The sequence below is a fragment of the Humulus lupulus genome, chromosome 5 (assembly GCF_963169125.1).
Source record: "Humulus lupulus chromosome 5, drHumLupu1.1, whole genome shotgun sequence".
In the NCBI taxonomy this organism is placed as follows: domain Eukaryota; kingdom Viridiplantae; phylum Streptophyta; class Magnoliopsida; order Rosales; family Cannabaceae; genus Humulus; species Humulus lupulus.
The window spans coordinates 22,010,291-22,082,379 of NC_084797.1; the positions used below are offsets into that span (position 1 = coordinate 22,010,291).

The following is a 72,089-nucleotide window of genomic DNA, read 5'->3' on the forward strand; positions in this document are numbered from 1 at the left end:
AAGCTTAAGAACTCAAAAACTTATAAACTTAAAGCTTAAATTACCTCTGGTTAAGTTGTTTTCTAGCTAAATCCCCAGGCTATCAAGCTTCTAATCTTCCCTAGAATCGTTAAAAAAATAGTGAGTTAAGTTAAAAGCAACACCAAATTTTATAAAGAAAAAATTGCAAATGGTTGACAAATTAAAACTTGAAGAAAAAAGGTGTATCCTGGGAGGTAGCGATGACCCTTCCTGTCCTCGTTCTGGGCAGTCTTCTTTATGCGTGAACAAAGACCAATCACACTATCATGGAGGAATTTCACAACAAAAGAGGCCCAGTTGAGCTTCTTTATCTTGGAGCACATTTAAGTACTCCTTCCGAACAAATGTTCTAGAAGTGGGTACTAAAAATGTGCCCATCACGATGAGCATAAATCGTGGGAAAAAATATATGTCGGCAACATCTGATTCCATGACTTTGACCATCAAATCACTACATTTGGCATGTTGTTCAGTGAGTATTTCCCCATGGATGTTGTGCTCATCATCACTGATTGGGTCAAAGTATATATCCTCCCCCCCCCCCCCCAAATCTTTGATTCCCATGATGCCTTCAAAAGCCTCCACCATTATAGGGTAGCTGACCCCATCAAACTTTAGCTTAAAATTTTCTATATCCATATTGTTGTAGAGGTACCATATCAGCCCGCCCCTAACACTAGGGACATATGTATAAAAAAGGGAGCCAAATCCTATCTCCCTAATGACTTCCTTCTGATCAGGAGTCATACTATTGACGAGCTTCACCAGTTTATCCACTTGACAACGACATCCAACTGTGTCGTACATCTTCTCCTCGTCTTGGATTGTGGGGTCAGCCACCGGTTCACTTTTGCTGGGTTGACTACTTTCCTTTTCCATTGAATGCTTTATAAGCAGTCTAATAAGTGCCTCCACAGACATCGACTCATCTACTTGTTCCTTCCATTTCAAAAACATGAGTTAGTTCAGTGTATGCATATATTCTTGTGATACAGCAAGCTAAAGAACATATATCTATATATTAAAAAATAAAGAAGTGTGTACTTTTGATTATGTGGCCAAATTAATATCAAAAGTTTATGCCTATATAATATAATATATAGACTTTATATATTAATGTACAGACAATATATGTTGGATTAAAGATGATACATAATATATAATCCAATATATAACACGGTTATTATCAAACTACATTTAGTTATTTACTAATCTCTAATACATATTCTAATTATATATTACATGTCCAATATTATTAGCATTATATTTGCTAAAGAAGTTACATTAATAATTGACTTTGGTCAGTTTAGTGTAGAATGAAACCCCTAACAAGCATGATATTTATAAAAAACTATTATATTTTAGTTAATCACTAACCTCATCTTCAGATGGCATTTTTCCTTTATCCTTCCCACTTGACATTTTTCGCTTCACTTTGGACTCCATTGGATCTCCAACCTTTCTTTTCCTTGATAACATCTAATTGGATTCAAAATAAAATCGAAACAGTGTTACAATAAGGGAAATTTACTATGTTTTTAAGTAATGCAAGCTCAACCAAAGATTAATTTAACTTAATTAAGCAATATACTCTGACCATAAGTAATCATTCATATACAGAAATGCACAGAAGCCATATATATACTATACATCACTTTATTTTCTCATGCTACACTTTATTTATAGTTTTCAAGGATAGGTTATAGTCGGTGATATGATATGGTATAGTTGGTTTATCAAATGAAGTGCTATTATTTAAAACACAATTTAATAAACAAATTATTTTTAAACTCTTCAATCATGCTCAATACATTATTATTTATATAAACAAATATATCTATTCAAAAAATATTGCTTGTACTAACTTCTAATTATTATTTTAGAATAAAACTTAGATATCCAGAGGAGCTTTTCAAGTATAACTTCACAAGTTTTAAGATGTAAAGAAGGAAGCTCATTGCATCTCCAATTCTTATGTCATACATCACCTTTTAAAGATATTAATGTCGATGATAATGTCAAACAAATCCATGGTCGCTCTCACTTAAACCATTTTAAGTGAGCAACTTGCCCTGTGAATGTCAAGGCTGCAAAGTCCTCTGTTTCAACAAAATATATATTTCTTTTCAGCCTCTCAAAATTGACTTCTATTTGCTTTTTTGGCCTAAAAATTTCTATCACATATCAGTTGTGTTATAATTTATGCAGCAGAAGGTTATAAGCAATGTACTCTCAATCAAAGAAAAATTAAACATTATCAGGCAGTACAAAAGCCAAGTCAAAAAATTTTAATAGCTTACTAAATTTTGTTCCAACATTACTATACTATTCAATTTATATATGAGACAGTCCAATCAATTTATCAAACACATGCAATGCATTTTGTTTTCAAACTCAAGAAAGGATAAAATCAAGACACACCGATCACACATAACATATACATGAAATACCTAAATGAAATCACTTAACAAAGACAAAATTAAGCAACTAAAGTCTCACCTTAACAGATTTTTACTCGACCTGGATTTTTGAGTGACCCCCTTTCGGAATAACCGTGAAACTTGAACTCCAAATGGTGCTTGAGGAACCAAACTCACGAAAAATGATTGTTAATCCTATTAACAAACCAACAAACTTAAATAAATCATTTCTTATAATATGATGAACTTAAAAGCCTTGACAATGGCAATAACTCACGAAAACTAACATACTTTACTAATAATGACCAAAGAAATTAAAAATTGATACAAAATAACATGACTTGATGATGATGATGATGATCGAAGAACATAAGTTACTCACCTTTATTATTTTGGTCTGAAGGTGCCCACGCAGTGGCGGAGAAGCGGGGGTTTTTTTTTTTTGCTCTGAAGTGAATTTCTAAAAATAAGAGAGGGAAGAGAGTGAATGAGAAGGAATGAGTGAGAGAAGAGAGTGAATGAGAGAGAAGACACGATAGTTGGCTATGTCAGAAACGTGCAATTTTTTTACACCTTAACCGGTTACTAAACCGGTTCCCCCTAAATACCCTTGTAATTTTCTATTGTTTTAAGTTAAAATATATATTAAATATGTTAAATAATTATTACCCTTCATATGCATTCCTATTACATTTAAATGGCTCAGATTGCTTGCAGGACCGATCAAGCAGCGTGACTGTAATGTCCCAAATTCCCTAATGTGGCTTAGTGCTTGGATTAGGGGGCCAAGAGGGCCCTAACTGATTTAATATGTGATTATGTGATTATATGCAAGATTATGTGAGTTATATTACCATATGATGATAATTGCATGCATGTGGGCCCACTTCTTATAATAAGGGCATTTTCATAATTTTGGCTCGTTCAGAGCATATTTGTATAATTATGTGCATGTATGTGATATATGGGTGAGACCACATTATTATGTGGATATGTTTGAGCTATTCCGCATGAGATGATCCTAGGATGCAAGTTAACGGTTTGGTCATAACGGGATTAATTACCGGGCTCGGGGTGAGCCTAGGGGTAATTTGGTGTTTAGTACATTACCGAGAATGAGCGGATAATGGAATATGATTTAATAACTATTTGAGGATATTGAGAATAATGGGAATTGGAGGACGTTAATTATGATTAACCGGGGTAGGTGGAAATGAAAATTATGCCCTTGGGTGGCTTTGAAGGATTAATATGGCTTGGGGGCATTTCTGTAATTTTGGCAATAAGATAGGCTTAAGTTAAGATGGATGTAGAAGAACTAAGGCAAAAATAGAGTGTTATTCTTCTCTCTCTCACTTGGTTTGAAGTTTTGAAGCAAATTAGTAGATTGAAGCTTAAGGATTTAAGGCTTGAGAGTTTAGGATTGGATTACAACAACTGAAGGTGTTAATTCAAGGATTGAGGTAAGGATTTTCAGTTTAAATCTCTGGTTTTACTCTATTTTAATGTTATTCTTTTAGCTTGATGGTTTGATTTTGGAATTGTGTATTTGGTGATGTTTAAGTGGTATAAAGCTTGGGTTTTGATGTTAGAATGGTGATAATGTTGTATTGATGATTTGTTGTGATATTGGGATTGGTTTGATGAGTTTTGGTTGAGGTTTAGAATGAAGGAAATGCATGGGAGCTGGGTTCGCAGGGTCAACTCACGACCGAGTTCATGCAAGTCGCGACTTGAATGAACCCAAGAGCATCCCCTGGGCTCTGTCTGGCAGGCGCGCCACAACCCTCAGGGTTAAGTCATGGCCCGCCCCTGGCACCCAGACAAGGGGCTCTTTGTCCTGGGGGCGCGCTGGGACCCCTAGGGGGCAGGTCGCGGCCCGCCTGTCTTCTTTGTGCCAGGTTGAGTTTTAACAAGTCACAGGTTTTTGATTCTCAAGGCTCGGGATCAAATCTACTAACCGTTTTAGTAAGATTCGAGGTCCCGGGAGCTGGGTTTTAGTTCATGAACCTTTTATTACTTATTTTATTAATGGGATTTCATATTTGGTTATGATTAGGTGACCGCTAAGAACCTAAGGACATGATCGTTCTCAAGGGTCGTTCTTTATTTATTTTACACTCAAACCTAAGGTTAGAAAATTGCACCCAGTATGTGACATACATGATTATTGATGAGGCATGTTGAATGCTCTATATATGGACATTGGTTGCATTGTGAATGCCTGGCAGGGTTTCTTATTTGTGAATGGCACTAACTTATTAGTCAGAAACGACAATGGTGTTTAGTACTGGTCGGGAAGTTCTGATTTATCAGTCATGATTGACAATAGTACTGAGTGCTGGTCGTATAGAATTGACTTAAGAGTCAAGAGCGGCATTAGCATTCTGACTGCAGGCCAAAATGATTAGATCTAATCAACATGAGCATTAAATGTTTGACTGATTTATTGGTATAAGAAAACTAAGCGCTTGGCTAGTCTATGACTAAGTACTTAGAGCAAGGACCAAAAATGTTTAGGTGACTTGATAGTCACATGGCTAGGGAGCAGGACCCCAAAGAGACTCATTAGTCATCTATTCAGGGCGCAGGGCCCCATAATGATTCGTTATTTATCTATTTAGGGCGCATGACCCAGGATTGACTTACTAGTCATCATCTGATAGGGCTGAAGCCCTAGAATGATTACATGATCATTTATTTACATTGAATACATGTAGTAATAAGTTTTCTTGCTAAGCCTTGGCTCACGGGTGCTATGTGGTGCAGGTAAAGGAATAGAAAAGCTCACCCAGCCTTGAGTAGAGAGCTTAGGTGGAGATGTGTACAAATACGGCCACTTGACCACCACGACCAAGGTGTTTCTCAAGGGAACTAGGGTTTAACCCTATTTTTGCCGCTTAGGTCGGCAGATTGTAACTTTTGAACTGTAATGACCATTTTGGATTGTAAACAACTTTGTAAACACTTTTATGGGATCCCATGTACAGTTTAATGTTTTAAATAAAATATATCATTTCATTTTGACCAAGATTTTCTCCCTGTCCCATTAATAACACTTGAATGCACGTTTATGACCTAATGACTCATTTAGCGAGTTAAGCACTATTTAAAATACACAGTGTGATGGTAATAAAAACTGGTTCACTGTTTTTTTTAAATATATATATATATAATAGAATGAATTATAATTCTATAGTATATATAAATATTTATATCAATAATCCCTACATATATGAGATCTAAACACAACATTGACATAGATATATATTAACGTGGCTACATGACATATATATAAAATACAATAATAATTAAAAAGAAATTAATAATAGAAATAAAATAAGAATATAAAAAATCATAGTGTAAACACTAGTATACATGCATAAACTATTTTTAGTTTCTAATGTATCTCACAATGTCCTTAGGTGAATTTGATGAAGAAGAAAAAAACTTCAATCACTTGATAAAAACACAACTTATCACACAATTTTATAAGATAAAAAAAAAAATATGTATGCCTTTATTATTTTTAAATAAATATGATTTAATTATTTAAATTATTATAAAATATCTTTAAAATACTCTATTTTAATTCATTTATTTATTTATTTTTGTTTAAGTTTATGTTTGTTCTAGTTTTTGAATTTGACAATGACAACAAAATATTATATATTATATGTTTAATATAATATTAAGTTAAATAAATTTTATTTAAGTTGTTAAATATATAGTTTAATCATATTTAAATAATTATTATTGTCAAATATCTCAAAAATATTTTATTTTAATTTATTTAATTAATTATTTCTGTAACTTTTTTTAAGTTTAAATCATATTTATAATCTATCGTTAAATATAAAAATACTATGTTAAATATAAAAATATTATGTTAAAATTAATGAAAAAATAAAAAATGATTAAAACAAAAAAATTATGTTATCTCCCATTCATGCATGCAATCTGTTCATTTTTTTAATATTTTCATCGTCCAAATACTCATTGCTCAAATTTAGCACTTCATGCATGCAATCTGTTCTTTTTTTTTTTTCAAATATAATAATCAATAATAATAAAGTCATATTACTTTTCATTTCTTTTTTGTCAAGTACCACTTTATTTATTAATAATGTAAAGGAAAATGAAAAAAAAAGTTTACAAAAGATGTATCACTTTCCATTTCAAAAAAACTTTATCAAACTTGCTTTTGCTTTTAAAATAAAAAAGGTTTTGTACTGTAAAAAAAATAGTAAGAGAAATTATAAGAAGTTACCCAAAATAAAGGTATTAAGAAGCTGATGTCCTTTTTTTTTTTTTTTTTTTGATCAAAAGGAAAATTTTATTGATCAACAAACAAGATACAACTCACAAAGGCTGGTAAAACCACCTCAAAAGACTAACAAGTTACAAATTATTGACAAATTTTATCATTTGTCTTTCTCTAATAAAACAATGACAACCTATTAAATTCAGCACTCTAGCCTTAACTGAAAATATGATCAAGTGATCAGTCTTATACACAGGCAAACAACTCTTCTCAACCCAACACTGGTTCCTGTTCAGCCAGATGAGGTACACGGTAGCTGCACAAGCTGCATGAGCCACCATCGAGTACCAACCTGTACGAGGCAAAGACAACCATTGGATCCAATTCGTGTACTGAACTGGCCAAGAAGCCCCTCACAGCCACCCTTGGACAGATTGCAAAACTTTCCTGGAGAAAGCACACTCAAAAAAGAGATGAGAATGACTTTCATCTTTTTGATAACAAACCGGGCAACTTAAAGAGTTGAGAGGAACATGACAGTGATGAAGTCAATCCCTTGTGAGAAGTTTCTGGTTCACAGCAAGCCAAAAAATAAATTGGTGCTTAGGAACCGAGAGTCTACACCAAACAACCTTCTCATAATGCACCAAAGTGCCAGGAAACACAGTAGAATAAAGCTTTCCCAGGTGAAGCTTTCCATTCCTAACAGCAGCCTCCAAATCAGCTCTAGACACAACATGACAGAATTTGATGATTTTCCTCCAATACCAGCTGGTATCTTGCTTGAACAGATAATCCCATATTGAAACTCCTTTTAAGTAAACACAATTGACCCATTTAACCCAAAGCATGTCCTGCTTGGAGGAAACAGCCCAGATGAATTTAGCCAACATAATTTTATTCCAAGAAGAACTCTCCCTAAAACCCAAACCACCAAAAAAATTTGGCCTACAGACATGCTCCCAAGAGATAAGATGAAGCTTGCTTCTATTATCCTTCTCACCCCAAAGAAATTTTCTACAAAGACAATCTATAACTCTGATTACTCTCTGAGGTAACAGAAAAATATTCATCCAATATGATCGAATCCCCAATAGAACAGAGTGAACTAATTGGACCCGACCAACATAAGATAAATGGCGACTAGCCCAACCATTCAGCCGAATTCTCATTTTCTCAAGGATAACATCACAGTCACTAGCCCTCCATTTAGTTGGTCTCATCGGGACACCCAAATATTTCAAGGGGAATTGCCCTTCAAGCAAATTAGAACACTGCAGTAGAGTAACTTTATCCCCAGCAGCAAGCCCACCAATAAAAATTCTAGATTTGCTTTGATTAATAGAGAGGCCCGAGGTCTTGGTAAAATCAGTAAACACTTGCTGAATTATCATGACTGATCTCGGGTTGGCTTTGCAAAACAAGAGGAGATCGTCAGCAAAACAAAGACTAACAAGCTTTAAAGACTTACGTAAAGGATGAAATCTGAAATCTTTCTCCATAGAAGCCTTTAACAGCAAACGAGTAAGATAATCCATCACCATAACAAACAATAAAGGCGATATTGGGTCTCCTTGTCTGAGACCTTTTGCTCCTTGAAACTGACCTTGAATGATACCATTCATCATTAAAGAATAGGAAGACCCCCTAAGGCAAACCATGACCCATCTAATAAACCTCATCAGAAAACAAAAAGCATTAAGGAGGTTTTCCAAAAAAAAACCCAGTCAATTGAGTCATACGCCTTGCTAATACCAATCTTCATAAGACACTGAGGGGAAATATTTTTCCTATTGTAACCTTTAAGCAAGTCTTGAAGGATAAGCACATTATGAGCAAGAGAGCGATGCTTGATAAAGGCCCCCTAATTCTGACTAATCAATGAAGGAAGAACAGATTTTAGCCTATTGCACAACATTTTGGATATGCATTTGTATATAGTATTGCAACAAGCAATAGGTCTAAAATCAGTAACATTTATTGGCTGGTCCACTTTCAGGATAAGAGATATGAGAGTACTATTTAAAGACTGAGGAATGCAAGCTGAGTCAAAAAATTCAAGAACAGCAAAAGCAATTTCCTTACCAATATCCTTCCATAATGCTTTGAAAAAACCCGCCCAATACCCATCCGGACCTGGGCTTTTAAGAGAATGGATACTAAACATCGCTGCTTTAACCTCTAGGACAGTGAACGGCTTGATCAAACTCAGTTGGGCTTCACTACTCAAAACTGAACCATATCCTATAGCTTGAACATCAATAATACCTGTAGCTTGGCTAGCTATACCCAGAAAGCTCTTAAAATGTTGTAGAAAGTGACTAGTAACTTTAGAATAATCATCCACAACATGCCCTTCATCTGAAACATAGGATACAATCATATTAGCTAACTTCCTTTTCTTTAAACTAGCATGAAAAAATGAAGAGTTGTCATCCCCAAATCGTAACCAGTCTATTTTACTCTTTTGATAGAGGAAACTAGCATACAATCTCTCTTGCCTCTTAAACTCCAGAAAAGCTTCACGATCCTCATTAGAAAACATGCTATTGGACGGATCAGCAAAGCAATTAGAATGGGCCTGTTGATATAAGCTTTTGCTTCTCTCATAGTTACAAGCTACATCCCCCATTACCTTCCAGTTAAACGCCTTCAAGACATGCTTAAGACAGGTAAGTTTCCAGCTGATTTGCTCTAAACCTCTGCCATTATACAATAATTTTTTCGACCAGTTAGTGTTAAGAAAAATATAAATTGCCTCAATGGAAATGGTAAGAAAATGTTACAACTCTATGCAAAATATTACAATAGACAAGGATTGATTAAATAAAGTGTTACAACTCTATAACTGAAAATACAAATAAATGGAGAAGGAGATGAAGATGATAGAAATAGAAAGTACAACTCTATTACAAAAAGATTTAAGTAAACTAGAAGTGCTTGAACAAAGGAAATAAAAGAATTACAACTCTTAAACAAAAGTACAAGTAAATAGAATAAGAAGAAAAGAAGAAATAGCAATAGAAGAAAATAAGACCAAGAAAATAAGAACAATAGCCAAACAATAAACTCTCACTCACACAACCAAAGTGAAGAGTGTTGGAGATCACCAACTTAAACAAGGTTTGAAACCTTTGTCCAAAAGCTTATTTCCCCCTAAATCAAGCACTAAGGGATCTCTCACAGATTATAGGAAATGCTTTATGGAATTATCAAGCCTCAAGGTGTTTCTAGCCAAGTGCTCTAATGGATACAAATGTTGTATCTTACAAGTGAGCTATAGGCTCCTATTTATAGAGTTTAGAGACACCCTTCGAATTTCAAATTCCAACAACCCCCATGGCTGTTACTAATGTTTAATTGGATTAATATGGAATTAAAATGAGATTTGGGAGTTATTTGGGTTTTTTGAGCCATTCAACAAAGATTGAAAAAACTGAAAATTTGGTCAGTTTTAGCCTGTGGCCGCGGCCAGAGACATTAGTGGCCGCGGCCACTGGTCTCTGACCCACAGGCCGCGGCCACTGACCAATTTCAGCACAAAAAATGTGCTGTTTTTCCAAATGGTTCCAAACCCTCCCAAATGATTTTGTAACTCTCAAAACACATTATTGGGGTTAAAATCATATCTCTAACAGCCATATCACATATGGCTTTATGAAATTCATCTCAATATTGTGTAACAACAATTTTACACAATAAAGGGTAATATTTGGAAGTTACAAATTTGTAACACCAAATATGTTACATTATTTGGATATATCTCATATATCTAAATATTGTAACTCTCTATTATATGTTACAATATGTGACACACTTTGTCATATTTATTTAATCTAAAACATTATATTATAATATAATATAATATTACATTATATTATAAAATAATATAACTGTTAGTTAAAACCGTTTCTCTAAATTGAGGATGAGAAATCCACATGTTATAAAATCGAAATGGCTTCACCCCAACCCTTAGAGCAGGAAGATTTTTTATCAGAATAAGAGAATGATCTGACACAATCTCCCATTGGGAACAAGCAGAGACTAAAGGGTATTCATCCAGCCAAGCTTCATTTACAAACACCCTATCCAACTTGGAAAAAATACGAGTCCCTCCTTCTTGATTATTAGACCAAGTGTAAAATGATCCCATAATCTTCATTTCCTCAACTAAACCAAGATCAAGCCACTGTCTAGCATCCTCCATTTCTTTCACTGTGATAGGTCTGCCTCCCAATCTGTCATTCGGAGCAAAAGCAGCATTAAAATCCCCAAGAATAATCCAAGCTTTAATAGGCCAATGCAAATGGGACAAATCATGCCATAAATTTCTCCTAGTCTCCAAACTGTTAGAACCATAAACAAATGTAAGACAAAAACTAGGTTTATTGTATAATCTCACTTGACAGTGTAAGAATTGGTCACTTTCCTGGATCACATCAATATGCACCAACTTAGCTTTCCAAATCACTAAAATTCTACCCTCCATTGATTCACTACTGTAATACTCCCAACCAAAAAAAGTAGAACTCATAACTTCTATTATTTTCGCTTCCTTGATTTTTGTTTCAAGAAGAGCCCCAATCCCAACTTTATTCAATCTACAAACATCAAGAACCATCTTCTGTTTATTCAGCTTATTCAGCCCTCTAACATTCCAACTCATTATGTTGCTGCAATCCATACTTGTCTAGTGTGGTTGGGAATGTAGATGATGGTTTCTGATGCTCCTGAAGGACACTAAACTGGTTTATGGTCTGCTTAACTAAATTCTGAACTCCCTGCCTCTTGACTCTAGTAGTTTTCGGAGAAATCCAATGAGCCTCTACCGGATTAGTATATGACTGAACAACAGCTAAGTGAGTAGATTTTACCTGATGAATTGAACCAGTAGCAATCGGACTTACAGGTTTCTCAGTCTCAGGATTCTCATCATTCGGGTGTACATGCTTCTTTGCCTTAGTTTGTCCTGCATTCTGACTGCCAGATTTTCCTTCCTTTTGCTTCAAATCTTTCTGCCTCCAAACAGCTTCAGAGACATACTTACATGAAGTTACTGAGTGTCCCAATTTCTTACAATTAGTACACTTTGTTGGCAACCATTCATAGTCTATAAGATGTTCCATAATTTGACCCTTCTCATTGAAATAACTAATGAATTTCAGAAGAGTATCAGCTATCTCCATCTCAACTAAGATACGAGCAAACTTTATCATTGATCAATTCTTGGTTATTTTGTCAATCATTATAGGCTTACCTATTGCAATCCTAGATCAGGTAATCGGATCCACACAGGCACTGATTTAATGGACTTCAATGATTCAATATCAGTAGTCCATGGGCGGAGAACAACTGGTTTCTTATCAAAATGCACCACACCTGACTCCAACACTAGATCCCTCATTGCTTCATCTCAGAATTTCACCATAGTAAACCCAACATTCATTCGGGCAACACTCACAATGCCAAGCTTACCCCAAATTCGTTTGATAAACCCTTCAAAAACTGCCAGAGGTGGATTATCCCCAATCACCACACATATCACAACTGATTTCCAGAATGAAGCTTCCACTTCAATCTCCTCCATATCCAATTTCGCAATTATCTAACCATCCTTCTGAAAAGGTTCCGAGTAATGAAGCTTTGTACAACCATGTGAGGGAAGCGATTCCCAAAATTTTGCCCAGGTTTCCTTGGATGAATCCTGGAAAGATTGCTCCTCGACCTCTGCAGCCCAATTCATTTTACCATGGTCCTTGACGAACTCGCAGTCCTTCTTCGAATCATCGCCCAAATCCCTAGCCTCATGCTCTTGTTCTTCTGTAATCCCCAAGCCTTCAATATCTTCTATCACAGGTCGTTGTTGGTCATTATCTTCTCCATTGGATGAAGGGAGCTCCGATGCAACGACTGGTTTTGCAAGCTTCAGCCCAGTTTTTCGCTTCCTCGCCATGGAAGAGAGAGAACCTGAGTATCACGCTTTAATTATTTTAATTTTTTTCCCTTTTTTTTAAATGGTAAAGAAATGACATTTTTACATTGTTGATTACCTAAATTGCCATTTTTTATAATTTATTTATTTATTTAGGACTGTATGACTTTAATATAGTGGTATATGTATATTAGTTTTGTTTAATTAGTTTTTATTTTAAAGTTATATTGATTTTTTTAAGTTTTTTTATAGATTGTTAGTATATTATTTTCCAATTAGTGTATATGTTTTTTGTGGTATAATATATAATTTTTTTGTGATATTTAGTTTTGTACGCCCTGATATTCAGTCCGGGTCTTTTATGCAGCTCGAGTACAGCTGGCCATCTAAGAATAATACTAAGGGATCCACAAATTGACATCTCCTCGACAGAGGCAGTGTGACCCCCCAGGTAATAACACGAGCTGGGGAATATGAAGCGTTAAAGTACGAGCTGGAGATGGATATAACTTACAGCCTCCTGGACATGGGCTGGCATTACGCTCAGGTCGGAGTCCTCTGATCACCTTCCATGCCCACGAGTTTATTAAGCTGGATACATTATATATAAACGTGCATGGTCAGACATCACATGTCCATTTATCCCTGAATTCTCGAACACGCAATATAAACGTGCGTAATCAGACATCACGTGTCTAATTTCGCCAGGCGGCCCATGATCATTTTTACCTAATGATTAGATCTTACCTTAAGATATATTGTAATATTCACCATTTGTAGATGACAGGTCACAAAAAGGGATGTATATTCACGTGACAACCCCAACACCTATCCTGTGATGGTTCTTCTATATATACCAAGACCTTGGATAGAAAAGGGGTTAGGTTTTCTCTGTGTAATGCAAATATTCTGTCAAAATATAGAGAGACATACAGTAATAATATCGACTCGTGGACTAGGGAGATTTTAACCTCCGAACCATGTAAAAAGGAACGGGTGTTCTTACTATATCATTCTAAGTATCTTTAAGAGTGATTATTCTTGTTACGATTTACCCTTAAGTACTAGTTTATTCCAGCAAATTTTCGTAATACACTATTGGCGAAAAACCATGTCGACAAGTTTCTATTTTATTATATACATAGTGGCAGTATATAATTTTGTATCATGGTACATACATTTTAATGGTAGTATATAGCTTTGTTAGCATAGTATTACATTTTTCAGTAATAATTTTGTAAGTTTTGATGGTATATTATTTTTCAACTCAGTATATATATTTTGTGGTATGGTATATCATTCAACAACTCATATAAAATGAAAAAAAATCAAAATAACTTTAAAATAAAAACTAATTAAACAAAACTAATATACATATACCATAATATTAAAATATTTAGAATAAAATAATAATGTGTTAAAGGACATATTTGGTAATATGTGATATTAAAGAGATGATTAGACTATTTTACTACAAAATTAAAAACATAGATATTTACTTACTTTCACACACCATTAAAGATCATTTTGCACCATGCCCCAAATAGTAATCTGTGTCATTATCTTCGTCATAGCTGTAAGATTTTTTGTGAATTTGTTATTTTCTTCGTTGGTTTTTGTGTAAGTTTGGCATATATTCTTTCTTTGATAAACGACTTGAAAATTTGTTTATGCTCTTTTCTACTATCAAAGAAAAAAAAAAGTAATCCTTAAAATTTATCTTTTGAAAAACATATATTTTTAAAGTATATTCTTTAGAAAAGAAAATTGTAAATAATTTCTAGGAATTGAAGAATCGGGAAATGAATTTTGGGGTTTTCTCATAAATATTTTTTTAGATCTCTCTATTTTTATTAAAAAATATTATCTTAAATTTTTAAAAATACGATTTTTAAAATTTTTTATTTATTACAAAAATACGGTGTAAAAAAATAATTAAAAAATAACAATTTAACAACAATACATCAACTCACTGCATATTAACACATTCAGAAACAATAATTGGACAACAAATAGAAGTCAATCCATTATATACTAACACATTTTAAAAAAAAATCAAAATATATCTGAAACTAACTAAAAATCAATTAAACATCAACACAACAACAGAAAAATTATACATAAACGTAAACAACTAAAAAATAACACATGGAAACAACTATACATAAACCTAAGCAACTAAAAAAACCAACACAAAAAATGAAAAACAGGCAAAACCGTAAAAATATAAAAATTTCCTTAAAATCGTAAAATTAAGAAAAAAAAACTTTACCAATACTTAAAAATATATATTTTACCAAAATTTAATATATTAGGTAGAGTTCCCTTGAATTTTTGTATCCGATCTGATAGAATGCCAAATATATGCATAAATATATATAGATATTCTGAAAGTTATTCTACAAAAGAAAAATTATATAAGGTAAGGTACTGATAAATTATGATCATGTTTTAAGCATGTAAATTAATTTTTATTATAATTTTTTTATGATAGTATTTATTATAGTCATTATATACCTTTTACAAAATTTTGAAAAAATTCAAATAATTTACGTTGTCGAAACATGACTCAAACAATTTGTTTTCTCAAGCATATATAGAAAAAAAAATATGCATGCAATAAATTATTTAATCCCTAATTTTATTACCATAAAATATTTGAATTTTTTTCAAAATTTTACAAGAGATCTAGATCCGACTACAATGAACATTGATATTAAAAAAATAACTAGTGAAATTTGATTTACATGCTAAAACAATAGGGAAATTTGACTTTTTATGCTTAATGGGGTGGTGTAATTCAAAATAATACTAAGCATTTTTATCATTACAAAATAATGCCAAAATTTTAGCTAGTACCAAAATGCCCCTGCCACAATTCCCCCCAATCCATTTTGATTCTCCTTTCTCTCTCTCAAACTCTCTCAGTTCCTTCCCTTCATCTCACCTCGACCGACTAACTAACCAAAACCCAACCCCGTCGTAGCCTCCGTCAAAACCCCGTTGTAGCCCCCGTCGAAATCGCGCTGCTGCCCCCGTCGAAGCCGCACTGCTGCCACCATCGAAGCCCTCTGTCCCTCTCGCCGTCTCACCTCTCGCCTCAAAGATTCTCCCTCTCGCCTCTCGCCGTCCGTCCGTGTCTGTTGTTCCCCCTCACAAGCTCATCCAAAACCCACGACCTCTAGGTTCGAGTTTCTCCATACCCAAAACAAAGGTAAGCTCTTATTTTTTATTACATTGAATTTGTGTTTGTAGTGTTATATTTTAGGATTGTTTGTGTGTTTGTGTTTGGTTTTGGGTTTGAATCTAGTTTGTTTTGGGTATGGATTAGTGTGGGTATGTTGAGAGTGAAGTCTGGGATTTTTGTGGGTCTGGTAAGGTTGCTCGATGGTGGTTCGATGGTGGTTTGATGCATGCTCGATAGGGGTTCGAAAGGTTAAGTCGTTAAGGGTTTCAAGTTTAGGTTCAATGCATGCTCGATTGGGTTCGATAGGTTAGGTCATTTGGGGTTCCAGGTTTATGATTATGTGGGTTTCATGTATGTTCGATGGGGGTTCGATGCATGCTCGATGGGGGTTCGATGCATGCTTGATGGGTTGGATATTTGTTGGGTTTGATGGTGGTCGATGTTGGTTCGATAGGGTAGGCCTTAGGGGTTCGATGGGGTGGCCCATTATGGGTTCCAGGTTTAAACCTAAGAAATTAGATGCATGCTCGATGGGGGTTCGATGCATGCTCGATGGATTGGGTTCTATGTTGGGTTCGATGGTGGTTCAATGCATGCTCGATGGATTGAGTTTTATGTTGGGTTCGATGGTGGTTCGATGCATGCACTAGGGTTGTTCGATGGGTAATCGATAGTGGTTCGATGGTTCATATGTTTATTGATGGGGTTTTCATGCGACTTTGTTTAACTGTATTATTTTTATTTTTTGCAGATGCCGAAGTTTCTTTTTCCCTTGACAGATCACTTTCCTGATCGAGTCTCATATGGGGTAATGGTTACTTTAAAACAATCAAGGACAAGTTTGAGGAGCTCGGGTTGATAGAAAGGGTGAAGGAATCCCCTTTCAAACAATTTTTCATTGCTGAGAAGTTAGACTTCTCTGCATCTCTCATACATCAATTAATGTTGTGCAAGATCCAGTGCATCAAAGAGGATGAGTTGCATTTTCATTTGGGATCTAGACCCTGTAGATTTGGTAGAGGCGAGTTTGCATTGGTTACGGGGTTGAACTTCAGTTCCGGGCCATCTAAGATTGATTTGAAGAAACACTTGATTAGTGATCGCTTAATCAAGGAGTACTTTAATGATGAAGAAACAGTGAAGATAATGCATTTGGATGCTACTTTAAAAAACTGCACTGTAGTTGAAGATGCCTACAAGTTGGGCCTATGTTTCTTTGTTGAGGGGGTTTTACTTGCACGAGAGGGCAAGTTAAATGTTTGATAGATTCACTGAAGATGGTGGAGGACACTGAGTACTTCTTTACTTACCCATTGGGGAAGGTGTCTTTTAACAAGCTTATAGATGCATGTAAAAAAGACATGCATCATCAGAAGAGGAACTATAAGAAGAAGAAAGAAGTTAAGGGGAAACAAAAAGAAGCAAAATACAGTTTGTATGGTTATGTCCCTACATTGCAGTATTGGGCATACGAAGCCATCCAGCAGTTTGCACGTGAGTATGGTATTAACCATGGAAACCAGTTTCCGAGGATGCTCAGTTGGTCGAGCAATAAAGAACGTCCTATTTCAAAGGCCGACCTTGCACCGATGTTCAAGAAGACGAGTGTAAGTTCTGCTATATTATGTCAAAATAAATTATTCTTTGGTGGTTTCAAACTAACTTGATGCTTTGTATTTGATGCAGTTGATTGTGTTGTCCATGTTGAAGCCCCAGCCTTCGGAGATAGATTATTATAGCGCTCTGACTGAGGGTGATGCTCCCTTGTATCCCGGGTTGGGCCAAGAAGAAGAGGTAGAAACTCCCACTGATTTTGAGAAGGTGGCGGAGATAGCTGCTGAGGTTGTGAAGGCAGCCAATATTTTTGTTGATGGCCCTGATGATGAGGATACCCTAGTCCCCATTGGCCCCACACCCTCGACCCTAGCCCCATCGGTACACCCCAGTCTTGATCAACCTAATTTACGGGAAGTGTTGGAGAGGTTGGAGCGAGTCGAGAGTCGTCAGGATACCATCCTAAAGAACTAGGTGGTCATCATGGATGCTGTCAATAAGATCTTGACATTCGTACAAGATCTTCCAAATGATTCTGATTCCGACTCACTTGACCTCCCAGATGATTTTGTCATTCATGACATAGGCACTCCTCCCCCGATAGTACTCACAGCAAATCCTGAGACCCCAGGTGTTGCTATTATAGAACCTAGGGATGTTGCTGGTGTAGAGTTTGAATTGGCCAAGAGGAAAAGACGCAGACCTAAGAAATTTGAAGACTACACCGACCCAACTAGGAAGAAAGCTCGTCTAGATGCGATTAATGACGTGCCATTAGTCCTCGACCCTTTGAAGAAGCCACTTGCTACATAGTATAGGATGATCGGCAAGTGGTTGCTTGGAGATATTCCGAACAAGACGAAGAGGGATGTCCAAACTAGTGTGTATGGTTCGAGTTGGTTTCTGACGATGAAGACACCACAGTTTTGGATCGATGATGGGGTAAGTAATTTTATTAATATATGTTATATGGTATAAACAGTGGGTTCGATAGGGTTCGATGTGGGTTCGATGGGGTTTCTATGGGTAGAGGCAGATGGTCTGGGTTCTAGTAACTTTAAATGGGGTTCGATGAGGTTCGATAGGGGTTTGATAGGCAGATGGTTTGGTTCATGGGATTCAATAGGGGTTCGATGGTGTTTCGATAGAGGTTCGATAGGCAGATGGTTTGGGTTCTAGTACCTTTAAATGGGGTTCGATGGATAGAGGCAGATGGTTTGGTTGTAGTAGCATTAAATTTGGTTCGATAGGGGTTCGATGGATAGAGGGAGATGGTTTGGTTCTAGTAGCTTTAAATGTGGTTCGATGGGGTTCGATAGGCAGATTGTTTGGGTTCATGGGGTTCGATATGGGTTTGATGGGGTTTCGATAGGGGTTCGATGGATAGAGGCAGATGGTTTGGTTGTAGTAGCATTAAATTTGGTTTGATAGGGGTTCGATGGATAGAGGTTGATTCATTGATTTCCTATTATTTTTGCAGCATATTGATGCGGCCAAGCATATGCTACGTAGGCGTCGACAGTTCTATCCCGGGGTGTATCAGCAAGATGCTGTTGTGATGAATATTATGTTCTCACAAGTGGTACCGGCCCGTTATGATGCATATGAGAATGCCAAGGAAGTGGATAAGAAAAGGTTTTTGTGAGATTCAGATGTGATATCAATGATTACGGGAATTGACAATCAATTTCTGGCATCGTGGAAGAGAGTAGACACTGTGTATTGGTGCCAGAACTACCTTCAAGCGCATTGGTTTGCAGTTGAAGCCTCCATTTCTACTTGGACTCTGAATGTTTATGATTCAGCGTGATCGAGATAAGTGATAAACAACTGCAATCCTTTATGAAGTCATGGTCTACTTTGTTCCCATCGTTGTTATTGCAGTCACAACTTTTCAACGACGACCCTCGGTTGACGATTCCACCTGGAGCTAAAAGATGCAAAGAGTTCAACGTGCACCGCATGCCAGTTGATTCAGTACCCCAAACCAAAGTCAGGTAATCAAAATTCTAGTTTTTATTCAAGTTTTTTAACTTAAATTCTATGTTGATTTTGTTACTAATGCAGTTTATGTTTTGTTCATAGTGGAGATTGTCGTGTGTACGCCATCAAGCACATCGAGCACTTATTAGGTAGGCTACCACTTCACACGATCTGCGATGACAACATGGAGTTTTTCAGAAACAAATGGATAGTTGACTTATGGTATCAGAATGTTAGACATTGAACATTCTCTTCTTGTTATATTTCTTTGCTTAAAATTTAGGTTATTAAGAAAAAAATTTGTATCAAGCATCTTTTTATTAACGACCAAAATTCATTAACGAAAATAAAAAAACAAAACAAAAAATAACCTTCAACTTCAAGTTTAAATAAAATACAACAAAAAATAAACTCAAAGTCGAGCTTTGCATGAGGACTTGTTGTGGCCTCGACCACCACATCTACTGCACTTACTCATTGTAACTGGTTTTTCCCCGCCGGATGGCCAACGATTTGTCCTTGGTCTTCCTAGCTTTGGCTTTTTTGGACGGCCAACTTGTTGTTTCTCTATGGGTACACCAACTACCATATTCTTAATGTCATCTAGAAGTATCCAATCATCCTCGTTCCCAGTTGGGTAAATAGTTTCTTTGTACGAATTCCTCCATGACTCAATGGTGCAAAATGGTGAACACAAAGAGTAAAGGTTCACTCCACGCTCTATAGCTGCTGCAGCTGCATGGGGACAAGGTGTGCCTATGAGCTGGAATACCCCACATGAGCATGATTTCGTCATCAAATTCACCTCAGCATCGCTGTCTGCACCAGTTACATGAAACTCGAATTGACCAAGGGCATAGACATTCATGAACCTTCCTTTGTCAGCATTGTTCGATACACCTGCCTCCATCAGGGTGGATAATTTGGTGGTAGACTTCTCTGTCACACTACGTCGTTCAGAAAACCAAGACTGTACTGTGAACTGAATGAATTCCAAAAAAATTGTAACTGGAAAGGTTCTTGCATCCTTGGTCTTGTTGTTGAAGCTTTCAGCGTAGTTGCTTGCATTATATTGTATCGTTTTCCAGGAAAGAAAGGACGAGACCACTTATCGAAACCAATTCCCTCCAAATAGGCAGCTATGGGAGGATCCATTCGCTCAATATTTTCAAAATGCTTTAGAAATTCGGTCTTCTTCCATGCATAGGCTGCTGCCCACATCTCACCGTGACAGTGATCAGTCTTGAACTTAGCTTTCACATTCATACTAATGTGATGGTAGCATGCGCTGTGGTAGGCATCAGGAAAGACAGCCTCTAGAGCATGAATAATAGTAGCATGCCTATCTGACACGAAAGCCAAGTCATCAACGTCCCCAATGGCTTCCTTCAACTTCGTCATGAAATATTTCTACGAGTTGTGGTTCTCACTATCCACCAACCAGAACGCAATTGGATATAAATGACTATTCGCATCTAAAGCAACGACACATAGCATATGGCCACCGTACTTATTCTTCAAGAACGTGCCATCCACACATATCACAGGACGATAAAATATGAATCCCCTCCTACAAACTCCAAGGGCAAAGAAGCAATATAGGAAACGACCATCTTCAGTGACAAAATCAGTAATTGTACCTGGATTCTTTTGCTGCAACATGTGCAAGTAGGATGACAACTCGCAATACGAATCCTCATATATCCCCCTAACATACGTAAGTGCCTTCTCTCTACATCTCCATGCCTTTTTATAACTTATATCAATACCAAAAATTTTCTTCATATCCTCCTTTATGTTGTTTGCCATGTAACTGGTCCCATCAACTGCGTATTTATTCTTTATGAGGTGTCCAACGACCCACGGTGCAGCTTGACGATGACCTTTTTGTCGCACTTCTAGTGAGCATGTGTGTACGCTCTTGTATACCGTGATCTCAAACATGGGAGACATTGGTAGTTTTTTCCCTCTCAGTCTCCAACAACAGTCAGGATCTTTGCATGTGATATAACGCACGTCAGTACCAGACTTTTTCACCATATACTCAAAGTTATTCTTCATTGCAAATAGAGCAGCTTTGGCTTTTAAATCAATCTTGCCCTCAAAAGTCTTCCCAACATATATTTCTCCCATTGGTGCACCAGATGATGAGGAATGGGTTTTAGCAGATGCCTCAATATCTTCTTTTGTAAACATTGGGGCACTCCATCTGGTTTGATCTTCTCTTGATACAATTGTCTCCCTCTACCCAGTGTTATCTTCTATCCTAGCTGGTTGATTACTGCTTCGAGCAGGTGCTCGGCGTCCTTGAGTTGGGAGGTGTGCCTGTGCAAGAGGCAGTCCTGACTCTTCTTCTACTTGTTGGGCTTGGGAAATGTCTAACTCCTCATTTGAAACATCTGCACTATAATACGAGTCATCCTTGGAACCATCATCATTATCTTCAAAGAAATTACCAACTGGATCATCATTCACATAGGGATCGTACTCATATGCCTCAATCACACCTGTGGGATCTCCTTGTGGTATATCAAGCTGAATAGTAGCCATCGGATCATTAACTGGAACAAAAGTGCCCACCTCGCTAAGATGCTTGTAACTGCTACCTGCAGGAGATGGATCGACACTGGTCGTGTATTTTTTGTTCACACTAGGAGAAGGATCTGATATGACATTCTTCTTAACTGGAGTCACGCATAAGACTGTCCGTTCTTTCAAGCTTATTCCTAAGAATACACGAACTTGACGATCATTCCTCAATTGAACCGGTGCAAATGGTTGGTCGCTGCATACATATGGCACCTCGAGTTTCAATTCATACACCTCTCTATCCACCTGAAATGTCTCGTGCAGAATGTCAAGTAGTTGTAAGTGACATCATTCTCTACTGGTATCACTTCACCTTCAGCATCCTTAAAATACCATTTCCTACTATCTGTTTCCCAAACACCGGTGTAAGAAACAAATACGTAAACAGTAGAACCTGAAATAAAAAAACACATATACAATTAGCTGAAAAATCGATGGTAGGAAATGTTATTTTAACGATGCTGAAAAACATGACCATCGAGCCTGCATCGAGCCTCCATCGAGCATGCACGAAATAGTGAGAATGCATATTACCATCGAGCTTGCATCGAGTAGGTATCGAGTAACCATTGAGCACAACATGCAATGTAAAAAATGATGTATCATCGAGCCTGCATCGAGCATGCTTGAAATAGTGAGAATGCACATTACCATCGAGTACCCATCGAGTAGGTATCGAGTAACCATCGAGCACAACATTTAACCATAAAAATTGATGTTCCATCGAGCATGCATGAAATAGTGATAATGCACATTACCATCGAGCACCCATCGAGTAGGTATCGAGTAACCACCGAGCACAACATGCAACCGTAAAAATTGATGTGCCATCGAGCCTGCATCGAGCAACCATCGAGCACAACCCAAACCCAGAAAATTCCCAGAAAACGCAGATCGACAAAAAACCAGAAAAAACCAAAAAAATATGCAAATATTGCTCAGATCTATTCGAAATGCCCAAAAAGTTTAAAGGAAACATCACTAATCCAAGTATTTAAGAAAAAATTGCTTACCCATAAAATTTTTCTCCAAAATTTCTCAACCCTTACTTTGGTCTTGATCTCTACAAATGGCTTTCGTAGGGTTCCTTTGTAGGGGTTGCTCGACTTCCTTCTACCGTGGTACTCTTAGTGGTGGTGTGAGGTGAGGTGAGTGAAAGAGAGTGAGGAAGAAACAAGAAGAAGGAAGAGAGGAGGGAAAATAGGAGATAGTTGTGATAGGGGTATTTTGGGTATGCTAAAATGAATTGGTATTATTTGTAATGATAAAAATGCCTAGTATTTTTTCGAATTACAACCTCTTATTAAGCATAAAAAGTCAAATTTCTCAAACAATACCGTGTCTTATTATACGGTGTTTTTTTTTTAAATTGCCTTATATATTTTTTTGAAAAAGGACACGTGAAATCAAATAATTAAAAAAAATAGTAGTTTTAATGGTCAATGTTTTGAGTTAATTGATTATTTGTTGGGGGTGAAGTTTAATGTTGAGAAAATGTAGGATGATTAAAGTAAATTAAAACACGTGACATTAACTGAGAAGACGTGAGCCATGAGGACATTGAGCCTATGAACATGACCTCTTTAGCTATTGATCAGATTGTCTTTCTTTTTTCTTTCATCGAAACAGACCTTACGGATATGATTGATTGATTACCATGTACGCTCATTCGTGAGAACTTTAATGTTCATCATATGTATATACATATACACAGTAGTAATATATGTATATATATATATTATACACAGAGAGAGATTCTCTGGTTTGTGCAACCTCCAAATGAACGTGTCTCTTTCGTATATACTATATAATAACAATTTATGCAAGGTGAAGTATCCAACTTTGTTTGGAATTCTTTTCTTTTATTTAATTAATTTATTTATACTCATTGATCCGGATGTACTTTGCTCAGAATTTAATTATTGTCCATGCGAATCTTGATTTATATTATTAAACTACTTTGTTTGTTTTCAATCTTAATACTGTATAATATGTGTATATATAAGTAGGAGAGTTCACTTCACTTTAACTATGGGCATTTAGTGTTCTCAACTCGTAAATAATCTTTTGTGCGATTTTTTTTATGACAGTATATATTGTAGTTGTTTAGAGCATCTGCAAATTTTTAGAAAATTCCAAATAGTTTTGTAACGACCAAAAATCACTAATAAGACTTAAGGGCCTTGATTAGTGTGCTGGGATGTCATAATTGATTTATGTGTGAGTTTATTAACTTAATGCATGATTATATGATAAGCATGCTAGTAAGATTATATGAATATAAATGTGATTATATGATTTAATTGTGAGAACCACATTATTATGTGTTATGTGGGTAAATCTGCAGCAAGCGACTTGAGACGATTCTAGGGAGCTAGTTAGCGGGAAAGTCACAACGGGGCTTAATACTTGACTTTGGGTAAGTCAAGGAGTATTTTAAGTATTGGATTGTTATTTAGGTTGTCGGGTGATGGAAATAACTAATTGGAGATATATTTTAGGTTAGGAAGTCTAGGTGGGAATACTGGGGAATTTTACCATTTTGCCATCGGGGATGTTTCTGGTACCCCGAGCCTCAGGATTAACTTAATTACCTAAGGATAGACTAAATAGAAACTCAGAACTCAGTGGAAACCAAGGAACCGACCTTCCCTCTATCTCCCTTTCTCTCTCTAAGAACACTAGTGGAAACTTGGGAAAAACTCAGCTGGAATTCAGTGGATTGAGCTGGAGTTTTAGAGGATTAAACTAGTGTTCAGCTTAGGAGTTCAATAAGAGTTAAGGTAAGTTATAAGCTTTGTGCATGGCGATTAATTATGTGTTTTTTGGCTGGTTTTTTAGGTGTTTATGGATTTTGATATTGAATGGTTGGATTGAAGCTGAACTTGGGAGTTAGCTCAGAAACCTTTTAGAAAGCTGGTTCATCAAAGAAGGTAAGCTTGAATTTATGGTTTAATGGCTGAACTTTAGTGTTCCATGACTGGTTTTGATGTTTTAAGCTTTTTAAGTTTTAGAGATTGAAGTGAGATTTTGGTGAGTCTCTAGGTTAAGTTTTTGCTGGGTTGTGTTGCTGGAATTGTGTTGGAAGCTTTGTGATAATTGAGTTGTGGAATTGGGATAGTTTTGGATAGGTTTGAGTGAGGTTTGAGAGTAAAAAATGGAGGTTTTTTCTGGGTTCGAAGGGGTCGGGCCGCGACCCTCTGAAGCTGATGGATGCTGGAGATGGAGGGCGGGTCGCGGCATGGTCTGAGTAGGGCCACGGCCCGTGGCTGATTCTGAGCCTAGATGGGCTCTGTTTGGGGGCTATGCCGTGGCATGGGTGGCTTGAGCCACGGCCCTTAAGGGATTTTGGGACTTTAAGCATGAGAATTTTACCTAGGGTGCTCAGGATTGAATCTACTACCGTGTTTGGTGGAATTCAATGTTTCGGAGACTAGAACTTTATCTAGATGCCCTTTTACGATTATTGATGGTATCCCTTATCTTGGTTGTGACTAGGTACTAAGTTAGGGTTCGGGAATTGAATCGTGCTCAAGAGGCATCGCTCATAGTCAGTACACTTGGGAACTAAAAGTAAGAAAACTACACCCGGTTGTGGATTTATAATGGGACTAAGGGTTCCCTATTTTGTATGCTTTGAAAGGATGGTATTATGCCATGTAAACAGTAAACCAACGGCCTAAGAGTGCCGAAGTTTACACTAGCGCACAGGGCGCGACTCGGCCACTGGTAGTTGAGGACAGCTTATTATGCATTGAGCTCGGTTTAAGCGGGCCAGAGTCAGTGGGGTAAACAGAGGGTGCGACCTAAGGCGTCGACCCTGATTATTATGTGATTTGTTTGTTATTATTGATTGGTGGATTGCTATGCTGTATAGCTGAGTGATGATTAGCTGATTCTTTGGTTGAATCTTCATGCTTTGTGATTACTGTGGTATGTTAAGTGAATGAACATGCTTAAAGGGTTAGCCAAATGTTATTATTGCTTGTTATATAATATGATATGTTTTCTTGTTGGGCCTTGGCTCACGAGTGCTTCGTGGTGCACGTAAAGGCAAGGGCAAGCTTGATCAGCCCTGATTCAGAGAGCTCTGAGAGCAGAATGTACATGATCAGCTGCTCGGCCGCCACGATTGAGAGGGAGGAACAGGAGAATCGGAAACGTCTGTTTTGCCCTTAGAGTGGCTAATGATTGTTTAAACTTTGCAAACTGACTTTTGAACACTGTTCCTTTTTGAGATCCCATGTGTAAAAATGTTTAGTTATATGAAATGTACCCTTTTGAGACCAAAACCTTTTAACTCTAGTTCATTAGTGGTTTCTGTATCACGTTTTTCACTAAATGACTTGATTAGCAAGTCCTGCACCTTTATAAGTACACAGTGTAGCGATTTTGGCTATCTAGGGCGTTACAAGTTTATAGTACTGAAAACTAGGTTCAAATATGTTGTTGCACGCGTGACTAATTTTTTTTATGCGCGTGGAAAGTAACAAGTTTGAACCTAGTTTGTAGGATGCTCTAAACAACTACAATATACACGGTCATAAAATAAAATTGTGCCGAAATCTGTTCGCGGGTCGAAAATACTGAAAGTTCACCGATAGGCTTAAAGTAAAACCCTATAACAGAATTGTCCAGTAGAAGTATAAGAGAAAGAGATGGTTTATTTCACTTCACTCTCTCCCATGTCATGAGCAGCGGTTGAGAATTAAAACTTCAGTAATATTAGATTATTGTGCTCAACATAGAATAAGTGTAAGGATATTGAACCATTAATAAGAATATATGTTATGCTATCAAGAGCCAATTGCATTCGATCCACTCATCATCCAAAGACTGAGCCAACCAAAGAGTGAGCCAAATCGCATGAGATCCGCATAGTATAAAAAAGTGCTCTATAAATAAAATAAGTAAGCTAAAATAGAGCTAAAAAGAAGGCTAATGGGGTGATTCAAGATTGTGCAACTCCGTTAATTATCAATAAGCCTCACGGTTCTTCTTAGAACGGCCTGCCTGCTTTGACAGCTGAGTATTCGTCGAACTACACTGTGGCTAAAGGTGATGGAGGAGACCACATGGACTATGTTTTGTGCTGAATCTGATTGCATAGGAGAGTCTTGTGGTTCATCATTCGAGTTTCTAAGTCATCCTTCGTCATGTACCAGCCACGCTTTGATTATCTTCTTCAATGTCGTTCTCTTGTTTATGCTCTTGATCACCATGGTTAAAAAGTCTTCCTCACCAAGAATTGATGGAGTCCCTTCTCGGTTTCAAGCCTTGTCAACTCTGCAGATAGTGTCAGCTGTCGTAAATGGTTGTCTCGGGTTGTCGTTTTTGTTCTTTGGTGTCTGGATATTTGAAGAGAAGCTGAGGCAAACCCATACTGCTCTGCCTTTGAATCTATGGTTTCAGGCAATATTTCAAAGCTTTACTTTGTTGCTTATTGGCATAACAGTAAGTATCAAGGTGAAGCAGCTGCCTAGAACACTAGTTCGACTGTTGACCATTCTTGCAACCTTGTTTGCTGGTTTTGCTTGTGTTCTGTCTTTGTTCGCGGCTGTTTTGAATAGACAAATGACGATTAAGATAGCTTTGGATGTTTTATCTCTACCGGGAGCTGTTCTTTTACTCTTGTGTGCTTATAAGAGCTGTAAATATGAGGAGAGTGATAATGATGTCATCGTTCAAAAAGGTCTTTATAGACATTTAAATGGTGAGGCTAAGGGCAAATATGATGGTGAAGATCATGACTCAGTTACCCCATTTGCCAGAGCAGGATGCTTCAGCAAGTTCTCGTTTTGGTGGCTAAACTCGTTGATGAAGAAGGGTAGGAAGGAAACTCTCAAGGAAGAAGATGTTCCAAAGCTGAGGGAAGCTGATAGAGCAGAAAATTGTTATCTACTGTTCTTGGAGCAATTAGAGAAACAGCAAAGGAAGGATGGTTTTTCTTCTCAACCATCATTATTAAAGATAATCATTTGTTGCCACTGGAGAGAGATTTTGATATCTGGGTTATTTGCCTTACTAAAAATATTGACTCTCTCTGCTGGTCCTTTACTTCTTAATGCATTCATTTTGGTTGCTGAAGGACATGAGAGTTTTAAGCACGAAGGTTATGTGTTGGCCATAACCCTTTTCTTTGCTAAGAATATTGAATCCGTTTCGCAAAGACAATGGTACTTTAGAAGCAGACTTATTGGTTTGAAAGTGAGGTCTTTGCTTACAGCAGCCATTTACAAGAAGCAGCTGCAATTATCTAGCTCTGCTAAGTTGGTTCATTCTGGTGGAGAGATTATGAATTACGTTACTGTTGATGCCTATAGGATTGGAGAATTCCCATTTTGGTTCCATCAGACTTGGACAACTAGTCTCCAACTCTGTCTCGCCTTAGTAATTCTTTTCGGAGCAGTTGGATTGGCCACAATAGCAGCCTTGGTGGCTATCCTTCTGACTGTGGCTTGCAATGCTCCAGTGGCTAAGTTACAACACCAATTTCAGACAAAACTTATGACGGCTCAAGATGAAAGGCTGAAAGTTCTCTCTGAGGCTCTTGTGAACATGAAGGTGTTGAAACTTTATGCTTGGGAAAATCACTTCAAGAATGTTGTTGAAAGTTTGAGAAAGGTGGAGTTGAAATGGCTATCTGCTGTGCAGTTGAGAAGTGCATATAATACATTTCTTTTTTGGTCATCTCCTGTTTTGGTCTCTGCTGCAACATTTGGAGCATGCTATTTTCTCAAAGTTCCCTTGCACGCCAACAATGTGTTCACTTTTGTAGCAACTCTGCGCCTTGTTCAGGACCCCATTAGAGTCATACCTGATGTTATTGATGTGGTGATTCAAGCAAAGGTTGCATTTGCTCGGATTGTAATATTCCTCGAGGCGCCAGAGCTGCAGACTGCGAGAGTCAGGCAAAAGTACAACACAGGCAGTGTGAAAACAGCCATTGTGATTAAATCAGCTGATTTTTCATGGGAAGAGAATTTATCAAAGCCAACTCTGAGAAACATAGATTTAGAGGTTAGTCATGGTGAAAAGGTGGCTATATGTGGAGAGGTTGGGTCTGGGAAATCTACTCTTTTGGCAGCTATTCTTGGTGAAGTTACAAACACTAGAGGCGATGTAAGTTGTATGTCTTCAGCATTGAAACATATGCTTTTCGTTCTGATATATTTATATCCCATCTAGATTAATTACTTTACACTACATCTCACTCATATTATCATCACCACTTTAATTGTTGGATTTACAGATTCAAGTTTATGGGAAGATTGCCTATGTTTCTCAAACAGCATGGATCCAAACAGGCACAATACAAGACAATATTTTATTTGGCTCTCTTATGGACAATCAAGGATACCATGAAACACTTGAGAGATGTTCCCTAATCAAGGACCTGGAATTACTTCCTTATGGTGATCTGACTGAAATCGGGGAGAGGGGAGTAAATCTGAGTGGTGGCCAGAAACAAAGAATCCAACTTGCTCGCGCTCTTTATCAGAATGCTGATATATATCTCTTGGATGATCCATTCAGTGCCGTTGATGCACATACTGCTTCAAGCTTGTTTAATGTAATCATATGTACTTTCCATCAATCGCAGCCTCTTTATTATTTCTTTTTTTATTTTGCTTAAAGGCGAATGAATCTTTCTTTGTTTGCAGGAATATGTCATGGAAGCTCTTTCAGACAAGATAGTCCTTCTTGTGACTCACCAAGTTGATTTCCTTCCTGGATTTGATTCTGTACTGGTTAGTCTAATTCTAGCGCCAATAACATTACTGATAGTCATGTATGTTAGAAATTCATATAACATCACAATAATATATTGCATATAAATTTAGAACACTATGATTAATTGAATGATATAGAATACATACCCGAGTCTTCCTTCCTCCCTAGATCTCTATTTCTGAAGCACATTATCAGATTATACAATTGTGTGATGAGACAATACGTATTTATAGAGTTAAGGAGGGGACCTACCTACAAAATCTTAGTTAGATTGAGCCTCCTCATCAAATGCTTGAGCTAACTAGAAAGCCCACACTTCTGCTTCAACTAGAGGATCTTCTAACATTAACTCTTGCAGTTTTCTAATAAAAATGTCTCTTTTCTTGACTAATTTTCTAACATGAAAAGTTTGGTCTGATTTAGTAATGCTAAAACACTACTTGCAAGCAAAATGATACTCATCCACATAAAGAACAAGAAAAATATAACAACTCCCACTGAACTCCAAACAAACTCACAACTTTATTATACTTCAAAAACCACAGAAATGATACTCATTTGAGACTCTAAATTGACCTTTTCTATTTAAAAAAAAAAATTATCTTTTCTACTTTCCTTGAAAACTTCAACCCAAGTCACATAGACTTACATACTCAATTTCCGTATGGGGTCTCCTAAGATAGGTAATTCAATGACTAGATAACATCATCTCTTGAAAAAAGACAAATGGACAAAAGTTTATTAGATGACTCCACCTTTTTAAGAGATTGTTATAAACTCCTTCAATGACCTCAAATAAAAGATGCAATCGAGGCTTTCTACTAGTCCATAATGCAACAATAAGAGTGTAGGATATAGATTGACTAAGAGCATTGTTGAAGATATAAGAAGAATAAGACCCACTAATATTGGTAGAATAATCTATAACAAGCATTTGCTACAAGTGACAGTCATGTGTCTAGTTTGAGTTAACTTTCCTAGAGAACAATCAATCACAAGTTTCCAAATCAGAAGTGTTAAGAGGAGGAAGAATATCAGCATTTATAAATTTTTCTACTCTTTCTCTCAAGACATGACTTAACAATGTATAGTAATTGACATTAAATTCAGGACATCTGTATTGTTTTTTTTTTCTTTGACAGTTAATGTCTGATGGACAAATTTTACAATCAGCTCCTTACAATGAGTTATTGTCAACAAGCAAGGATTTTCAAGACCTTGTAAATGCACACAAAGAGACTGCTGGTTCTGAAAGGCTGGCACAAGTGACACCTTCTGAGAAGCTTTTAACATCTGTGAAGGAGATAAAAAAAAGATTCACAGAGAAGCAATACAAAACATCTAATGGAGATCAGTTGATTAAGCTTGAAGAAAGAGAAACAGGTGACACAGGATTCAAGCCTTACAAGAAATATCTGAATCAAAACAAAGGATACGTCTATTTCTCCCTCGGCTTTGTTGCGCACCTTGTATTCGTGATTAGTCAGATCTTGCAGAACTCCTGGATGGCTGCTAATGTTGATAATCCAAGAATCAGCACATTGAAGTTAATTGTAGTGTACTTGATCATTGGAATTTCCTCAACAATTGTTTTGCTTTTAAGATCACTTACTATAGTTTTTTTGGGGATTGAGTCATCGAAATCTCTTTTTTCGCAACTGCTAAATTCCCTTTTTCGATCACCAATGTCCTTTTACGACTCCACACCTTTGGGAAGGATACTTAGTCGGGTATGCATCTGAAACAGTAGATAAGTTTGCATATCTAGAACTTTTTTCATGAGACTAATACTTCTATGATCTTTTGCTTCTATATAGGTTTCAGCTGACTTGAGTATAGTCGATTTGGATGTCCCATTTAGCTTACTCTTTGCTGTTGGGACCACCATGATTGCAATTGCTAATGTTGGAGTACTGGCTGTTATCACATGGCAAGTCTTGTTTGTCTTATTACCAACAGTTTATCTGACTTATCGATTACAGGTAATAACCATTTAAACAGTCTTTTTGTCGATAAAAACTCATCTTTCAGATATGAATAATCGCATCTTTTTTTAATCCAACTTCTGAAATAGAGCATTCAACATGTTATGCTGATTTTAACAAGACATTTACTCTTATTGAACAGAGCTATTACTTTTCCACTGCTAAAGAACTAATGCGCATCAACGGTACAACCAAGTCCTTGGTAGCAAACCATATTACTGAGTCTGTGGCAGGAGCCATAACAATTAGAGCCTTTGAAGAGGAAGAACGGTTCTTTTCAAAGAACTTAGAACTCATTGACATAAATGCTAGCCCTTTTTTCCACAGTTTTGCAGCAAATGAATGGTTAATTCAACAGTTGGAAACACTCAGTGCTACAGTTCTTGCTTTTGCAGCATTATGCATGGTCCTTCTTCCCCCTGATACTTTTAGCTCAGGTTAGTAGTACTCATCAACTTTTCTTTTTCCACCCCCTTTTACTATCATTTGGTATTTGAAAAGTTACAAACAAGTGCTCTTGTGTTACTGCAGGGTTTATTGGGATGGCACTCTCTTATGGCCTCTCACTGAACAATTCTCTTGTATTTTCTATTCAAAACCAATGCACTACCGCAAATTACATCATTTCAGTGGAAAGGCTAAACCAGTACATGTACATACCTAGTGAAGCACCTGAAGTGATTGAACAAAATCGGCCCCCAGCCAATTGGCCCCATGTTGGTAAAGTAGAGATACATGATTTGCAGGTAACAAAACATTTCTTTCATTTAATATCAAAAGTGTTCTCTTTCATACCTTGTGGAACTTATATTAGTATGCTGATAATAATAATACTGATGTCAAAAAACAGATCAGATATAGAGCCAACTCCCCACTTGTTCTTCGTGGCATCAGTTGCACATTTGAAGGAGGGCACAAGATTGGTATAGTTGGTAGAACCGGCAGTGGAAAAACCACTTTAATTGGTGCATTATTTCGCCTAGTAGAGCCTACCAGAGGGAATATTATAGTTGATGGTATTGGCATCTCAACAATTGGACTTCATGATTTGAGGTCACGCTTTGGTGTAATACCTCAAGATCCTACTCTATTTAATGGGACTGTCAGATACAATTTGGACCCCTTATCTCAACATTCTGACGGCGAAATATGGGAGGTAATTAAAGTTTGTGGGTTTTGTCTTTAAGAAGTTTTCTTGGCTATATTTTTAGGTGTTAATAATACTATGTTTGTTTTTGAATTTCAAGGTTCTTGGAAAGTGTCAGCTTAGAGAAACTGTTCAAGAGAAAGAAGATGGTTTGGACTCTTTAGGTAATGACAATGTATTCTTAGCAATAAAAGATGATATGTTGTTGCTGTGATTACCAGTAATGAGTGTTGTTGTTGGTATGTTGTTCAGTTATGGATGATGGCTCAAATTGGAGTATGGGACAAAGACAACTGTTCTGTTTGGGGAGAGCATTGCTGAGGAGAAGTAGGGTATTGGTGCTTGATGAAGCAACTGCTTCAATAGACAATGCAACTGATATGATTCTACAGAAAACAATCAGAACTGAGTTTGTAGATTGTACTGTGATCACAGTTGCTCATAGGATACCAACTGTGATGGATTGCACCATGGTTCTTGCCATGAGTGATGGTAACTTTTCATTGCTTTCTTCATTGATATTAAATTAATAAGAAAAGAAAGAGAACCCTTTATCTGATGAAAGTAAATCATTCATTTTCAGGGCAAATAGTGGAGTATGATGAGTCAATGAAGTTGATGAAGAAAGAAGGGTCACTTTTTGGAAAGCTGGTGAAGGAGTATTGGTCCCATATGCAGTCTGCTGAGTCACATTGATAATAACATCAACTTCTTCTGTAGTATGATCTTTATAATGAGACTACACGTCTGAGGCCTTGAAACTGCATGATCTTTTTTGAATGATTGGATGGAAGAGCTTGTGACATGACTAGTGGGACTAGGAGCTTCTTCACAGATCACTAAATCTCTTAATGATATTAGGGTACTGTGGGAAATTAATCCAATTGTTCAGGATATCTCACTTTTGATTACTGGAGTCCTTGGTTGTCATTTTTCTTTTGTGTCCAGAAAGTTTAATTTCCACTCATAATTTAGCAAAATGGGCTCTGGCAGCTCATATTTCAGGGGAAATAGACTGCAGTTCAATCCCTGATTGTTTGAAAATCTACGTAATTTAAGTAATGACAAAGTGGTTTATTTAAGTCATGAATCTACGTAGACTAGTGGGACTGGGGATTCTAGTGGGGAGGAGAATCTTTGGTTGATTGTTTTAAGGAATAAATCCTTTGTATTTTAATGAGAGTTAATTAATGATCCGTAAATAATTTAATATTTAATTATAATTTTTTTGAGAAGGAATTATAATTATTATTTAGTATAAATGAAATTCTACAATCAACTCAATTTTAACAAATTAAGAACACAATCAAATATCACCCACTGGCATGAGGAGAATGTTAAAGAATAAGAATATGATTGTTTGAAAATTATAGAACTCTTATTTTGTTGTGAATGAGAATCTTGAAATAGATTCATTTAAAATACTAAGAGCACTCCGAGTAGATGATTTTCTAATTTATTTAAAATACTTCATCAAAATACTACTTTATCTATTTTACCTCTAGCTTTTACATTACACCATACATTAGTTTCTCTATATCATTTAAATATTTTTTTTATTCATTTAATTTTTTTTCTTTCATTATCAATGGTATCTTTATATTTTTTAATATTTATGATATTTATAGCTATATAATATCAAAATATAATTATACTTTATTTTAGATTATTCCAAAATAAATAAAATACAAATTAATACAAAATTTAAAAATAATTCTCAATATAATAATTATAACAAAATATAAAATAATAATATGTATATAAGTTTTAAAAAAATTACTAAAACCATATAATATTATTCCTAATATCAAACATATATATAGAAAAGTTAGAAAAAAAATAATAAAATATTTATAAAGGAGTGAATAGTTGTTTCTACATATAAATAATGAATAGTGTATTAAGTTAAAAAAAATTAGAGTAGCTCATTTGATGGAGAATCATTTTATCACATTTGAGCTATAATTTTAAAATATAACTATTTTAAAAGAGCCATTGTGAGTGCTCTAAGAACAAAATCACAATATTTGATTGAAAATTGGAATTTTGTTCATTATTGTAACAAATTAATTTATAAATTTAAATAAAAAATAATCCAATAATTATTATTAAAATAGAAAAATTCAAATTACCGCACTTGAAAGGGCTGACCCTGAATCATTTGCGGCCCTAGGGAAAATAAAATCCATGGGTACAATTTTAATAGGTAGATTTTAATGTTTTTGTGTATTATTTAATATTTTATACTATATCCCAACTTAACTTTCATCACAATTTTGGGTACTAGACTTTAGGGGACCCAAGGCACTACCTAGCCTAGTACGCCTTAGGCTAGGGTTAGCCAACCTTGAATGGGCACTAAGAGTTGGTGGATGATGTTCAAGATTTTACTAATTTATTTGAAAATAATTTCTTGTTTCCAAAATTAAAAATAAAATATTTTATATTGACAATGTGTTGAATATTTTTGTATAGCATATACTATTGAAAATTCTTTCACACATATATATTATATATAGGTACAAGTAATGTGCAATTCAAGTTCCTTAGTATTATTTAGAAAATTTATTAATTATTTTTATTATGTTTTTATAATTACCATATAATTTTTTAACAAATAAGTAATATTATATATAAAAGAATGACATAATAGTCATTTATGTGGTTGTGTTGAATACTCTAATAGCCATGCTATTTTTTGGTGTTCTCATGTTCGTAAGATTTGGAGATTGTTGCATTTTGACCTTCTTAAAAATGTGCTATTTGAAGTCCCTTTTCATCATGTACTTCTCAAACCCTCGAGCAGCTCTCACAATATGAGTTTGAGTTATTTATTTTTTCAACCTGGTGTATTTGGGGGGAAATGACTTATGGACAACCTCCTCAAACATTATACTTAGTTGTTTCACGGATCAAGGCATTATTTCATGAGTATTCTCAGGTTTGGTTCTATTTTATTTTTATTATTATTATTTAAGATTGATTATTGTCTTCTGCTTAATCTGTGTTCCATGTATGAGGTATATTAGTCCTCATAGGGTAGTTCTTACATTAGTATTTTCATGTCTTATTTTCTGGTGATAAATATTTAGGCTTGGATTGCAAAAGTTACATCGACTTCATCTCAATGTACTTCCACTAGTAGTTGGGTGTGTCCACCTATGGGCCAACATAAACTAAATGTTGATGCTTCTATTGATGAGGGGTCCAAATCTATTGGGATTGAGACTATTCTTCGAAATGCCTCTTGGAGATATTATTGCTCGTCTATCCAAACTACTAAGGGGTTGTTTGGTATGAGGACTACTGGAAAAGTTGAAGAGGGTAATCTGATAGTCTGGAAACTTGCGTCACTGTGTTTGGTTGTACATTGGAATCTAATCTATGATTCTTGGAATATCAATTTCTGTGTTTGGTTGTGCATAGGAATCTATCAAGTTTTCATATTTTCATAAAATTAATAATATAATTTTAAATTGCAAATGACATTTTAAAACTTTACCAAAATTTCCCTTAGATTATAATTTATAAACTATTTTACTCATGAAATATTTTTTAATAGAATTAAAATATATCGTTATTAAATATTAGAATCTAGTATAATTTTTAAAAATACAAAAATATCCTTATTTTTTTAAATAATATTTCATTTGTTATTTTAAACTAAATTAATGGTATAACAGCTTTACATATCAGTTTATTTAAATAAACAAACATTATTTATCATTTTATAGTTTAATATATGTATATTCGTTTTTATTTTATAAGCTTCAAAAAAAAAAAAAAAAGTAATCAACTAAAAAAATCATTGGCTTAAGATTTCTTTGTCAAAGCGTATTAGCTAATCTATTAGGTTAGTTAGTAAGTGCTACTTAGTTATAACTACTTTGCGTAGTCAGTAGGATTAGTTACAATTATGTTATTTGTCTAGCTTTAACTTTCCTCTTCCTGGGCTCTATATATGCTCTTAGCTTGTTATGAATACTTTGATAATCAATACAGAAGAATCATTTTCTTTACAATTCTTTGCTTTTCAATATATTCATCACATGGTATCTGTAACGACCCAAAATCCCTAATGTGGCTTAGAGTCTGGATTAGGGGGCCAGGAGGGCCATAATTGATTTATCATGCCATTAAATGATTATATGCATGGTTATGTGATTTATATTATTATATGATGATAAATGCATGCATGTGGGTCCACTTTTCATTATAAGGGTATTTTGGTAATTTAGCCCATGGAGGGCATATTTGTATATTTTCATGCATGTTTATGATTTATGGATGAGGCCACATTATTATGTGGATATGTTCGAGCTATTCGGCATGAGACGATATTAGAATGCAAGTTAGCGTTTTGATCATAACAGAGTTATTTACCGGGCTCGGGGTGAGTCTCGGGGTAATTTGATGATTAGTACATTACCGGAAATTAAAGGGTAATGGGGTTTGATTTAATTAACTATTTGAGAATATTGGGAATAATAGGAATTGGAGGACGTTAATTATGATTAACGGGATTAGAGGAGAAATGACACTTTTGTCCTTGGTGGCTGTTAAGGAAATAAGTTAGGCTTGGGGGCATTTTGGTCATTTGAACTTAGGATATATTTGAATTAGGATGGTTGTAGAAGAATTAGACAGCAAAACATAGCCTTCCTTCCTCTCCCACGATCATCTCTCCTTCTCTCTTTTCCTTTGAATTTTTTGAAGCTGAGATTGAGGGTTCAAGCTAGGAGATCAAAGCTTGAGGTTCTAGGCTAGTGTTTAGCCATTGAAGGGGGTTTAATTATGAGTTGAAGGTGAGGTTTCAACCATTATTTTTTGTTTTTTGCTATGTTTTGAGTTATTTTTTGATCTTAAAGTTTTGATTATAGAAGTGGTTATTTGAGGTGGTTTTAAATGATTTAAAGCTTGGGTTTTGTTGGTTGAATGATGGATGAATTGTGGTAATACTTGGGTGTGATTTCTGGGTTGATTGGTGAAGGTTTTTGGCTGGTTTTATTGGAGGAAATGGCAGGGGTGCTGTGTTCGTGGGGTCAAGTCACAACTTGGCCCAGGCAAGTCGCGACTCACTAGGCCAAGTCGCAACCCGCCCCTTCCTTTTGTGCCAGGGAGGAGTTTTCAAGGGGTTAGGCTCAGGGGTTTAATTCCTAAGGCTCGGGATCGAATCTACTAACCGTTTTAGTACAATTCGAGGTCCCGGGAGCGAGGTTTAGACCATGAACCTTTTATGATTTATTTTATTAATGGAATTCCATATTTAGCTATGACTAGGTGACCACTAAGGGATCAAAGGAGTGATCGTTCTCAAAGGTCGTTCTTTTATTATTTCTCCTTCGAACCAAAGGTAAAAAAATTGCACCCAGTATGTGACATGCATGGTTATTGATGAGGCATGTTGAGTGCTCTATATGTGGACATTGATTGCATATTAAATGCTTAGCAGTCTTGCTTATCTGTGAATGGAACTGACTTATTAGTTAGAAATGACAATGGTGTCGGTATTGATTGTGAAGCTGTGACTTATTAGTCAAGTTCGGCAGTAGTACTAAGCACTGGTCGTATGGAATTGACCAATAAGTCAAGAACGGTATTAGCGTGTTTAACGCAAGCCGAAAAGATTAGATCTAATCGACATAAGCATTATCAACATAAGCATGAAATGCTTGACCGACCTTAAGTTCGATGAAAACAAAAGCGCTTATCTAGTCTAAAGGCTAGTTACTTAGAGCCAGAGCCAAAAGGCTCAGGTGACTGTAACGTCACATGGCTTAAGGTGTGGAGCCCAAGTTCGTGACTTATTAGTTACTTATCTGATTCAAGTTTGTGACTTATTAGTTACTTATATGGTTTAAGTTCGTGACTTATTAGTTACTTATCTGATTCAAGTTCGTGACTCTATAGTCACTTATCTGGTTAGGGTGTGGAACCCAAGTGCGTGACTCATTAGTCACTTATCTGATTAGGGTACAAGCCCCAGCATGATTACCAGAATCATTGTTAATGTTCACTTATCTGATCTGCAAGCCCTAGTATGATTATCATAATCATTTATTGATATTGTATACATGCAGTAATAAGTTTTCTTGCTGAGCCTTGGTTCACGGGTGCTATGTGGTGCAGGTAAAGGGAAAGAAAAGCTCACCCAGCCTTGAGTGAAGAGCTTAGGTGGTGATGTGTACATATGCGGCCCCTTGACCACCACAGCCAAGGTGTTTCTTAGAGGAACTAGGGGTTAACCCTATTTTTGCCGCTTAGGTCGGTAGGTTGTAATTTTTACACTGCAATGACCATTTTGGATTGTAAATAACTTGTAAACGTTTTTATGGGCCCATGTACAGTGTTATGTTTTAAATAAAATATATCCATTCCTTTTGAATCTAGATTTTTGACCTTAGCCTATTAAAAATAGTTAGATGCACGTTTATAACAAAATGACTCGGTTAGCAAGTTAAGCATTGTTTAAAGTCCACAAAAATGATCTTGGAGTAACCAGGGCGTTGCAGTATCAAAGTTTCTTGCTCTACAACACTAGTCTTTATTCTACTTCGTTTTTCTCGATTCTCCATGGCAGCTTCAGCTACGACTACTGCTCCTCCCGCCGCTTCAGCTTCCAGCTCCAAGACGGTAATCTCGTTCAAACACGCTCTGTCCATTAAGCTTGAAGATCTCAATTACCTATCTTGGAAACATCAAGTTCTTGCCACAATCAGAGGACATTGTCCCTCAAAGTTTTTCGATCCTGATTCCACTCCTCCAAAATACTTCAACACAACCCAAGATCAAGAACATCGTCAAATTTCGTCCTCCTATGACGATTGGGAAGCCCAAGATCAATTGATTCTATCCTGGCTTCTCTCCCCATGAGTGACCACATTCTGTTTGGAATGGTGGGCAATGATATCGCTACACAACTCTGGGCATCTCTTCAAGAATTCTATATTGCCCAAACCCGCACAAAGATAAGTCAATTGAAAACTCAGTTAAGAAATACAAGAAAAAATTATTTATCCAGTAATACCTTCTCAATAAAAAATATCATTGATTTAATGAATTCCATTGGTCACAAAATTCCTCCCTCTAACCATATTGAGGCAATCTTTAATGGTCTGAGTAAGGAATTTGAAGTTTCCATCACATCTCTCAATACTCACACTGATGAATACTCTATTGCTGAAGTTGAAGCACTTCTTATGTCTCAAGAAGCTAGAAATGACAAGAGCTCAAAAAAAAAAAAAATTAGACATAACAGTAGGAGAGGAAAATTTGGTTGCTCACAACTTTGGGAATCGTCAATTTGGATTCTCAAGAGGAGGTTTCAATAATTTTTGTGGGGATTTCATTGGTGGTTTTCAGCAATCTTTCACTGGGTCTCCTCTATTCAGTAGTGCCATTGATACTGATTCAAGAATGATTTCAGCAACTCGAGGTGTTGCCCGTGGATATGGTGCTCATGCTGGTCGCTGGACCAATTCTTCTTGGCAAAGAAAACCTGTTTGTCAACTCTGTCAAAAGCCTGGTAATGTTGTTCTTCAATGTTTTTACAAATTTGACAAATACTTTTATGGTCCAACTAATTTTGTTGGTTCTTCAGGAAATCTCTCTTCAATGCAGGCTATGGTTGCCACTCAAGATTTAGTTGCAGACCCCAATTGGTATCCTACTCAGGTGCCACATATCACCTTACCCTTGATGCCAACAATGTCATGAACAACTGTGAATTCCAGGGTCAAGATCAAATATTAGTTGGTAATGGTTTAGGTTTGGATATTAAACATGTTGGATACTCTACCTTTATATCTCCTTATCAATCTAAATCTTTAGTCTTACATAATCTCTTACATGTCCCTGCCATTACAAAGAATATCTTAAGTGTTATCTCAATTTGCACAAGACAATAATGTTTTCTTTGAGTTTAATGCCAAATTTTGTTTTGTGAAGGATCAAGTCTCCAAGAAGACTCTTCTTAATAGAAAGCTTGACCGTGGCCTTTATGTTCCTAATCCCACTCAAATCAATCTACAACCTTCCTCCTCATGTTTCAGCTCAGTTCCCACTGAAGCACCTCCCTCAAATCTGAAGCCTAACAGCTTGACTGCCTTTCTTTCCCTCTATTAGGCCATAATTAAACTCAAATTGTTAAATCAATTTTGAATAAATGTAAAGTCCAATCCAATAATAAAAGTGTATTTGATTTCTCTTGCTTCCTTGGCAAAGCACATAAGCTTCCCTTTCCAAATTCATATAAAACTTGTAATTCTCCTTTGGAACTTAATCGCTCTGATTTATGGGGACTTGCCCCAAATACATCTTCATATGGCTACTCTTACTATATTAGTTTTGTAGATGCTTACAGCAGATACACATTGTAATATCCGTGTTGTGAAAAATAATATTTGGTTTTAAATACGCAAGTGCATGTAATCACACAAGTAATACAGTGATAAGTAGATCGTCTCCACAGGGATTGCAAAATAGAAAAATAGGCAAAACAATTACTAAACAACTTAAAAGTACTAACAATCAAACGGGTTGTTTATAAGCTAACGAAATATTAAAAGAGATAAAAATACTGAACTAAACAAGGAGATTTTGAAAGAAATATATGGATTGTAAAATGGACTTGAATTATTGATTCCCCCTATGTTGATTATCCTGAACAGATTGTTGCAACAATATTTTAGCAAAACTCCTAGGTTAACAAGAATTTACTAAACACTCATAAAACTTTCCCAAATTGTATGACATTAATTCTTTTACCTAATTAAACATATTCCTATGCCAAATCAGATTTAAGAATGCAAATTCAAGGTTCAATTCTTAAAATTTACACAAGGCAAATAACACATCCCTATGTTACTTACTAACATAATCTAACCTAGATTATGACTTGTGTCATCCAAGTTCTTCCCATTACATTTAATCTTTCCAGCATCAAACATAATTAAATACCTTACCATTTCTGGCCAAACAACAACAAGAGATTAATAATAAGCACACTTGAATGAACAAGAGAGATTTCAATAAAATAAGGTGCAAGAAATTACTACACTATAACATAGGGTTCATCAACAATTCAAGCCACACAAAAATTAGTTCATGGCCGAGTTAAGAAACATTAATCCACATTCAATACAGCCCATAAATATTTAGAGCAGAAATCAACTAGGAAATATAAAATGAAGTTTAGAAATAGAAGAAAGAACAAATCCAAATGATGCTTGAGCTTCTCTTTTTCGTCCTCCTTTTTTGGCTGATTTCTGGGTTTTCCTTCTTTCTTTCTTGTTGTTTTCTTTTCCAAAATGGCTGAGCTCCCTCAATGTGCGACTGACCCTCTCTAAGTACATCTAGGTTTCCCAATTTGGCCATGTAAGTACAATATTGCCCCTCCTTTTTGTATATACGTGGGTCTCCTATTTTCTTTTGACATTTACTTCCAATTTTTGACTCATGTTTTCTGTACTTGCCACCTCAGCAACTATTCTAGCTCACTCATTGAATTTCTAAGTGCGCCTAGGTGTCCAAAAGCAGCCTGCTCAAAATGCTTCAGCAAAATCTGCTTTGCTGCTGCAAACCTGATAATTCAACAATCAAAATTCAACTTAGATAGTTTCACATGTTAGATCATTCTTTGTACAAGTATCTATCCATGAAACTATTGTCTTCAACCCATAAGCTATTAAAAACTAAAAGAATAACTAAACTTAACTAAGATCAATAAAACACAAAAGTTAGCTACAAAAGCTAATAATAAACTAACATCACCCACAATTTTTTTTCACAATTATAAGTTCAAAAGCACATGAAATAACTCTTTATTCAAGAGTTATCACACCCTTAAACTTATGACATTACTCGTTCTCGAGTGTGACACTAAAAATAAGGCACAAATAACAAAAAGACATAAAGGGCACAAACTAAACAACAAAAACAAGACACAACAACAGTGGACAAACTTTGCTTTGCCAATGGTAAAATGGGGAAAGCTCTCAGGAAATTTTATTTTGAATAAGAGAAGCTGAATTTCAATCTTTCACAAGATTCAAACCAAATTCTTCAAATATTAATGTTACTGCCAAAATATGAATAAAATTTTTTACCCTTTAGTGCATGCATAACTTTTCCTAAACATTTTCAATCACCAAAAATCAAGCTAGATCTTGGTCCTAAAGCTTAAATAATGTCTCTATAAGTTACTTAGTGATTTCCTCTCCACTAATGTAGACAAACACCACACCAAAGATCAATAGGACTTTATCAAGCCTGTAATGATAGGCTAGGGTGAAGGTAGGATAAGAGAGATAAATTTTTGGCTCAAATCACCCTAAGCACCTCCATCTTTCTAGGACCTAAATACATAAATGCACACATTAATTTCCCCAAAGAAAACCCCACAACACAACATAAATCTTGCCACTAACCTTTATTACTAACATACAAAGACAAAAACTAAAACAACTTTTATTTTATTTGGAGAGTTACACCTCCAAACTTATTTACAAACTTACATACTTTTTGCTTTCTTTTTCTTTTCTGATTTTTTTAAGGTGCTTTTATGCAAGGGAGTGCACTCTTAAATTTTTTTTTTTGGATTTTCTATTTTTTTAGAATAAAGATAAACAAATAGATGACAAGAGAACAAGAAAAATGATGACACACTCTCCCCCCAAACTTAAAATCAACATTTTCCCCAGTGGTGAAAACAAGCAAAAGAAGAAAAGGAAAACGCTCACCCAATTTTCTCTTGCACACTCAACTCCTCTCAACCCCCTAAAATGCAACAACAAATCAATCCTATCAAGATCAAGGTGCTAAAGGGTTGTGGTGAAAAGAGGTGATTATATATATGTAAAGCTAGGCTAATGAGTGGCTAAGAAAGAAAAGTGACACTTAAGCTCAATGGGGTGACTAGGGATAAAAATTCATAAAAGGTAGGCTGCAAAGGCTCAAACGGTCCAAGGATGGCCTAAATCATTTCATCGGGGTGATGTTGTCTAGGATTTCGCCTCAAGGAAACTCACTAAGTAATTCTAGAAACTTAAGCTCTCACAAGAAACTGGCTCTTTCTAGGGTCTCAAAAATGTTTAATCAAGCTATGCACACACTAAAAAGAGAAACACTTTCAACAATCAATTGCTAGCAACATTCACACCCAAAGAATTTAGTTTCAAACTTAAGAAAGAAAGACATTCAACTTCAACTTAGATTGATTATATTTTTGAAGTTTTGCAAAGTCGTCAACGAGCCCCCTAGTTAAACACTAACAAAAACAAAGATTATCCTCAAAAGATCAACTAATCAACAAGACACAGACACAATATCCAGCAAGACAAAACAAACAAAGACTAAACAATAAACTACAAAAAGTAAACAACAGGATAATCCAAAACAGAAATTAAATGCAAAATTAGAAATTCAGAACAAAAGGTGGGTTAAAGAGGCTCCCCATTCCTATTCCTTGGAATTGGCATCCGAAGGAACAGGGTCATCGTGAACGGCTGGAGTGGTCCAATCCTCCAAAATAGAGCTGGGGAAAGCAGGAAATGTAGCAGTAGCTTTGGTGAAGTTTCGCTGAAGAGACTTGATAAACGCTGCATCCCGCTGTTTGGCTACTTCTAGTAGGCGTGCTGCTGAGTTTCAAGGGACACCATCCTCCGAAGAAGTTCCCGTTGCTGAACAAGAAGGTCATCGAGTGTGGGCGCAAGGGGGGGAGTGGGTGGAGGTGCTGTGGATGGCCCAGCTACAGATACAGGCTCGCAACTCTGAATAGTGATGATGAAGTCAATGTCCCGGCACTCAAAGAGCACATTCTTAGTGGACGCAGAAGGCAACCCAGCTCGAAGGCACAACTGTACGATGAGCGATGGAAAGAATAACTTGCCCTTTTTCTTCTTGGCACAACTAAAAATCTGCCTTGTGATCAACTTGCCCACATCGATACTTAAACCAGCCAGCATACAATATAACAAAAGTACCCACTCTTTGGATACCGTAGTGTCATGTGTGGTAGGCAACAGACGTCACTTGAGGAAATGCAACCACACTCCAGCTTTAGGTAAAATAGAGGTGTGAAACAAAGTGTGCACACCATCGAAAGAAACACACCATTGAGTGCCGGGAGATGCGACAAGCTGCAGTGCCTTGTTAAAATTGTCTAGTGTAGGGGCCACTACCATATCATTATAGACAGCGCACTCAAAACTGTCCAACCCAAATACTGAGTTAATAGCCTCACCAGAAAATGAAACAACCTTTCCTCGAACAATCACTTCAGAATTTGGAGAGGATGCCATGTTAGCTTAAAACTCACGCACCAATGGAATGATAGCATGCTTTGGTTTTTGATAGGAAGTTTCCCAATTGTGGTAGGCAAAAATCCTTTTTTGGGGAGCAACTTATTTGTCTTAATGGACTCATATTTTGCTCTGGCTTGAGCAAAAACAAATTTCTTAGTGGGACCTGAAAGGACCAGATTTTTCTTGGTGCTTGGGGTTGGTACAACAGTAGGTTTTGGCTGGGGTGTAGCTTTGGTGGTAGCGGAGGTCTTTTGTGTCTTGGGTGGAGGTGCGGCTGATGCAGGCTTTGTTGGCCTTTTGGATTTTTGTATGGTAGGTTTTGTCTTAGTTGCTGGTTTGGTAGTGATGGTGGTAGGGTCATTGACAGTGGCCGGGGAAGGCAATGGTAGTGGGGTAGTGTTTGGGACAAAGGGAATCTGTTTGGCTGGTGGTGGTACAGAGCTTGGGTCAGTGGATTTCTTTTTGGCTGGTGGTGGGGAAGAGCTTGGGACCTTGGTACTCTTCTTGGTTGGTGGTGGGGTAGATGATGGTTTGGATTTCCTTCTCTGTGCTCTTGTTTTGGTGGCCATGGTAGAAAAAAGGAACTAAATAGATCACAAAGCCGCAACACAACAACTGAACCAGGCACCCACACACCAAATATAACTGCTTAGCAATTGACAGCACCAGAACAACAAAACAGTATAACAACACGTGAACAACACTGTCAACAAATGTTCCAATAGCTGGCCCCAAAATCAAATACTAGCAGAGAACCCAACAATATTCACAGCAGAGGCACCATTGACAAGTAGAGAGGCAAAATAAAATGAAGAATTACCCAGGAGTAATCTCAGAGAACAAATTGTATGGGCCTGTGTAAAATTTCCAAAATCCCAGTGTAACTCACAGTGTAGGAAAATTTTGAACTGAGCCAAGGCTTGCTTTGGTTTATACTCGGTGCTGCCTAATGCTCGGTCTGGCTCGGATGTGCCTGAGCACCGAGTGGGTTTAGGCACAGAAGCTTGTGGACAGGGCTAGGTGCCTGGAGAACACGCGCCTCTGCGTGGTGCATGAATGGAGTTGTGGTGTTTGGGCTCGGTTTGGTCGATGCTCAACGTTGTCTTGAGGTGCCTAGGCTCGGTGATGTTTGTGCTCGGTGCTGGCTAGGAGATGCTGGGATGCCGAGTTGGGTTAGGCGAAGTAGCTTGTGGACGAGGCTAGGCACCTGGTGAAGTCGCGCCTCTGCGTGGTGCGCTTCTGAAGCTGCGCCTAGGTTCCGAGACTCGGAGACGCCTGGGCTAGGGCTTGGTGTTGCGTCTGACCAAAATAGCAAGTGGGCTCTCGGAGGAAAGGTGTGGGTGGCTTGGGTAGGCAGGGCAAACTCGCTTAGGGGCTCAAGCTGGGACGGATCTAGTGGGCTGTGAGGTGCGGGGTGACTGTTCACTCGTGGATGTAGGGAGATAATGATGGTGGTGATGGGGGAGGGTTTATGTGAGAGTGTATTTGATGGTGGCTGCCGAAGGTGAATAGGGTACATGGGGCATTTTATTTATATATATATAATATCTATATTTAGTAATATATATATTATGTTATTTATTTATTTTTCTGTATATATGTATATTTCTATATATATTTTGCACACATATATATAGAATTATATATGTATGCATATATATATATATATATTAACGAAACACGCCCCTGACTTGTGCCTGCCCAAATTGCCACCATTTTGCCTAAGTTTTGCTTCAGCAACCAAAATTTGATGTAACCCCTTCGTTATTTCGAGAATTTTTGCTCCCTGTTTGTTGAAGCAAAAAATTCGCAAAACCATCAGACCCAGAACTGGCTTCCAGAATGCAAAATTTTCACCTTGTAACCCGTGAAACACAAGAACAAAAGTAATACTACTTCTAAAAATAACATAATCACATGAAATTAAACTAAAGAACTAAAAGAAATTAGAAGAACAACAACTACTTATATATATTTATATTTTTTTTTCTTTGTTTTTTATATACATATTATTTTACACTTTTTCCTTTTTGGGTTGTCTTATAATTCGTGCCTGAATCACTTGACAACCAAAAATAACGACTTTAAGGATCCTCCAAAGTGATGGAGGTCTTCTTGCGGTCGACCTCACCTCCCCAATAATGTTTCAAACGATGCCCATTCACTTTGAATTCCCTTCCAAATTGATCTTCTCGAACTTCAACTGCTCCAAAGGGGTAAACTTTCACAATGGTGAATGGGCCTAACCAGTGGGACTTCAATTTTCCAGGAAACAACTTCAAGCGTGAGTTGAAGAGTAACACTTTCTGCCCCTTCTCAAAGACTCGAGCTTGAATTTTCTGGTCATGCCACCTCTTAGTTTTATCCTTGTACAGCTTAGCATTTTCATAGGAGAAAAACATCATCTCCTCCAACTCATTTAATTGTAACTTTCGAGCTTCTCTAGCAGCTTGGAGATCCATATTCAACTTCTTAGTGGCCCAATATGCCTTATGCTCCAACTCAACGAGCAAATGTCAAGCTTTCCCAAAAACCAAACGATATGGTAACATCCCCAAAGGAGTTTTGAAAGTCGTTCTATAGGCCCAAAGAGCATCATCCAATTGTTGAGACCAATCCTTTCTACTAGGATTCACCACTTTCTCTAGGACTCCCGTTATCTCCCTATTTGATATTTTTGCTTGACCATTTGTTTGAGGGTGGTAGGCTATAGCAATCTTGTGTTTCACACTATATTTGTCTAACAAAACTGCCAAAATCTTGTTCACAAAATGGGTGCCTTCATCACTTATAAGTGCCCTTGGAGTGTCAAAGTAGGTGAAAACATGCTTATGTAAGAACTTCATGACCACCTTGGAATCATTAGTAGGACTTGCCACTGCTTCAACCCACTTAAAGACATAGTCAACAACCACCAAGATATACAAATTTCTGAATGACGGTGGAAATGACCCCATGAAATCGATTCCCCAAACATCCAAAAATTCCACTTCAAGGATGCAATTCAAGGGAATTTCACTCCTTGCTAAAATATTTCCAACACGTTGGCATCGATCACATCTTTTAGCAAAGTCATGAGCATCCTTGAAGATAGAAGGCCAATGGTACCCCGATTGAAAAACCTTAGCCGATGTCCTTTGCCCACCAAAATGTCCACCATAGGGAGCTGAATGACAATGCTTTAGTATACTTGAAACTTCATCCTCCGGCACACAACACCTCATGATTCGATCTGGACATTGCTTGTACAAATAGGGCCCATCCCAATAATAAAATCTCACATCATGAATGAATTTCTTGAGTTGCTGCCTATTTAAATCAGGTGGTTGTAAACCACTCACCAAATAGTTGGCAAAATCAGCGTACCATGGTGCAGTGACTTGGTTCACAACCAACAATTGCTCATCGGGGAATGTCTCTCTAATAGGCCCTTCACCTTGTTTTTCACTACCAGCTTCAAGTCTAGATAAATGGTCAGCCACTTGGTTCTCCATTCCTTTTCTATCCTGAATTTCCATGTCAAATTCTTGAAGAAGCAACACCCATCGAATAAGTCTTGGTTTAGCATCCTTCTTGGCTATTAGATACTTAATCGCTGAATGATCAGTGTGAACCACCACTTTATTCCCCACAAGATAAGCTCTAAACTTGTCAAAAGCAAACACCACTGCCAAATGTTCTTTCTCGGTGGTGGTATAGTTCAATTGAGCATCGGCTAATATCTTGCTTCCATAATAAATGGAATGAAAGAACTTCTCTTATCGCTGCCCAAGTACGGCCCCCACAGCAAAGTCACTAGCATCGCACATCAATTCAAAAGGAAAAGACCAATCCGGAGCTACAATGATGGGTGTGGTGATAAGAGCTTTCTTCAAAGTCACAAATGCTTCTTGACACTACTTGGTGAACTCAAATACTCGATTTTGCTCAAATAAGGAACAAAGGGGCTTGGAGATCTTTGAAAAATCTTTTATAAACCTCCTATAGAAACCCGCGTGCCCTAAAAAACTTATAATCCCCTTGATTGTAGTAGGTGGTGGTAATTTTTCAATGACTTCAAGCTTTGCTATATCCACTTCTATGCCCTTGTTAGAAATTCTATGGCCCAAAACAATGCCTTCTTGTACCATGAAATGACATTTTTCCCAATTGAGTACCAAGTTTGTTTTTTCATATCTCGCCAAGACTTGCTCCAAGTTAGCCAAACAAATGTCAAAGGACTCACCAAATACTGAAAAATTGTCCATGAAGACTTCAAGAGACTTTTCCACCATATCTGAAAAATTGCCATCATACAACGTTGGAAAGTGGTGGGATTATTGCACAACTCAAACGTCATCCTTCTAAAGGAAAAAGTGCCATAAGGACAAGTGAAGGTATTCTTCTCTTGGTCTTCTGGCGCAATGGAAATCTGATTATAGCTTGAATACCCGTCAAGAAAACAATAAAACTCCTTTCCCGCCAACCGATTAAGCATTTGATCAATGAATGGCAGCGGGAAGTGGTCTTTTCGAGTAGGTTTATTCAGCTTTCAGTAGTCCATGCAAACACGCCACCCTGTCAATGTCCTTGTGGAATCAAATCATTATTCTCATTAGCCACCACTGTGACTCTAGGAACACACTCAATCGGGCTGACCCAAGAACTATCCGAAATTGGGTAAACGATTCCATAATCGAGCCATTTTGTTATCTCTTTTCTAACCACTTCCTTCATGATAAGATTAAGCCTTCGATGCTGCTCAGCAGAATTATTACATCAATCTTCCAAAAAAAATTTATGCATACAAAATGAGGATCTTATACCCTTGATATCCGCCATGGTCCAACCAATGGCCCTTGTGTATCTCTTCAAAACATCCAGCAACAGCCACTCTTTGTCAGCTCCTAACATGGCTGAAATAATCACGAGCAAAGTCTCATTATCTCTCAAATAGGCATACTTAAAGTGATTGTGCAAAGGCTTCAACTCTAACTTTGGTGGCTCTTGAATAGAGGGCTTAGGAGGCTTAAAATTCCCTTCCGAAAAGTCCAAGGACTCCAACGGCCTCCTAAATTTAGTAAAGGGTTGCTTTGACTCCACCCATGTAACTTGGTTTTTTTCCTCTTCACTTAAGTCTTCAAGCTCTTCAAGTGACCTCACCCCTATTCCATATTTAAAAGCTACCTTGTGGAATGTTTCAAAGACAATGGACTCAATTACACTCAGTCGAGAGCATTCCTCAATCTCATCCGGAAACTTCATAGCGTTGAACACATTAAAAGTCACTTGTTGGTCATTCACCCTTATAGTAAGCTCCCCTTTTTGTACATCAATCAAAGTCCTCCCGGTAGCTAGAAATGGTCTACCCAAGATAATAGGAACATCTTTATCCACTTCATAATCAAGAATGATGAAATCGGCCGGAAAATGAATTTATCAACTTGCACAAGTATATCTTCAATCTTGCCTTCCGGATGTGCCATAGATCAATCCGCTAATTGCAAAGTGACTGTGGTTGGTCTTGCTTCTCCAATTCCCAACTTCTTGAAAATCGACATGGGCATCAAATTGATACTAGCCCCCAAGTCACAAAGTTCTCTACCAACATCTCTACCACCAATAGAACAAGGAATTGTGAAGTTGCCTGGATCTTTCAATTTAGGAGGAATTTTATTCTTCAATATAGCACTACAACCTTCAGTCAAAGCCACCGTTTCAAATTCTCCAAGCCTCCTCTTCTTAGTTAAAACATCCTTAAAAAAATTTCACATAGTTGGGCATTTGTTCCAAAGCTTCCACCAACGGTATATTAATGTGAAGCTATTTCAAAACATCTAAAAATCTTTGGAATTGACCATCTTGCTGTTGCTTTTGAAATTGCTGAGGAAATGGTGGAGGTGGCTTGCTCATAGTCTTCTCTGTTACATTTTGCTGAGTAATTGCTGCAGCAATTGCTTCAGGATAAGCATTTGACATTTTCGAACTTACAACTCCGTCTTCCCTTTCCACACTACTTTGGATTGAAGTGGGCTCGCTGTTTCTCTTAGAATTATCCTCAGTCAACTCCAGATTTTTACCACTCCTCAAGGTAACCGCCTTGCAATGCTCCTTACCATCTCTCCTTGGATTTTCTGTATCACTAGGCAAGGTACCTTGTGGTCTATTCCTTAGCTCATTAGCTAGTTGCCCCACTTGAATCTCTAGATTCCTCAAGGATGTCGCTTGGCACTGAATCACAAAATCATTCTTCACCATATATTCTTTCATTAAACTCTCTAAAGAGCTTGATTGAGACACTTTAGGATGAGGTGGTTGAGCTCTTAGTTGTTGTTGAGAAAACCCTGGTGGATATGTAGGCTTGTTTTGCATTGGTGCTCTGCTTGAATTAGCTCCTTGACCCCCCCCCCCCCCCCCCCAATGAGAAGTTTGGATGCTGCCTTCAGCCCAGATTATAATAGTTTAAATATGGGTTATTACGGTTGGCATTTTGATTCCCCACATAACAAACCGAAGCAGGATTCGAAGGACAACTCTTAAATGTGTGCTCATTTCCACAATAAACACAAGACACATCAACAACTTGTCCCATAATAGCTGGTTGTACCATTCCCCCCAAACTCATGTTCTTGTGAAGGTTAGTCATGGATGAAACTTGAGCGGTCAAAGTTGTCAATGCATCCACTTCAAGTACACCAGCCACTTTTCGACTTGTTGAGGCTCTAGCATTGGACCATTGGTAATTTTTGCTTGCAATCCTTTCCAAAATCTTATAGGCTTCATTGTAGGACTTAGAGAGAATAACCCCATTAGCTGAAGCATCCAACACCACGTGAGTGGAAGACTTGAGCCCATTATAGAATGTTTCCATTTGTATACAATGTGGAATCCCACGGTGTGGGCACTTCCACAATAACTCTTTGAATCTCTCCCAAGCTTCACAAAAGGATTCATCTTCTAACTGCTGAAAAGACATGATTTCATTTCGAGTTGGTAGGAAGGGCGTTTAGCCAAGCTCTAGCTCGATCCCTCAAAGAGAAAGGAAACAATTTCAACCTTAGGGCCTCTTTAGTAACGCCTTGCAACTTGAATGAATCGCTCATCTCCAACAATGAACGAAGATGAAGATGAGGATCCTTAGTAGGCAGCCCACTAAATTGACCCATTGTTTGCAATATTTGGAACATCACGGGCTTCAACTTAAACTGAGCAGCTTGAATTTTGGGCCTAACAATACAAGGATTCAGCTCATTAAACATTGGGGCAGCGTACTCCCTTATGGCTCTTTCTCTATCATCGGCCATAGCAATCGCGTTAACGACATTATTAGCATTGGCTGCTTCATTAACAACTCCCTCAGTCGCATTAAGCATGGGTTGAGCTCTAATTTCCTCAACCCCTTCACCTTCTTGAGCCATAGCAAGGTGAATTTGAGCCCGTTGTTCCCTTAGTCTTCTTCTAACTGTTCGTTCAATCTCAAGGTCAAAAGGAGATAGTTCAATGTCTTCTTGCTCGTTCATATAGTAGATCCCTGAGAAAATACAAGAGCAAGCAAACAAGGTTAGAACAACAAAGAAAAAAAATTAAATTGCAAGTAATTGATATTACACAAATTTCTAGTTCCAATCCCCGGCAACGGTGCCAAAAACTTGTTGTGAAAAATAATATTTGGTTTTAAATACGCAAGTGCACGTAATCACACAAGTAATATAGTGATAAGTAGATCATTTCCACAGGGATTGAAAAATAGAAAAATAGGCAAAACAATTACTAAACAACTTAAAAGTACTAACAATCGAACATGTTGTTTATAAGCTAACGAAATATTAAAGAGATAAACATACTAAAAATAAACTAAACTAAACAAGGAAATTTTGAAAGAAATATATGGATTGTAAAATGGACTTGGATTATTGATTCCCCCTATGTTGATTATCCTGAATAGATTGCTGCAACAATATTTTAGCAAAACTCCAAGGTTAACAAGAATTCACTGAACACTCATAAAATTTTCCCAATTTTTATGACAATAATTATTTTACCTAATTAAACATATTCCTATGCCAAATCAAATTTAAGAATGCAAATTCAAGGTTCGATTATCAAAAGTTACACAAGGCAAATAACACATCCCTATATTACTTACTAACATAATCTAACCTAGATTATGACTTGTGTCATCCAAGTTCTTCCCATTACATTTAATCTTTCCAGCATCAAACATAATTAAATACCATGCCATTGCTGGCCAAACAACAACAAGAGATTAATAATAAGCACACTTGAATGAACAAGAGAGATTTCACTAAAATAAGGTGCAAGAAATTACTACACTATAACATAGGGTTCATCAACAATTCAAGCCACACAAAAATTAGTTCATAGCCGAGTTAAGAAACATTAATCCACATTCAATACAGCACATAAATATTCAGAGCAGAAATCAACTAGGAAATATAAAATGAAGTTTAGAAATAGAAGAAAGAACAAATCCAAATGATGCTTGAGCTTCTCTTTTTCGTCCTCCTTCTTTTTTGGCTGATTTCTGGGTTTTCCTTCTTTCTTTCTTGCTATTTTCTTTTCCAAAAATGGCTGAGCTCCCTCAATGTGCTACTGACCCTCTCTAAGTACATCTAGGTTTCCCAATTTGGCCATGTAAGTACAATATTGCCCCTCCTTTTTGTATATACGTGGGTCTCCTATTTTCTTTTGACATTTACTTCCAATTTTTTACTCATGCTTTCTGTACTTGCCACCTCAGCCACTGTTCCAGCTCACTCATTGAATTTCTAAGTGCGCCTAGGTGTCCAAAAGCAACCTGCTCAAAATGCTTTAGCAAAATCTGCTTTGCTGCTGCAAACCTGATAATTCAACAATCAAAATTCAACTTAGATAGTTTAACATGTTAGTTCATTCTTTGTACAAGTATCTATCCATGAAACTATTGTCTTCAACCCATTAGCTATTAAAAACTACAAGAATAACTAAACTTAACTAAGATCAATAAAACACAAAAGTTAGCTACAAAAGCTAATAATAAACTAACGTCACCCACGATTTTTTTCACAATTATAAGTTCAAAAGCACATGCAATAACTCTTTATTCAAGAGTTATAAATCCGTCTTTTCGTTACATGGGTATTTTTGTAATTTTGGCCTGTGAGGGCAATTTGGTAGTTTAATACTCTTAAGTGGTATTTTTATAATTTTGTGAAATTACGTGTTTTGTGATTATATAAATATGTTTATGTGATATTAATATTTGTGTAAGATGTTTTATGTTGGAAAATATCGAGGGTGCTCGAATTATGTGTTAAAGTGACAAATCACAGTTTCCTTCAAGTGCTAGGGGCTTTATTGTAAATAATTGTTTAAAGAGGGGTCATAATGGAATAAAGATAAATTATGGAGAATAAGTTAATTTTGGATTATGAAAACTAATAGTTTAGGGGGGAATTACTAAAAATGGTTCAATGTAATTGTTAGAATGGCTTAGATCATGGGTAGGATGGTAATTTGGCGATAGTGAGTCATTATAAATAGAAAATGAGAGATTATGGTTAGGGTTAGACTCACAATTTGAATTTGGTGGCTGCTCTACACATGATCAAAGGAGAGAACTCTCTCACTCTCTCTCTAGACTAGGGTTCAAGATCTAAGGAAGAAGAAGGATGAGGATCTCTTCATATACGAATGGATCACTAGGAACTCATGTGGGGACTCATTTAGGAAGCTTTGGGAGATGATTTTCAAGGCTTAGGTTTCTCTACATGATCTTGGTAAGAAATTCTCACACTTTTAAAGTTTCTCTGATAGTTCTTGAAGCTTTGAGTTATGTTAATGGTGAATTTGATTAGAAAGCATGATAGTTTGGAATGATTGGTTTTATATGCATGTTGGAGATTAGGTTGTGAATCTATAATGGTTAGAAACATGCTAGGGTTTAATTTATTAAGTTATGATTGCTAGTCTTGAAGATTGGAAAGATAGCTTGGGGAAGAAGAAGTTTTGTTGCAAGAGATTGTTAGAGTTATGGAGTTAGGGGATGCTTATGAATTTTGGATATTATATTAACTTCAAAGAATTATATGATGATATAGAGGGATTCAAGACGATAAAAATGAAAAAAATACTTGTTCAAATTGGATTTAACTTGAGAGAATTATGGCTGTTTGAAGAAAAGTCGCGATTTGGGTTCTCTGTCAGGAGCGATCGTGCCCAAGGGGTAGCGCGACCGTGCTACATGCCCAGAAATCATGTTTTTTCCTCATTTTGATGGTTTTGGTTGGGTATTTGATGGTATAGCTTAAGGGTATTCTGTTTGGAGATTTTAGGAGTTTCTTAAGGACACTTTAAGGGTGATTGGGTCTTAGAAAGTGTAAGATTGGTTCATGATATTTGGTTAAGATATGAGTCTCTAATTGATATATGTTGTATGTTTTGGATTTAGGACTCAACACGACACTTGAAGGGAGGTGATTGCATCGCTACTAGACCTGAGGTAAGAAGAGCGATCACTGTAACACAGGGTGTGCATTTGAGTGCACAAGTGTTCTGTATGTGTGATCTAATGGTTATGATTGTTCATGTTATGTGTATGGCTATGCTTTGTCATATATGTTATGGGAGTTACGATTATTACATACTTATGTGTATATCATGAGAGCCACTCAACCTTGTTACGATCAAAGGGACATAAACGCCAAACTTTTATTTAACATCTTTTTTCATTCATGTGGTTTAAAGGTGTTTTATTATGAATGGAGACTGAAAATAGTTTTGTTTGGTTACTTGCATTTAAGATAATGTTTTATTTTAAATTACGAATATCCGAATGCTGTATGTTTTTAATAAGAATGTTTTAAACAAAGTTTTATGCACTATTTAGTCTATCATTTGGTTTTCAAGCTTTAACACGATTTGAAATGACTCGTACCCTATTGAGGTCTCGTGGTTAGGATTTTGGGGCTTTACACACATGGTTATACCTCCTAAGAGCCAAATCTGAAGCCTTTGAAACCTTTTTCATTTTCAAAAACCAAGTTGAGATACAATTTTCCTTACCTATTAATGCTCTCCAATATGATGGGGGTGGAGAGTTCAAAGCCTTTGACAAGTATCTCCAAACTCAAGGTATTTTACACAAATTATCTTGTCCGCACACACATGAAAAAAATGGGGTAGTAGAACGAAAACATATGCACATTGTTGAGATTGGGTTATCTCTTTTAGCCCCTACCCATATGCCACTCAAATATTGGGATGAAGCATTTAGGATAGTTGTATACTTAATAAATCGTCTCCCAACACCCAAACTAAATTTCTCCTTTCCATTCCAAACTCTTTTTCAATGAGAACCTGATTACACCTCCCTTAAAGTATTTGGTCTGTGCCTATTTTCCAAACCTATGACCATACAATAGACATAAACTCCAATTTCACTCAGTCAAGTGTACATTCTTGGGCTACAATTTACTTCACAAAGGGTACAAATTCTTAGTCTTGATGGTCGAATATATCTATCTCGTGATGTTACATTTTATGAGTACTCATTTCCTTTTTCTACTTCATCTACTATCGTGCATTCTCCTCCTCAAAATCTTGTCCATTTTACATCAGCTACTCCTCCGTTAATCCACAATGTGTCTCGACCTACCTTTCCTAATCAGCATCAACCAACAACCTCTTCCTCTAATATCCCTTGTTTTATTCAACATACTCCCATATCCACATCTGCATTATTACCAACTAATATTACATCTAACTCGGGTTCTCTTGAGGTTTTTGATGTTGTTTCGGTTTTGCATTTGCTAATTCACAAGCTCCTTCTGGTGATGTTGCGTCGGACCATGCTATTGTTGCAACAACTTGTGAAGCTCCTCCATTACTTCATGCACCTATCATGGAAACCATTTCTTCTAGACCTACTACTACATCCACCAACACACATGCTATGAAAAATAGAGCCAAGAGTGGTATTCACAAGCCCAAGGGTTTTCTAACAACTCTAGATCTTTCTTTTATTAAGGATGATATGCAAATTGATGAATGGAAATCAACAATGCTTGAAGAGCTCTTTGCTTTAAAAAGAAACAACACTTGGCTGCTAGTTAATCTTCCTAAAGGCAGACAACCAATTAGCTGCAAATGGATTTTTTGAGTTAAGGAAAATGCAGATGGCACAATAAACAAATACGAGGCAGACTTGGTAGTTAATGGCTTCCACCAATAAGCTGGATTTGACTTCTTCAAAACTTTCATCCCATTTGTGAAGCCAATCATTGTAAGAGTTTTTCTAACCTTGGCCCTCTCAAATCATCAGCTCGATGTCAACAATGCCTTCCTCAATGGGGCTTGAATGAAGAAGTGTATATGAAACAACCACCAAGACATCCAACAATTGTTTACCAACTTACAAAAGCTCTACATGGCCTCAAACAGGCACCAATGGCCTAGTTTGACAAGCTTGCTTCTGCCATTGCTTCCTATGGGTTTACATCTTCAAAATTAGATTAGTATTTGTTTGTTAGGAACATTCTCCATCAATCCACTATAGTTATGATATATGCTGATGATATCCTCATCACAGGGAGTTATCCTAACCTCATTTCTTCCCTTAGTACAGACCTAAATCGTCTCTTTGCTCTCAAAGATATTGGTGAACTCAACTTTTTCTTAGGAATTGAAGTCTCCTAAACAACAGAAGGAGTTCATCTCTCTCAAGCTAAGTATCTCAAAGAACTTCTTGCTCGAGCAAAGATGCAATTTGAAAAGCCACACTCCACTCCAATGAATTTTGGGCTTCATCTCTTAGCCTTCAGTAGTGATCCTATTGAGAGTCCTCAATATTACAGGTCTATAGTAGGAGATTTACAATACTTGACAGCCATACCTCCTGACATTTCCTTTGTTGTCAACAAAGTGTGACAATTCATGCATTCCCCTTTGCATTCTCATTGGTGTGCAATAAAAAGGATCTTAAGGTATCTCTCGGGCATGACTGACTATGGTTTGCTTCTTAGGAGGTCCTCTAGTTTACACTTAATTGGATTCTTGGATGCGGATTGGGCTGCAGACCCTGATGACAGAAGGTCTACAAGTGGTCATATTTTTTTCTATGGCTCAAATCTTGTTGCGTGGAAGCCACGAAAACAACAAACAATTTAAAGGTCTTTGACAGAGGCAGAATTTCGAAGCCTAGCAAATGCCATTACCGAGCTTACTTAGTTCAAGTCTCTTCTCCAAGAACTTCAAGTTCCCATCCCAATAACTCTGATCATTTGGTGTGACAACTTGAGCATAGTGATGTTGGCTACCAATCCAGTCCTCCATGCTTGGACAAAACACATCGAATTGGACCTGTATTTTGTCAGAGAAAAAGTCATCAGCAAATCCTTAAAAGTTCGCCATATTCCTTCCTATGATTAAGTCGTCAATTATCTCACTAAAGAAATTTCAAGTTTTCGCTTTGCATTACTCAGGGACAAACTCAAAGTTGAATCCCTATCAACTCTCAGTTTGAGGGGGGTTGTTAAAGCATATTAACTAATCTGTTAGGTTACTTAGTTATAACTACTCTGAGTAGTTAGTAGGATTAGTTATAATTATGTTATTTGTCTAGCTTTCACATTCCTCTTCAAGAGCTCTACATAAGTGTAAACACCCTTTCTTGCCTAATTTTGCAAAAATGCCATTTTTATGCTTACTTAGAAAAATGCCAATAATAGTCCAAAAGTTCAGCAGTGCCTTGTTAAAATAATGCAATATGGTACCATTAGTTTAAAATAAAATAAAATATCTTTATGCAGTTCATGAGAAAATAAATACAATCCCCACTGAATTTAGAATAAATTAACTAGGCCAATAAATGTTATATGGCGTTTCTAGATCGTCCCTGTAACGTCCCAAAATTACCTAATAAGGCTTAGGGCCTTGATTAGGGGGCCAGGATGGAAATATATGGAGTTATATGTTTATTTGATATATTTGTTTGTGATTATGTGAGTTATATGATAATATAACTAGTGGTGCATGTTTAGGGATATTAAATATGCATGTGGGCCCGTTTCTTATTATAATGGCAACTTTCGTAACTTGGCCCAATATGGGCATAATTTTTTATATATATGTGCATATATGTAATATATGTGTGAGCACACATTATTATGTGGGTTTATTTGAGTTACTCTGCACGAGACGATCCTAGCAAGCAAGTTACCGAGAAAGTCACAACGGGACCTAATACCCGACTCGGGGCGAGTCAAGGAGTATTTTGGGTATTTGGCATTTAATTGGGTTATCAGGTAATGGGATTGAATATTTAGGGATATATATGGCGTTAATGAGTTTAGGAGGGAATATTGGGGAATTCGACCATTTTGCTCTTGGGGAGGTTTTTGGTACCCCGAGCCTCGGGGTTAGCTTAAGTCACTTAAGCCCCAAGGAAACAAACGACAAACACAAAAACACTCCTCATTGAACCGACTCACTCTATTTCTCTCTAAGCTTCCCTAAGCTAGTCTTTGAAGAATTGAGAACGATTTTGGCTAGAAACCAAAGAATTTAAGGCTTGGGATTGGGATTTGGAAAGCTTGCGGTTAGGGGATCATCATTCACAGCTAAGGTAACAATCTAATCCTTGTGTTTAACTGATTTATGTAAGAATTTGCAGCTGTTTTGAGGTGTTCTTGAACCTTCTAGCTCAAGAATTGAAATTGGTATTTTGATGAGTTTAGTAACTAGATTTTTGTTGGGTTTTGATATTGGAAAGATGTTAAAACTATTGCGATGATTGAATTATGGTTTTGGGGTTAAATTGGGATAGTTTGGGTTGAATTTGGTTGTCGAAAATTGAAGAAAATATGGGTTCGTACGGCCAAGTCACAGCTCTGTTCTTGAGGGGCCGCGACCTAGCTGAACCCAGGGCCTAGGGAGGCCTCTGTCTGGGAGGCGCACTGCGACCCTCTTGGGCAGGTCACGGCCCGCCTTGGCAATTTTGGCCTTGGGGATTTTTTAAGGACGGGAACCTTTTCCTTAGGGCTCTGGATCGATTCCATTACCCAGTTTAGTGGAATTCGAGGCCCCGGAGGCTAGGACTCAGTTCAGAAGCCTTTATTGCTCGTTATTGATGGAATCCTATATTATGGTTGTGACTAGGTTATCTCTAGGGGCTCAAAACTGGGATCGTGCTCGAGGGTCGTCCTTATTTTACGTTATACTCAGACTTGAGGTAAGAAAATTGCACCCAATACGTGTTATATGTGATCAGGGATTGGCCCGACTGTTATCAATTATTATGATTAGGGCTTGGGCCCCTGAGAACGTTTATGTTTAAGCTATTGTTTCACATGTTGATCAATCCTAACTGAATATTCTATACCTGCTTAAGTGTTTCATGTTTGTTGCATGAATTTTGTGGTTAGGGTCGGGGGCCCCGTTAAATAAGTATGATTAGTATTATGAGTACGGTTACTCGATGGTGTTATGTGGTTAACATACATACGTGCTCGTTTTGTTGGGATATGCCTATTTATATCTATTTCTATTTTGAAGTTTGAATACCTGGATCAGGGTTTGACTTATTAGTCAAGGACGGAAAAAGTACACTGCGCGCTGGTCGAAAGGCTTAGGCTTAAATCAGCAACGTACTATTACGTTGGCCGACCCTATGTTCGTTGGAAAACCAAAGGTGTTGGGATAGCCCTATGGCTAGTTACTCAGAGCTAAGGGTAAGGGCCCAGGTGACTCTATGGTCGCATAGCTAGGGCATAGGCCCCGGGGTTGGCTCTATGGTCAACCGTTCAGGGCAGCGGCCCCAAATTGGTCCAATGACCATTTGTTGGTAACTGAATGACTGTATGTGTAGGTTATTAATGCTAGACATGCTAGATAAGTATCTGGGAATCTATATTGTTCTATTTATACACTTGTATAGTTTTCTTGCCGAGCCTTGACTCACGGGTGCTTTGTGGTGTAGGTAAGGGGAAGGGAAAGCTTGACCAGCCATGAGTTGGAGAGCTTTGGTGGCGGCATGTACATATGCGGCTGCTCAACAACCACTACCGAGGATATCTCAGAGGAACTAGGGTTGTAGCCTTGTTTTTGCCGCTTAGGTCGACTGGATGTAATTTTTGATATACCTACACTTCTTTAAGAATTTGGTTGTAATATTTTGGGTTCCCACGAATGTATGAAACTTTTTAAATAAAATTCAACAGTTCATTTGACCAAAAAATTTAACCCTAACCCTTGACATTAACCATAGTTACACATTTTAAGCCAAATGACTTGATTATCAAGTCTGACACAGTTTAAAGTACATAGTGTAACGGTCCTGGATTAGGAGGACGTTACAACTTGGTATCAGAGCTGCCAAGGTTTAAGGCTACCTGAAGACTGGCTGGGCATGTACACTCGCCACTAAAGACAAGCTCGACTCAGGGTTTGGTAATTATTATGTGGTTATATGTTTAAATGTTTAAACATGATATGAATGCCTTATCTGCGTGCCTGTTTAGGAAGCGTGAGATAATCTGATAGGGCCTGGCCCTTGACTGTTGCATGAATGATAAAGAATGTGCTTATTAGCATCATTACTATTTATGAATGCAAGGGAACCGCTTATTAACATTATTATTTGTTTGTAGGCCAAAAAATGCTTATTAGCACTATTAACACTGACATGGATTAAAAGAACATGCTTATTAGCAATGTTATACTTGTGTAAATGCTTGGATATGTATATGTGCATTTTTATTTGTTGATGGATATCAGGAGGTGCTTATTAGCACCATGAATGAATATGTTGAGTGATAGCATGCTTATTAGCATTGTACTTGTTGTTTATCTGTTTGAGCTTAGGGCGTCAGGCGGCAAGAGGTATAGTTATTACTTAGCTAACGATCGATTTGATCACTGTAGGGTGGATAAGCTCTTTAGCATGTTTGGCCTCGACCGCCTTCATCTCTTCAGCGTATCTGACCTCGACTACCTTTATCTCCTCAGCAAATCTGGCCTCGGTCTCCTCAGTTCGGCACCAGTTGTGTCCTATGGTGAGGATACCCTGCGAACAGAAAAAGAAATGTAAACCAGTCAGGAGCTATTAAAGAAAGTGTTGTTTGATTAAAGGAAAAAGAAGAAACACACTTACGTTGAGGACTTCAGATAGTCCATGGCTGATGACCTGGCTGTTCGGTAGTGGAGGAAGATGCGAGAAGGCTTCCTGGCTACAGCGATGCTTTGAAAGCCTTTGAAGCTTCTCATAAGTAGCGTTGAAGGTACTACTCAGCGGGTCGTTTGCTGAGGGTCTCCTCGGCTCTTCGGGGGGGGGGGGGGGTGCGGGGAGGAGGAGGAGGAGGTGTCATATTTCTGGAAGGAGTAGGTGCTGGTTGAGGCACCAGAGGATCCTCTGGTCGAGCTTTTTTCTTGGAGGGATCGCTGCTGCTCTAGCTCGGTGTCTTTTGCTTGCTCGCAGGAGCTTCGGCGTTGGTGTATATGTCGAAGGCTTCCTCAGAAGGCATGGCTGTAAGATAAAAACAATCGATCAGACAATATCATTTAAAAAAGCAAGGAAATAATGAAGAGGGGAAATTCTAAGTAATATACCCGAACTATTATTACTGGTCGATTATTATTTATAGAACTACTACTACACTCATTCTCTGCCTCGAAGAAGTCTAAATTAAAATTACTGGTCATAAATTTAAAGTTGCTTTCCCTGTCAAATAAATGACAGGGGATGGGCAAGTTATCTAAGAGTGAGAAATCTATACCGTTCTCTTCCGAAGACTCAAGTATAGGGCCGGTGTACTCCGGAAGTTTTTGCTTGCCCCTCCCATGTTGGGCAGGGGCATCCGCAACCCGAGTGTTGTTGCAGGGTACCCGGATGGTCACTCCTGTTGCCCGCCGTCTCGGGGGTTGTGACACATCTTGCTGTTGCTTGGGGATTTCCTCTCGAGTGGCACTCCCCGCGGTGGACTCCCTTACTTCTAGGTGAGGTGCTAAAAGGCCGACCAGGCTCAAATTGTTCTTAGTGACCAGCTCCTTGATGCTTTTCTCAATATTTATCATGCTGGCTAGAGTTGCGGCCCTCATCTCCATCTCTGGAGTGGGGTCTGGTCGGTACCATGGACCGGACACAACATCAATGTTCTAAGGATGATGAAGGAAAAACTAACTGAAAATAAACGACCAGTGATTGAGAAATTTACCTCCTCGTGTGAAGGTCAAGTTGTCGGCGACCAGGTCTGTCGTAAGGAAGCACTCCTGGAAGTACTTTCCTACGTTGGATTTGTAGGTTACATCACTCAGGAATATGCGAGCAGATTCCTGGTGACAGAAGTGGAAGAACCCCGTGTTTTTCTTGTTGGGGTTGGACTTGAGATCGAACATGTAGTTGATCTTGTGCGGTGTAGGCACATGCCACTTCTTATGGTTGTAAAGGATATAGAGTGCTGATAGTACTCTATATCCGTTGGGTGTAATTTGGAAAGGGGCGACCTCGAAGTAATTGACCACCCCTTGGAAAAATTCGTGCAGGGGAAAGATTGCCCCTGCCTCAATGTGGAACCTCGACCAGGTGCTGAAGGCGCCTCTAGGCACGTTTCCCCTTTGGTAGGGTGTAGGCTTGACTAAGGTAACCCCAGGAAGACCATACTTCTTGAGGTATCTTGTCACTGTCCTAGTTGATATGACACTAGGAGGCGCGACATACCAGTCAACTTCTGGTCGAAGATCGTCGCAAAGCCGAGCTTTGGGCTGAATTTCTAGTGGTGCAACATTTATAGGCTGAGGATCATATGAAGGACCCTCATTATCGGTTGCTGGTTGGTTAGAAGGAGAATTGGTGGTTTTCTTTATCCCATGAGCTATATGTTTAACATGACCCATGTGTGCCTGGCGGTCTGGAGAGCTGGTCGTGGGGTTTTGTTGAGAAGATGGAAGGTCAGAAAAAGGAAGTGGCAGTTGTTCTTGATCTTCAAACAGCAACGCGAGAAGAACGTCATCTAGTGCCCTCTCACCTCCCCAAGGATCGTGCATGAATATCTAAGAAGAGTAAAGGGGAAATGAGAATCTACGAGCAATAGATAGAAGAAGAAGAAGAAATGTAAGGATAATGTCGCTCGTGTATTAAAGTTAAGCTTTTATACGACCCGTAGCATCCTAGCATAAACACTAAAAACATGCGAACGATTTCGAAAAACATGTATTAAAGTTTTTTCAGAAAAACTTTTCAACTCCGAAAAAAGGCGGGAAAAACCCAGTTTTTCTGAAAATAGTAAAATTGAATTCAATTTTGGGCCCTAAAATAGTATTCCTATTTCCCACATTACTTTCTAAGCCTCACCTAATGCTTCCTACTACCTAAAACTCCTATTCTATCATGTTTTTGCATACAAACCCGATCACCCAAATTTTTTCTCAAAAACACTAAGAAACCAAACCAGAAAACTTACGAAATTTATTCTAGGTTGTACAACGGAGAAGACGAGTTCAAGAACTTACTTGGATTGCGGTTTTAAGAGAAATCACAGAAGTGTTGCTCGAATCTAATCGAATGCCTCTTGGATCACTGAAGTTTTCTGGGTTTTTTCTTAGGAAGTTATTTCCGAGTTCTTGAGGAAGGAGAAGGATACGGTAAAAAGTGAAAAGTGGGAGAGGTGATGTATTTATACTGATCGTGGTGCAGTTAAAGAGGTAATGATGGGGGTGAGTTTTTGATGCAAGGGAAATCGTATTATCCATCGAAATATTTTTGGGAAACTGTAACAGTCATGATTGCTCACTTTTTTGAAAAGGTACTGACAGATGTGACAGGTCAGACGAAATGTTGGTCGAGTAAGTTTATTAAATACTGGTCGCAGTAAAATAAACTTGAAGGGCAAATGTTTACCCAAAAAAGATTCACCTGATGACGTGGCAAAATTAATATGCACGTGGGATGCACTTGATTATTCAAGTTGGTACGTTCTGTTAAACCATCGATCTAAAGAGAATTCACTTGGAAGAAGGCATATTTCACGGGCGACCAGGCTGGTCGCAGTATATAAGATATTACCTATTAATATGTAATATCGCATTTATGTGATAATTGTAATTTCCATTATTATCTGAGATACGCTTTTATTAAATGTAATCAAAGCCCATCAACCCATAAGGAATTCCTTGAGCCTATAAATAAGACTTAGAGGCTCAAGAGAAGGGACTTTTTTTGGGGGGGGGAGGGGGGAAATCTTGAGAGAAAATTATTGTTGTTACGCAATACCCTGTATCTTTTGTTGAACTTGTGAAACTCAGAAAACCCTAATTTATTGATCACAAGTTTTCATACATTAATAAGAACATTAAGTGGACGTAGGTCATTACCATCTCTGGAGCCGAACCACTATAAATCTTTGTGTCATTTATCTTTTCGGTTTGATTTCATCTCATTTCGGTCGTTTTACTTGACTCCGTGTCGTTGACCAAATCGAGGGTCAATATATACAATATCATATCCATACATTGTCATACATCGTACTTAACGTCATTATCATACATCATTATCATGCATCATATATCATTAACATATTCAAACATCATCATCACATCCTTGTGAACATGGCCCCCTCTCTTGTCCATGTTACATCTTGAGGTAAACAGGAGGCTCTGGTCCTTGAATAATCTCGACGAGTCTGCCCTATGAGTTACATCGTACCTTAGTAACTCAGGTTATGTCTTTGTATCCTTATTAACCTATTTGTTGTGTCGCGTATAACACGCTAACAACCATTTTTTTTTATACACATACAAAATACATGAATCCAGTCATATAAACACAAAGGAAATACATGATTCATCAAATTCATCATATCATCTCAAAATAGCATTTCATACTTCATACCACATGGTACATCATCATACATAACATTTAACCTCAAACAAACCCATCTTACCGTTCATAGCATAAATAAATAGAATTCTATCTAACTTCCTTACCTCAGGTCTGAGCAAAGCAAAAATTGAACAAACTTCACAACGAGCCTATAACCATAATCAAATAGCATTTTTTAGCATCTCATAAGATTTTCTTATGCCCAACTCACATATTCCATGTGTGCATGGGCCATGCACACATGGTGCAATTTACACATAATTGCCAAACATACACTTTTTTTTTTACATAGAGACACAAAAGAATAAAGCAAATTCTACCTATTATCCATGCATGGTTTTCAAGTAAAAATTATATGGTTGAATAATAGACAGATTTTTAATATAAAAGTGCATTTGCATGTGATATGCATACGTGGGATTATTGTTAAAAAGTGACGTTAAAAACGATAATTTCTAGACGCTTATTTCTAACTTTTCAAAGAAAGATTTAGCAACATAATTTCCTTACCATTATTTATTTCTTTTAAATTCCTAAGTTGATTAAACATCTTAAGGCATTATTTTTATTTCATCAAAATAATTTATTTAGCCATTTTCTAACAAAAAAATCATTTATTATTTTTAAATTGCATAGAAAATAACAAAAGCTTGAAATTATCTAAAGGTACTTGTAAACATCATGTTTCTTTTAGAAAATAACATTTTATTTTAAGCTAACAAAACTACAAGATTTGGTGTGACAAACTATAATTTAAAGTGTGGAAAAAATATATTTTTGCTTGTATTAATTAAGACTTAATTTATGTAGTGTAACCCCATGTAAGTTAAACAAAATAATTATTTTTAATTTATTAATCTAAACTTTCAGCCACCATTTATTTTGCTTAAAAACTACCAGTCAATCTAAACTCAACATTTTCCTTAATTAAAAAAAAATTATACTTATTAAAATGTGAACATTCAAGGTTACATTTAAAATATCATTTTTAATACTTACATAGTTTTAGGGTATTAATTTATTTCAACAATCACACAAATCTCCTTTCATTTAAAATACATTTCATAATTTTTACCAAAACTTCCAACAACAAATTAAACCCTCAAAAATTACCATCTTGGAATTAAAACTCATATTTTCTTTATAAAATATATAAAAAAACTGTAGGTATTTATTTGAGTAAAAATTTCATTTTAATGTAAATTATAATACCCTTTTAATTTCATAAAATCATCATAGCACTTGCAAAAACATTTATGCAACAAATAATTATTTCACCAAATTTCTCATCACTTAAACACAAAAATTCAGCAAACATGTTAAGTCATGAAATTCATCATTTTACATCATGCTTCACAAAACTCATACAATAATCATACATGTTTAATCAACACAAATTAACATTTATAATAGACTTAAAGAAAATTCTCAATTAACCCAAATAGCCTAGCATATTTCTAATGAGGGTAGGTGACATCAAATACAATGACCCACATGCATCAACACCCTTTTAGCCAAATCCCTCATCATCATCATCTCATATTTTCTGTTTGCATCCTACAAGGTCGTGAAAAAAATATCACAACCCTAAACATACTCCTAGGCCGAAACACACCTAGGATTCAATAACAAAATACCTCACAAAATTTTCATGCTTTATAGGAACCAAATCATTAGGTCTACAACAAGAACATACAACAAAATTCATTACATAAACTCATCATGCTTTAAAAAAAAAACCAATCATCTCTCAAATCCAAAGATGTGATTTTCAAAGTTCAAGAGAAAACAAGAACCCTAGAACATGAATCCAACATAGCAAAAAAAATGATATGAACCCCCTACACATGCTTGACTGAAACCCCATGCATCAAACAAAATCAAAACCAACAAACAACCATCAATCAAAAACAAGGCTAGGGCTTAACTACCTCTTTGAAATAATTACTCCCACAAGGTTGATTCTCCTTTGTTAGCACCTATAGCATTCAAATCCCAAAAGAACAAGAAAAAGAGGAAGATTAACACTTAGTATTGAGGGGATAACGTAATCTTAAGAATCAAAGCAAAAACAAAAAGGGCCATATCTAAGGATTTCGAATCCTTCCTCTCTTCTTCTCCTCCTTCTCCTTCTCTCTCTTTCATGCAGCCTTTCTCTCTCTCTCTCTCTCTAGAATTTGGCAGCCAACCAAATGAGCCCAAATGCTTCCTTTCTCTCTCCTTTTATCACCCTTGGCCGAACCTAGTTTCCCTTAGTGGGAATGAGAACTTTCTGAAACCCAATCCCCTAATCCTTGCACAAAATTACCCGAGTTTCCTATCATAAATCAATCACTATAAATTGCCAAATAATAAAAGGAATAAGCTTAATATTAAAAGGTAAATCTTCTTCTTCCTTTCCCACTCTTGTCATCCACCTCTCTTTCTTTCCTCTTCTTTATATATATATATATATATATATCTAATTAAATAAAAATAACTCTAATAAAAGGAGAAAAAAATGTGTAAAAAAATATATTGCATGCACACCATGCAACCATACACATGCACACACACAATTATTAAGGTGCATCTCTACCTACCATGCACCTTGGTCAACCGAAACTCATTTATTCACAAAATCTATTAATAAATAAATAAAACAAATAACAATTAAATATAAACAATTTCCAACAAACAATTCAAACAATAAAAAAAAATAATTCATAACACTTAACAATTAAATAAAATAAAGCACAAAATTAATAAAATAAAAAAAAATTGGTGCGCTACAATATACCCTCCTTAAAGGAATTTCGTCCCGAAATTCTTTCTTACCAAATAACTCGGGGTATCTTTCTCTCATGTCCACCTCCAACTCCCATTTTTCTTCTCGTTCCGTACTATTCTTCCACATGACCTTAACTAATGAAATCCTTTTGGATCTCAGTTCCTTGATTCCCTTTTCAATAACACGCTCTGGCTGTTCATCATAACTCAGGTCCTGCTTCAGATGTAACAGCTCGAAACTCAAAACTTGAGAGGTATCTGACACGTACTTATGCAACATTGAGATGTGAAAGACATTATGTGTTTCGGCTAGTGCTGGGGGCAATGCTAAACGGTACGCAACCTTCCCTACTCTGTCCAAAATCTCAAATGGACCTATATATCTCGGGCTTAACTTCACTATCTTTCCAAAACGCATAACAACTTTCATCGACAAGACTCTCAAGAACACAAACTTGCCCATTGTAAACTTGATGTCCCTTCTCTTAAGGTCCGCGTAACTCTTTTTCCTACTCTGCACGGTAAATATCCTTTGGAAAATTTTCTCGATCGCCTCACTGGCTTCCCTAACTGCCTCGAGGCCTAAAATCTATTTCTCCCTAACCTCATCCCAGTGCAAAGGAGATCTACACTTGTGCCCATAAAGCATCTCATAGGGAGTCATCCCAATAGTGGATTGATAACTATTATTATAGGAGAACTCCATCAAGGGTAGGTATCGGTTCCAAGACTCAGAAAAGCCCAAAGCACAACATCTCAACATGTCCTCTAGAATCTATATAGTTCTCTCAGACTGCCAATCGGTCTGGAACGATGTACTAAACTTTAACCTTGTCCCCATAACTCTCTGTAGTCGCTTCCAAAAGTTTGATGTGAACACTGACCCTCGATCAGAAATTATCAACTTTGGAACCCCATGAAGTCTCACTATTTCACTCACATACAATTTTGCATACTAGTATTCCGAGTAGGTAGTCTTAACTTGTAGAAAATGGGCAGACTTAGTTAGCCTATCCACTATTACCCAAGCAGAATCATGCTACTTTGTGGTCCTAGGTAATCTTACCACAAAATCCATTGCTATATCCTCCCATTACCATTCTAGAACGTAAAGCGGTTGAAGTAACCCTACTGGCCTTTGGTGTTCTGTCTTGACTTGCTGGCATGTCAAGCATCTGGCAACAAACTTAGCAATATCCCTCTTCATTCCAGACCACCAATATAATGCCTTAAGGTCTTGGTACATCTTCGCCAACCCTGGGTGTAAGGAGTAGGGTGTTGTATGCACCTCTTTCATAATACTTTCCTTAATTTCATCATTTCCAGGCACACAAATCCTATCCTTGTATGGCATCAATCCACCGTTGAACTTTGTGAAGTCACTGCTACGACTTTCTTGTACCAAAGCCTCTTGCTTCATTAGGGCTTCATCCACTTTCTGTCCTTCTCTAATTTGTTCTAGTAGGGATGATTGTAACATGAGGTTTGCTAGTCCTCATGTCACTAATTCAATGTCAGCATCTATAATCTCCTTCTAGAGAGGCACCTCTATTGTGTTCAGTGCTGAGACACTCCCATGTCCCCGCCTACTCAATGCATCTGCAACCACATTGGCCTTACCTGGGTGGTATAGAATTTCACAATCGTAGTCTTTCACTAGTTCCAACCACCTTCGCTGTCTCATATTCAGTTCCTTCTGTATGAAAAAGTATTTCAGACTTTTGTGGTCAGTGAAAATTTCACACTTATCCCCATATAGGTGATGTCTCCATATCTTTAGTGCACACACCACTGCTGCCAACTCAAGATCATGAGTGGGATACCGTTGTTCATAGTCCTTGAGTTGTCTGGAAGCATAAGCTACCACCTTCCCATCCTGCATCAATACACACCCTAAGTCGTTCTTTGATGCATCACAATACACCACAAATTTCCCGCCCTCTGTGGGAACACAAAGGATAGGCACAGAGATCAACTTATCCTTCATGGTCTGAAAGCTTTTTTCACATTTCTCGGTCCATGCAAACTTCTGATGCTTGCGGGTCAAGTTGGTCAAGGGTGTGGTGATCTTTGAGAAACCCTTGACAAACATCCGATAATAACCTGCCAATCCTAAGAAGCTTGGAATTTCTGAGGCATTCTTTGGCTGGGGTCAGTCTCTAATAGCCTCGATCTTGGACAGATATACTACTATCCCATTCTTGGACACTATATGCCCTAGGAAAGTTACTTGTTCCAGCCAAAACTCACACTTAGAGAACTTGGCGTATAACTGATGTTCTCGTATTCTTTTTAGGGTCAACCTCAAATGCTCTTCATGCTCCTCCTTGGTCTTTGAGTAGATAAGGATATCGTCTATGAACACTACTACAAACTTGTCCAAATAGTCCTTAAATACCATGTTCATCATCTCCATGAATGTTGTTGGGGCGTTAGTGAATCCAAAAGACATCACTAGGAACTCATAGTGCCCGTAGTGAGTTCTGAAAGTCATCTTCAGAATGTCTCCCTCCTTTACTTTCAACTGATGATACTCGTATCGCAAATCAATCTTTGAGAATACTGCTGCCCCTTGCAGTTGATCAAAAAGGTCATCTATCCTAGGCAAAGGATATTTGTTCTTAATGGTGACCTTATTGAGTTCTCGGTAATCAATGCACATTCTCATGCCCCTGTCCTTCTTTTTCACAAATAGGAGTGGTGCTCCCCATGGCGAATGACTAGGCCTTTTGAACCCCTTATCCAACACTTCCTGTAGCTGGATCTTGAGTTCCTTCAATTTTGCAGGTGCCATTCGATAGGGTGCTTTAGAGATCGGTGTTGTTTCTGGTGCAAGTTCGATCACAAATTCGATTTCTCTGTCCGGGGGTAATCCTGGTAATTCCTTGGGAAACACTTCTGGAAACTCGCAAACATTATGCACATTCTCTAGTTTCAACTCTACCTCCTTGGATTTATCCACCACACTAGCCAGAAATGCCGAACAACCATGTTGCATCATATTCCGTGCTTCCAGTGTCGATATTATGGGTGTATGAAAACTCGCTGATTCTCCTTTAAAAGAAAAGAGTTCCCCTTCTTCTGGTCTGAACTCCACAGTTTTCTTCCGCTAGCCAATCGACGCTCCATGTTTGGATAACCAATCCATGCCAAGTATGACATCATAGTCTATTATATTTATATCTATAAGGTCTGTCGGGCACTCCCTACCCTTTATCGTTATAGGTATTGACTATAACCACCTAGTTGATAACATCATGTCTCCCGACAGTAACATTGTACTAAAACTATGCTCAAATAGTTTATAAGTCATACCCAACTTATCAATCATATTCATCAAAATATAAGAGT

The 72,089-nt window shown here is 37.1% G+C and overlaps 3 protein-coding genes and 1 non-coding gene across 4 annotated transcripts; 2 read left to right on the forward strand and 2 right to left on the reverse strand.

The window, feature by feature from the left end:
- The first annotated feature begins 26,916 nt into the window (after window positions 1-26,916).
- LOC133834612 (ABC transporter C family member 10-like) lies at window positions 26,917-34,039 on the forward strand. Its single transcript, XM_062264280.1, has 11 exons — window positions 26,917-29,072; window positions 29,203-29,523; window positions 29,615-29,701; window positions 30,827-31,414; window positions 31,502-31,666; window positions 31,812-32,106; window positions 32,201-32,415; window positions 32,520-32,825; window positions 32,917-32,980; window positions 33,069-33,308; window positions 33,400-34,039. The coding sequence occupies exons 1-11, from the start codon at window positions 27,012-27,014 to the stop codon at window positions 33,510-33,512; spliced, it is 4,455 nt and encodes a 1,484-aa protein (XP_062120264.1). The 5' UTR covers window positions 26,917-27,011; the 3' UTR covers window positions 33,513-34,039.
- Window positions 34,040-42,300: 8,261 nt separating this feature from the next.
- Window positions 42,301-45,687, reverse strand: LOC133778945 (extensin-like). Its single transcript, XM_062218956.1, has 3 exons — window positions 45,137-45,687; window positions 44,928-45,023; window positions 42,301-42,397 (listed from the first exon to the last, which is right to left on the reverse strand). The coding sequence occupies exons 1-3, from the start codon at window positions 45,685-45,687 to the stop codon at window positions 42,301-42,303; spliced, it is 744 nt and encodes a 247-aa protein (XP_062074940.1).
- A 1,515-nt stretch (window positions 45,688-47,202) lies between these two features.
- LOC133778946 (uncharacterized) lies at window positions 47,203-47,580 on the reverse strand. The gene has a single exon (XM_062218957.1). It carries the CDS (start codon window positions 47,578-47,580, stop codon window positions 47,203-47,205), a length of 378 nt encoding a protein of 125 aa, XP_062074941.1.
- A 4,404-nt stretch (window positions 47,581-51,984) lies between these two features.
- On the forward strand, window positions 51,985-52,089 carry LOC133781076 (small nucleolar RNA R71). Its single transcript, XR_009869872.1, has one exon. It is a non-coding gene; the product is annotated as a small nucleolar RNA R71 (small nucleolar RNA).
- Window positions 52,090-72,089: the final 20,000 nt, after the last annotated feature.

Excerpts from the sequence above, each read along its gene's own strand:
- LOC133778945 (XM_062218956.1), bottom strand. The coding sequence starts at position 45,687 with ATGGCCACCAAAACAAGAGCACAGAGAAGGAAATCCAAACCATCATCT. Across the intron at positions 45,024-45,136 it reads AGCATGCTATCATTCCATTG|TTTTGAGTGCGCTGTCTATA; the intron begins GTGCGTGAGTTT and ends TGGGTTGGACAG. Across the intron at positions 42,398-44,927 it reads GCATCTCCCGGCACTCAATG|GTTTGCAGCAGCAAAGCAGA; the intron begins GTGTGTTTCTTT and ends TTGAATTATCAG.
- LOC133834612 (XM_062264280.1), top strand. The coding sequence starts at position 27,012 with ATGGAGGAGACCACATGGACTATGTTTTGTGCTGAATCTGATTGCATA. Across the intron at positions 31,415-31,501 it reads TGGGAAGGATACTTAGTCGG|GTTTCAGCTGACTTGAGTAT; the intron begins GTATGCATCTGA and ends GCTTCTATATAG. Across the intron at positions 32,107-32,200 it reads CCCTGATACTTTTAGCTCAG|GGTTTATTGGGATGGCACTC; the intron begins GTTAGTAGTACT and ends GTGTTACTGCAG.
- LOC133778946 (XM_062218957.1), bottom strand. The coding sequence starts at position 47,580 with ATGGATCTCCAAGCTGCTAGAGAAGCTCGAAAGTTACAATTAAATGAG.